The sequence below is a fragment of the Biomphalaria glabrata genome, chromosome 1, assembly GCF_947242115.1.
Source record: "Biomphalaria glabrata chromosome 1, xgBioGlab47.1, whole genome shotgun sequence".
NCBI lineage: Eukaryota > Metazoa > Mollusca > Gastropoda > Planorbidae > Biomphalaria > Biomphalaria glabrata.
In genome coordinates, this window is record NC_074711.1 from 86,100,020 (window position 1) to 86,172,108 (window position 72,089).

A 72,089-nucleotide genomic window follows, 5' to 3' on the forward strand; every position below is an offset into this window, starting at 1 on the left:
ACAAAAAAAAAAATTAACCTGAAACTATTTTATTAGAAACCCGTGTATCTGGTACTTAATTGATTACTTCTAACTAGCCTTGCCACACAGACTCATTTTCTGGTCTCTTTTTGGTAAATATTCCTAGCAATCATCCAATCTCTAGGTGTAGTTTAACAATGGAACAGACACAAAATAGAGCAGTGAGATTCATAACAAACGAATATTCACATTTGACTAGAGTAACACCTTTAGTAAAATCACTAAATTTAGAAAGCCTTCAGGACAGAAGGCTCAAAAGTAAAGTAGCAATCATACATAAAACACTGAACCATAATCTTCAAATACAAAAACAAAATTTAATAAAATACTCTGAAAGACACAAAGATAAAGGCACATTCCTCGTCCCATATACTAGGACAAATTTGTACAAATACTCCTTCTTCCCTAGTGCTATTAGAGCATGGAATGGGTTGCCTGAGCTAGCCAGGAAAACCAGTGACTTGGCAGAATTTAAGTCATTGGTTAATATGCATGACTAAATGCATGACGCGTAGGACGTAATCATCTTCTTTTTTGAAGTAACGTCTGTATTATATAAGATAAGATAAGATAATGGCGGCTCAAACCAAGAATGCCGCCATATTTGTTTCATAATGCTTTTTATTTTGTTAAAAACATTTTTTAGCTTATGATTATGTTGGACAAAAAAGTAAATTTATGTTTACTTTTACTGGTAGGTTCTACATTCAAAGTATCAGTTCATAAATTTATGTTACCTTTACTGGTAGGTTCTACATTTAGAGTCTAAGTTCATACATTTATTTTACACTTACTGGTAGATCCTACATTCAGAGTCTAAGTTCATAAATTTATGTCAACCTTTACTGGTAGGTTCTACATTCAGAGTCTAAGTTCATAAATTTATGTTCAGCTCTACTGGTAGATCCTACATTCAGAGTCTAAGTTCATAAATTTATGTTAACCTTTACTGGTAGGTTCTACATTCAGAGTCTAAGTTCATAAATTTATGTTACCTTTACTGATTGGTTCTACATTCAGAGTCTAAGTTCATAAATTTATGTTACCTTTACTGGTAGATCCTACATTCAGAGTCTCATTTCATAAACGTGCAAATGTTAAAGGTCATTGTACCAATCCATCAGAGAAAAAGGGAGGGCCCTAACTTAGGTAAAGATACATTTTTCACCTTTTTTTTTGGGGGGTGGGGGGGGGGGGCTGGGATTGTCTACACTTTGTGCCGACATTTTTGGGCGGGCCGGATAGAACCACGTCGGGGGCCGTATTTTGTAAATCGCTGGTTTACAACATTAATGTAGTGTGTTGTTGCCAGAGTATAGTTTGTCAGTCCGTGAGACATTTAAGACTAATGGAGCCTTATATCAGGTTTCTCTGACTCGCAGACAGTATTGTACTTGCGTATTGTTATTTCACGGAGGTAGTCCAGAAAAGAAAACGTTTCAACTCCTTGAGGTGCCAAATCTGGACAGTGACAGCTGAGATGGTGACGCCACGCCGTGGTGAGAACCTGAAGAAGTCCACTGGAGGACAGAGGGTCGAAGCTTTAAGTAGGCCTCTAGAACTGTCAGGCTTCTCATGCCAAGAGGGTTAAAGGTCGCGATAAAAGTACTCAGTACTAGCGTAGAAGAAGATGTTATAAGGTTTAGTGCTGGGGCACTAGTCAACGTAGGTGTCATTGTTTTGAGGTTATCTACTCGAGTCAGTCACTTCAACTATTTTGAATACAATCCCATCTAGACGATTTTATTTGTGCACACATTTTGGGTGTTTTTTTTTTTAATATTGTTACGAATCTCCCTATCCAGGCTCGCTGCAAATGGCACCATACACCACCAACTTAAAGAACTTGACAACTCAGGGCTCCAAAGTAACGTAATACTTTAATAGTTGAATAAATAACAGCCAATACTGTACAATTGGCAACACGTACACTGTACAAATATCTCTCCGATAACACCGTTCCGCCGTATCAACTCTTGCACTGGCCTCTCCGTCTCGTTCCGGGCTTTCACTGGGTTCAACAGTTCAGGACTGACTTCACACACTAGGCTCGTTGTGTCGGACTCGATCACAGACCAAGATCAAGACGCCGTTCGTCTCAACTGTACTTGATAGTACTCCGCACTGAACCGTTGTAATGCTCCGTACAGAACCACACCGTTGAACTGTGCTGTAGTCGACCGTGTTCTGAACTCCTGTCGTGAACCCGCTTTCTGAACCTTGCTGTATTGAGCCCCTTTTCTCGATCGTCTTGACTGCGATACCTCCGCTCTTATATAGGGTCCCTACTGGCTTTCTCGAACCGGACAGAACGCCCCTCGACGTTTCTAGGTGGTCAGATGACTATAACTCTCGTGACGCTCCTGAGCTCTGTTCACGTCGGCGATCCTTCCCGAACTGACCTGTTGACCCTCGACTCGGACGATCGTTGTAACTCGTCACGGTTGACCGCTCGTCTAGCGCTGGCGTGGGGCGATTTGCGTTGGCTGACTACACACACACACCCCTACCCCCATCTGTGCCACCACCAGGTTTATAACAATATTATACCAGGTTTATAACAATATTATACCTTTCTTTCTCTGTCTCTCTTTCTCTGTCTCTCTTTCTCTGTCTCTCTTTCTCTGTCTCTTTCTCTGTCTCGTTCTCTCTTTCTATGTCTCTTTCTCTCTTTCTCGGTCTCTCTTTCTCTGTCTCTTTCTCTGTCTCGTTCTCTCTTTCTATGTCTCTTTCTCTCTTTCTCGGTCTCTCTTTCTCGGTTTTAAAGTTTTAAAAAATGTACGATAGGTTTTAGGAACAAGAATGCTTAGTATTTTGTAATGAAAAGAGAAAAATCATAGCCAGATGTTAAGTAAGAAAGAAACTTTCCCTAAGAAAATATAATGTGCACTTACTTCCATTTATCAATGTTAAATTTAATTTAAACCCAGTATTATAAACCTATGGACCTCATTCACCAATAGTAAATAAACACATTTAGCCACGTCATAATATTGATAAAACATTCACGTGACAGCCTTTATGGATTACATAATTTGTATAGAAGATATATAGAATCACGTGGCTAAATGTTGCTTGTTTAACGATTGGTGAATGAGGTCCACTGTCGTATCTATCCATGGTAAGAAGAAACTAAATAGACATGTTTCCATTTAATTAATGCTTTATTATATTTGTACTATTTTTAGATGTTACGAAACTATGATCTGTATAGGCCTATAGTGTGGCGACTAAAATAGTTCAACTGACAATGATAATGTAATAACCATGGAACACACGAAGAATTTTAGGACAAGGGAAATCACTCTGAGGGCGGTTTTTACTACTCAGCCTAGAACTCAAATTTGGAGTTACGTCCCATTTTAAATCTTGTGAACGAAGGTCAGAGGCGTGTCTCTTCTCCGGCAGTAGTAGGTGTACGGCGGTGGGTACTTGATCAACCCAAATTGGTTCGGAGCCAGAGTAGGCACAAAAGGAGGTCGCTGGTGTTCGGGGAACTTTTCTTTCTTCTTCTTGTCGGGCCAGTAGTCTCGACTGACCTCGCAGTCACCCATTGGGTCCAGCGTCGCTGCCAGAGTATTTTCGGGTGTAGCTCCTTTACACAGGGGCCAACAAAGTTCTGTAAAATTAATCATTAATATTTATTAATTATTAATATTGTTGTAAAAGAGAATATTCTTTTTTTTTTATCTGGGTCATTAGTGTCTTTAGATCCGTCCGTCTGTCAGGTCTAGTTCTTAAAAAGTAAAACGCTCTTGATAGTTGCAAAAGTCAATGTTTTGGGATGCAAAAATTAAGTTTGAAAAGTAAATATGCACATTGTTCTCCACAGATGCGAGCCATTTTTAAAACAAGTTTTAAAGCCTACTTTTAAAGCCAAACTTTCCATAAACAAAATTCACAAATTTTATCGATATAATATTTTCTATTTAGTCTTTAGAAACAACACTTTTGTATGGTCCAAAATAAATTTATTACAGATAAATGGTAAATTTGCACTTGTAGTTTCAATAGGTTTCTTTGGTTTACAATGGGATTACCTTTACCAATCCCTTAGTCTGTTGGACCGTTGGGGCACTGCGCAAGATTTGTCGACCGTCTTTCTCCATTCCTGTCTGTCTTTTGCTTTAGTTACAACCTCTTTCAATAGCAGGCCCGTCCATACTTTTATGTTGTTTTCCCATCGTTTTCTCTGTCTGCCGCTTCTTCTTTTTTTTCCTGGTATTGTTACCTAAAGGAAGGTCTTTGCGAGCCCCGAAGACCTTGTAATATGGCCATAGATTTTTAGCTTCCGTTTTTTTTTTTTTTATGATAGTTAGCTGGTCATCAAGGGGACCAATATCTGCAGTAACACTTGTCTCCAATCTCTTGGTTTGGGATGCGGTCTTTAAAAGGGTTTAATTTTTTTTTTTTTTTTTGGAACAAGATTTAATTGGCAGTGCGTGATGACCCGCACGTACTCTTGCTTTGCGGAAGTATGACTGAGCTGGGACCTATCACGAGTCTGTGTATATAATACAAACTGTCCTTATTCTGTTGATAATTTATAATTTATACCAGTGATGCCCAACCTTATTTGGTCTGCGGGCCATTTTAATTCTTGGCATTCGTGTCGCGGGCCATATCACCAAAAAGAAAAAAAAAATACAATAAGCTATTTTTATTAGTTTTATTTGTGGACCTACTTACATAAATTCACGTGATGCATGGAGTTTATCCAAAACCATCTTCTGAATATCTGTCTGCATAGATGAAACACCAAGTCGGAGCACTGAATCTAGATGTTCATCCGTAAGTCGATTACGTAACATGGATTTCGCATATTTCATCACTGAAAAAGTTTATTCACACAAATAAGTGCTTGAAAAACTTGTGATCACCTTTGTAAGTCAATCAGTTCCAGTTGCAGATCTGTCGAAGCACTTGACACATCGGCAGCAAATGGATTTTGAAAAAGACGGATTTCATTTTTTAAATTATGAAAATCCACAAATCTTTCACTGAAATTATCCAAGAGCCTCAGAAGTTGGATACTTTTTTTCTTTATTTAGCTGCTCATCATTTTGTAGAGTGGTTCAGGTTGGAAGTGTTGAATGAAGAGTTGCAATTTTGTTTGGAAAGCGCTTATGTCTGCATACACATGCGAAATCAATTTGTCTTTCCCTTGTAGTTTGGTGTTGAGTTCATTTAGATGTGATGTGATGTCGTATAAAATAGCCAAATCCCACAACCATGAGGGGGGTAGTTCAGTTGTGGCACTTGTTTTGATTTTTCCATCATAAATACTTCAATTTTGTGTCTCAAATAAAAAAACAACGTATTAATACCTTTCCTCGGCTTAACCAGCCCCGCACTTCACTGTGAAATAGAAAGTCTTCATATTTCTCTCAGAAAATCTTTGATAGTTCTGTGAGTCAACGCTTGTGATTTGATGGAATGTACAGTACTGAACACAATCAGCATCACATGGTCTAGATTCAAAACCTTTCCTCAGAGATTTTGTTGGTGAATGATGCAGTGAAGACGCAGGGGTTCAGTTCCTTTTGACTCAACAACTTTTTTAAATAACTCTTGCTGTCAGTCCGCTGTGACATCCAACCATATTTCTAGCGCCATCAGTAGTCACTCCAACTAATTTATTCCAAAGAAGAGCAAGGTCCTCTATGATGGTTGACACTTCTTTGAACAGGTCTCCAGTTGTAGTCCCATGCATGCTCCTCATAGCTGCTAACTCCTCTGTTATATCAAAATTTTTGTTTGTACCGCGAATAAATACCAAGAGTTGAGAAGTATCAGTTATGTCAGTGGACTCATCAGCAGCAATAGAAAACATTTCGAATTCTGCTGCTCTGTCTTTTAATGTGAATGGAAATTGTGTAGTGTCATGCGAGAAAAGCTGACAGCTTCTAATGCATTCTTCTTTTCAGGACACATTTCTTCCATTACTGCTAGCAAGCACTTTTTTTTACACATTCGCCATTGGATAAAGGCTTCATTGCTCTATTTAGGATGTGAGCTGTAGCTGGCCCTTATCGCCGACTCATTTTCTTGTCTCTTTTTGTTAAATATTCTCGTCAATTCCACGATCTCTATTCGTAACTTGGCAATCTTGTCTTCATGGCTCAAATCAAGAATGTCACCATTTGTGTTTATGTATTTGGTTTCATAATGCCTTTTAATGTTATGTTCTTTAAAAACAGCCACACTTTCTTTACAAATGAAAAATGTTGGCTTATTATCGAATTCCGCAAAAAAGTAAAGATCTGTTCACTTTTTAAAAAGTTTCTACATGCAGAATCCACTTTTCGTTTCTTAGGTTTTCCCATTTTATTAAATCACAAACGTTAAACACTACGGTACCAATCGCTTTGATATCAAAAGAACACGACCCAAAACGAGGCATCAATGATGCTCTGTGTTGTACACACAAGGTGTCAAGGACACGGCTAGCTCAAGATAGTAGCGGAATTTTTCAAGATTTTAAAAATAGCTGTCAAGTTTTATCGCCAGTGACAAAAAACAACACTTGTGTTCTTACAATAAAAAAAATATTGAATATGAATATTAGAATACCAAACATAAAGATGGAATTCACCAAAAAAAGAGTGAGAATTCTAACTTAAAGAAAATATCAAATTTAACTTTCTCATTTTTACATTTTTTAAATCATTTTGTTCCAATTTTTTGGCGGGCCGGATTGAAGCACGTCGCGGGCCGGATCTGGCCCTCGGGCCGTAGTTTGGGCATCGCTGATTTATACCATCTGGTGCTGATTTATTTACAAAATCTATTATACAATCTTCTTTTTATAATCATCAAACTATGGACCGAAAATATGTTTTTAAAATGATAGTTAAAGGAATAAAATAGGGAAAGAGATTTAGCAGTCACACTAAAATAAGTTAGTAGGATTTATCTTCTAAGGAAAATTAATTACGTCCTACGAGTATCCAAACTAAAATTAGAGCCCTAGATTCTGCTAGGTCATTCCTTATGTAGCTTATAACTCTAAAATCACCCAAAACCTTTAAGATAGGAAAATTAAAATGTGTTCCTATTTTTAGCTCACTTAATTTTACATAGGAACTCAATAATTTTAGAAGAAAACAACAGATGCTGTACGATTGAAGAGTCTCGCCATGAATACATTGGCTTAAGGAAGTGTGTAAGACCATGTAGTCTGTATGAAAGGTTGCATTTCATTCACAAGATAATCTGGAAAGGTTGATTTTTTATGCTCTCGAACCTACAACACTTGAGTCCACATCACCAAAATCTACCTTCATATAGAAAAGGTAGGCAACTCATTATAAATTTTACACTGAAATAAATCACCGGTAATCCCCCTTTGACCAAAGTACATCTTAATTGATTTCCTTTTATTTTGTTAATTATTTTCCATTGTTTTAGCTCTATTTTTTTTTTTCAAAAATACTTTAAAATTATCTGTTCTTGATTTTTAAATTTCTTCATTTCACAGACATGTACACAATCCTAAAAGCATTAACACACAAAGCAAGGGTCGTCCAAAGAGAAATCGGAGGGCAACTTCAAAGATATTCACTTTATGATCTGATACCAAAGTCAAGGGCCATAAGAAATGAGAGCGAGAAAGATGAGAAAGAAAAATGTTGCATAATGTTAAGAGGAAGATTGTGCTAAAGTTGAACAAAAAATCAATGACACTATTATGGAAGATCATTGTTACCAACTAAATTATACAAATTACTTTGTACTACTAGCGGCAGAGCTAATAAAATTAAGCGCGGAAACACGAAGGCTGTCAAGGATAATAGATTAAAAAATTACACAAATAAAGCTATGTACCTAGCGGAAAGCAGTTCATCTCTCAGACCTTGCTATCTATAGGGTAGATTATGTAACAGTTACATGTTTCTGTTGCTTACGGTTGACGAGGGTGTTATGTGACCAGCACAACAAGCAACCGCCTTTACTTTTTTTTTACCTATTAATATCATGTATCAATTAAAGCTGGGTGGACTCCTCAGAGGCGCCCTAAATATAGCGAAATTAAAACTCACAGTCTTCACCAGGATTCGAACCCGGGACCACCGATTCGGAAGCCAAGTGCTTATACCTAGGTCATCTCTACTTCCGTAGTCTGTACACCGCATACACAAGAAAACATCAGACTGATTCGTCTGAATACATACACTCCACTAGACGTGTTAGGCTATAGTCATTCTTAGCAGAAATTTTTTTTATTTTATGTGATATTAGAGGTACTCCACTTTAAATATAGGTCATGTTCTTAATAGTGAAAGAGAATACCGATAATGTAGAAAAAAATTGTAAATAGGTATTCGCTTGTGTCGTAATAAAAAGATATACTGGTCATGGTTTTAAACATTTTAATAGGAGAAATTTACAAGGTATACAACTCTGCATGCTATTGAAAAGAAAACTTATCTTGAGTTATTTCCCTTTGACTATAAAATTATTTAATTATTTTTTAAAAAAAGAAATGGTTTGTTAAACTTACGGTCACGTCGAAGCGGAAGTCGTTTTCTCGGCAGTGGGACGGGGGCGGGTTGTCTGGGTTTCAAAACGACCCCTTCGGGCGAGCAGCCCCACCAATCAAACATGTCTCCAGAGTGTGGGGGCCAAATGACATTACGGTGCGTGAACACCCCTTGCCCGTTGCTTGTCATGTCTGAAGATTCCTGATGTCTACTTGCTACCAGTGGGCCTAAGATACAAATCATTCTCAAGTTATATATAGTCAGAAAATGTTTTTTAAAAAATGTTAAAATATCTGCTTGGGAGGACTGGCTATGTGGGCATAGGGTAAATGCCCAAATGGGCCGGCAACCAAATGGACTGGTGGAAGGCGTCGAAAGAGTGGCTTGGAATTAAAGTATGACCCGGTAATACAGGAAAAGATTTTTAATTATGTTCTTTTACGACATAGAACGTTACGACTTGCCGTCTCTTACCATTTATAAAAGATCTTTTACAGACTTTACGGTGTAATGTTAACACAAATTACCGTACAAATTTAATCGCTTTTGGTCATATAATGTATTTGTGGTCATCTTTAATCCTTTAACCAGAACATCTTTTTTCTTTCTCTCTCTCTTAGTCTGTTAATTAGAGCTTCAAATTCTGTTAGGTCATTCTTTATATAAATTTTCATGCAAGACCGTCGACCGTCTTTCTCCATTCCTCTCTGTCTTTTACCTTAGATGGAACCTCTTTCGATGGCAGGCCCGTCCATTCTTTTATGATGTCTTCCCATCGTTTTCTCTGACTGCCTCTTCTTTTTCCTGGTACTTTTCCTTGAAGAAAGGTCTTAGCGAGCCCCGAAGACATTGTAATACGCCATATATTTTTAGTTTGCGTTTTTTTTTATGATAGTTAGCAGGAAATCGTTGGGTCCAATCGCAGTAGTAACCCTCTAATCTCTTGGATTGTGATGCGGTCTTTAGAATCTACTGAGAGATTCAATAACAACATGCGACCTCTTATTTAGTATTGCCTTGGTACAGTTTGGGTGAATAGCCAAAGAACATAGATGGCTGCTAAGTTTAAGGCCGGCCCTGCTAGCCTTTCATGTGTCAATGCAGTCATGCATGTTAGTCATTTTAAGTGTTACTTGAGGTGAACTTCATTTGGTAACAAGACTGGAAGGATTGGTCCTCTTGCAGAGCCTTGGCGAGAAACTCTGCTGTTCGGCATGGTGCCTCACAGCTCCCATACAGGTCAAGGGACTCTGCAGACACATTCTCCAGCAGCTTTCGGAGATGTGGACACTTTTGCTCGATGTGCACCACTGTTTCCACAGACTCTCCACAGTGTCGGCATCAAAATTTGGCCGAAACCGGGCAAAATTTGCTCCAATGGGGCGGTGCCCCGTTCTACACTGTTACGGCCTTTTCAGCCTCCACCATGGATCACTCCGGTCCGGGGATATGCTGCCAGACTCCTGTTAAGTGTTACAGAAGATGGCGGCGGAATGGAAAAGTGTAAGTGGGTTTGTGACATAGAGAGAGAGAAAGACAGACAGACAGAGACAGTGACTGATATGCGGTTGCTTAAGAGAATAGGTAATAAGATATTCTTTATGACTGTAATAAAAACGACAAAATACAGGTCTAGAAGGTATAGCTTATTAATTAATATATTTATAAGATCCACAAAAATATACTTCATACCAGTACTTTAAGATGTTATTCCTACTAATTCGCCATTTATTTTAAAGTTTAAAACCATTTCGTTCAGATTCAGTAAAATAGCGCGCAAACGACTCGGCTTGAGATTAATAATTGGCTTTAAATAGAAGAGAGTGTGCATCAATATTTTTTTGTATTTGACTATACAGTATAAGTTCTGTTGCCTTGGGATAAGGATACTGTCGTGCTAATCTATTTATTACATCTGACATTGTCTGAGCCTGTGGAAACCTACATGTGTGTGTGTGTGTGTGTGTGTCATATGAATCTCCCTCACGAAGCACAGAAAGAAAAATCTGTCCAATCTTTAAGTCCAATCTTTAAGTCCAATTTATAAGTCCAATCTTTAAGTCAATCTTTAAGTCCAATCTTTAAGTCCAATCTTTAAGTCCAATCTTTAAGTCCAATAGATCTTATCTTAAAGATAACAGACGTTATTTCAAAAGAGAAGATAATTACATCCTAGACGTGTCTCTGTGTCAATCTAGACATGCATGATTACCAATCACTTAAATTATGCCTAGTCATTGGTTTTCCTGACTGACTTAGGCAATCGATTCCATTATCTAATGGAAGCTATCAGTTCTTCATGTCAATCCGAAATTGGTAAGTTGATTCAATTTTAAAAATTATTTTTAAAACGTTTGTAGCATTATTCTGGCCGAATTGATTTGAAATCAGCTGTAATAATATACTTATTAAACGTGGGAACTCCAACAATTGACTATAATAAAAAAACAATCAAATAAATTTTATCAATAAAATATTTTATTTCCTTCAAATGTGAGACTGAAGTTAAAAAAAAAAAAAAAAAAAAATCCAAAAAGAGTTAACATCTAAATAAAAAAAATAACATGAATGCTGGAAATTTTAAATAACTAATTGTTGTCATTACAAAAGTCTATAAGGTTTATTGTGTTATTCATATACATACACGTTATGTATTACTGTAGTATGACGCAGTGTAACACTTGGACTCTTAGGAAAGTACAAATATTGGTGTATCTTTGTTTGTTTTTGGTCAAGCATACAAGAGCAATAATTAAAATACCCCGCATTTCAAATTTTTTAATAAGGAAATCAATAATGGGTCAAATATTTTTTTCTTCTTTTTTTTTTCTTTGTTTTAAAATTCAAATTTAATTACATTTTTCTCTTTGTTTCTAAATCTAAAATCACCGAGAGTGGTCGTTCTTTAACACATTCTAAGTTGAGAAACATTAGATCTATAGGAAGGTAATTAAAAGTTCAAAGATGACCACTGTTGCGTGATAATAATCATGTCCAGAATCAAAGTCCCTAGTCGACGCATTCCTTAAAAGGTCGTCTTGATGGTCACCTTCTGTGGGTCAGCTGTCCTGGTGTTGAACAGGGTTTCCTTGCAGTAGTTGGTGTAGGGTGGTGGGTGTCCAGCCACACCCCATTTATTGGGCATTTTTGCCGGACACCATGGTGGACGTTTATGGGAGCGTCTCGGGGATTTCTTCCCGCCGTTGGTAAGTCCGTTCAAGTTGTTGTCTCCAAGGTCAGTTGTGTCCAGCATTGGCGTCAACTCTGGCCCTTGACATAATGGCCAGTACAGCCCTGTGGTAAAAGAAAGATGCAGGTGAATGTAAAATCTAAAAATAAAATAAAATAAAAACCAACAAACAGCGATCTTATCTTATCTTATCTAATACAGACGTTACTTCTAAAAAGAAGATGATTACGTCCTACTCGTCATGCTAGTCATGCGTGTTAACCAATGACTTAATTTCTGTCAAGTCATTGGTTTTCCTGGCTAGCTCAGGCAACCCATTCCTGCTCTAATAGCACTAGTGAAGAAGGAGTATTTGTACAAATTTGTCCTAGCATATGGAGCGAGGAATGTGCCTTTATCTTTGACTTGCAAGAACTAACTTCCTTATGACTGATTGCAAGCCTGGAGAAGAAAAGACGAGGGTTCAGTATAAGGCTATCGACTCCATCTTATAAAACTTCTATTGCTACAGAAATGGCAAACATCGAACAAAGAGATAATTCAACTTGCACCGATTGTGGTCACTTTCCGATGAAGGAGACCAATAGGCCTGAATACTGACTGGCGACGTCGCAACCTGTGGGCAGTTTAGACCAATAGCTCGTTGCCAAGTCACAGGTTGTGACGTTGGACCTGTGATTTGGCAACGAGCTTTTGGTCTTAACTGCTCACAGGCCTTGTATAACGATTGGACTCGGTTGGACCAACTTTGACACAACGTCCATCGCCTGATTCATAGTAAACCTAAATCCGTAGGCACTAGCTGGGGAGAGGGTGTGGAAGTCGCCTTTGACCGATCTCTGTTGGGAGAGTGTGAAGAAACAAGTCCTTTTAAGAATAAACTGTATTTTATTATGAAGCATTCAAACATAACATATTTACAAGGCTAGCATTATCTACAGATCCACTAGATGACTTCCTTCTGCATATTTGCAACACACTCGTCGCTTCCCGCAAGTCCCCTAACTCTCCGATACCCAACACTTGACCGTGTGTCACGGTTGACCACACATAGTAACCGTGTCACAACAGAGAGCTTACCGCCCGGTACGTGACGTTTTGGCGCCGCCGTTTTGGCGCCGCCGTTTTGGCCCCGCCGTTTTGGCGACGGGACGTTTTGGCGCCAGCCGTTTTGGCGACGGGACGTTTTGGCGCGAGATATCATTTGACGATAATTTAATAAGCACGTAGCTTTTATAACAATGTTTATTTCACTCTACCATAATATTGTATGTATAGTATGAATTCTAACACCGTTCAGTGAATTGTTGTTGTTTTTTTAATTATAAAGGTTTTGCTTATTTCATGAATATAGGCCTATAATAAGTCAGATTCCTGAATGGTAATGACAGGCTAATCGCACTGGATGACATTTTTGGATTTCTTTCCAAAAGATTTTTTTTTATTTGACATTAGTGTAATATACGAACTAGCTAAGTGTCACACTTTAATATAACAAAAACCATGTTAACATCTAAAGCTCTATTAGGCTGAATTCTGAATGACGACAATAACTCCACACATAGTAAAGATCAAGACACGGAATGTGGTCAGTACAAACTCTAACGTGGAAAGATATATTTTGAGAAATTGGGTAGGGGTGATTTGGGTGACACATCTCGCATTGACGCAGGTTAGTTAAACAAATGAAGACAAGACCAGCACCGAGCACTGGTCGTTGGCGTCATGCGTCTGGCGATCATCTCCTTGGGAATGGTCATTACATGTGACACCTATCCCGCCCCCTCTCTTTTAATCACATTTCACTCCTTGTATATACTCTTTCCTCCACCCCTCCCCTCTCTCACGCGATTTTTGTTTTTAATTTTAAAATAATTTCTGAAAAAACGTTTTTGAAAATAAAAGTGTGCCTCTTAATAAACACACATACACAAGCCAAAATGTTTATTAAAGAAAATGATGTGAAAAACAAACACACATTTACGTTTAGTACGTGAAAAATATGTCTTAACACAAATACTCATGCAAAATATAGATACGAATAATTCTTTTAAAAGAAATAATACAATAAACGTACATAATGTATTTCGCGCCAAAACGTCCCGTCCCCAAAACGTCTCGCGCCAAAACGACCTTCGCGCCAAAACGGCGGGGCCAAAACGGCGTCTCCAAAACGGCGGCGCCAAAACGTCCTGCTTCGCTTACCGCCATATGCGCCGAACGTCGCGGGAGGACTAAAGTCGAAGTAGGTCAGTACTACATGAACTAAACCCTATTTAGAGTGCAAAACCAATTTTTCATAGATTTAACAGTTTTAGCGGAAAGAAAACAACCCTAACTGGCACATGGAATGTAACGACCCTGCACCAATGCTGAAAACTGGCCAACTTTTGATGCGGAGGCCGATACGAAGAAAACGCAAACTTTGATGTCCTCGGATTACTTGGCGTCGCACCTTCATGGAGGTCCTCAAGAGAAGTAAACACCAGCTTGTAGAGACTAGAAAAATAGTTAGTGACTAATTTCTATGGAACAGTTCACCGCCCCATGTGCCGTAGGCGCAGGAGGATCTAAGTCTGAGTAAGAAGTTGATCATAACAGGTACATGATAAAATGAACGCATCGAAGTAGGAGACAGCATTTTATCCTTCTAAGTGGCAGAATCACGTTTTGATCTAGTTCTTGTAACATTGTTATCAGCTACATTGAATTGGGACTCTTAGTGGAAGATTTACAAAGCTAAATAGTAAAATAGAAAGAAAAATAGAAAGAAAGACAGGGTGTAGTCCAGCTTACTTCTTGTTGCTTCGTCCATCTCTTGACCACTGGCCGCACACTTACATTCGGTTCCACAACATGCGGACTGGCAGCACAATGTCACTGGCCCACAGGCCCTGGCTTCAGCGCTGGACTCTCTGTACAGGTGGGCGTGTTCAAAGGACGCCGGGAAGGGAGAAGGCGGTCTCCCCACCCATCCCTCTACATTACATCTCCACCAGTCGAAGTCTTGTCCCAGGTGGTAGCAGGCTACTTTCTGACCAGAGGTCATCTTGACCGAAAAAAAGCTGAAATGTAACAATCAAATAAAAAAACCGAGATCAGATCAAAGATCATTACATTTTTCTCTTAGATCATGTCACCTTTGTTTTTAAAGGTAGCACTATAATCATAACAAGATACTGCCTGCTGCTCCGAAGATTAAGGGCTAGTGTAGCACGAAGCGTTTCTCGTGATGATGCAGACCTAGATCTCTGGATCTACATGTTTGTCATAATCTGTGCTGACGAAACCCACTGAAACGTATTCATACAAATTTAATCGACGCATCGCTACAACAAGACTATATATAGTCTATGACTAAAACCAACACAATTCAATCAAAGTTGCGCCTCTTCCGGTTGCACCATTTAGTCACAGTGTCTGGACAAAGGGAAAAAAAGTAGCAGCAGTCTCAATTCAAGGTCGAGGTAAACATTATTTTGAAATCTTTAACAGATGTCTAGAAATAGTCTTATACACAGGTCTAGATCTAGCCTTTGACAAACTTCTTAGCTTAGCCTTTTTTAAGTCGTCAAGGTCTTCTATAAATGTCTAGAAGTATATATAGTCATATCTAGGTGTCTAGAGCTAGATCTATCTTCTTTTCTAGATCTTTTATATATGTATTAGATCTATGTATGATGTAGCATAGACATAATAAGAAGCCTTATTTTTGAGTCATAAGAGCAAGATTAATAAATTAGTATGCAGTACTTAACGTAAGATAGTAGACCCAGCTGTGACCTATATATTTTGTTACCTACACGCCATTGTCTGCCGTGGGAGGGAGACATTTTAAGCAGTCTTCGCCCGTTCTTTTCTTTTGTTCAGAAATGTGTGACTAGCGACCTTTGAACTTCTTAAAATAGAATTTCTAGTTCTCGAGCTATTTTTGTTTTTTCGGAATCCATTTGGATCTGATGTGTTGTTTATGCAAAGGCAAGATGACGCCTGAGCTGGGCTTTAAAAGCTTATGCAGAGGAGGCACCTCTTTTACAGCGCCCTCCTCTCCAAATAAAAGATCGCCTTTACCTATTATTTTTTTTTAGTTTAAAGATCTACATCGTCTATTCATTTTGGTTTCTTATAGTTCTAATGTTTTTTGTTTGGTGTAATGCACAAATTGAAAGACAAATTTCCATTCGTACAAAAAGATTATTATTATTATTTTAATAAATATTTTAATAATAATGGTTAGAAAGATGTGCTTAACAAATCATCCAGAAATATTATGATATCGATTTATTAAACTATTTAAATTATTTACATTGAAAAATAAGACAAATTAAGCAATACATATCTTTATACTACATAGTTTCTTGGATTGTATCTTAAAAGAAATGTTTAACTTGTAACTCGAAAAATGAAAGTTATTGAAATGATAGACAATAAATATATATGAGGTATAAATGTGATATATATATTTCCTCCCTCATCGGCAGAGAACAGTGTTTCCCAAGCTTTTTCCTTAATGGAGCACTTCGCATATTTACTTTCTACTTTACTTTCTATTTTACTGTTTTAACATGTGAATTTTCCACTAAGAGTCCCTATTCAATGTAGCTCAGTGATGCCCAACCTAATTCGACCTGCGGGCCATTATAATTTCTGACACTCGTGTCGCGGGCCACATGACCGAAAAGGTACCAACAAAAAAAAAATGAAATAAAATTTACCTGAATATGCAGTTCGCAAATGGGTTTGCGTAGTCGTGTGAAACACTGCACTCATCCTTATTCATCGGAATCGAAAATATTGCCATTATCATTGTTATTATCTAATGGCAGTATTAGGTACAATACAATTATAAAGAATAGCCTTGGGACTTTAGATATATTCTTCTTTTGTGTCATATAGCGTTCGGTCGGCCCTGGTACCAAGATGGCGTTCCACCAAGAGTGGGCGTGGTACAACCTGTACTTCCCCAACCCTGACGGCGCCCTGTGTCGACAACACATGACTGAGCAGGAGTGGCAGCGGATGACCAGGTGGAGGGACTTTGACTGGTTCAACCAGGGCGGCCAGGAGTCCAACAAGATACTGACCTACACGCAACAAAAGGCGACGCCGACGCGAAACTCAGACGGCAAGCTGCAGCCTCACCTCGTAAGTAAAAGAATTAACTATCTGCTTAATGACCTATTAGCAAACTGGAGGAAATGGCACACTAGTTCGCATTCACCAGTCATATTTTTTTTTTACTTTGCGGGACAATGGTTGATCATTTCAACATTTATCTTATCTTATAATTTACAAACGTTCTTTCAAAAGAGAAGATAATTTCATTATTAGCGTATCCAAGTGTCATCTAGTCATGTGTATGTTAATTAAACTCTGCGGCGCAGAGTCGTTGGATTTCCAGGAAGATTCAAACAGCCTGTCCTATGCTCTAATTGTACCCTAGGGTGTTAAAATCCCTTGCAGTGCAGACCCTGAAAAGTGTATTTGTATTCACTGAATATCCCGTAGCAATGCTTCATATTTTACCTTTCCGAGGTGATGATGTCATTGCTAATTTGTTTAAGTTGAGATTAATTTCAAATCAATAAAAATGTTACTAAAAATCCCTTAATCATAAGATTGCATTTCAGTAAATTGCAACCCCTACTGCTAACACGTTTAAGTTTTTAAGTTCCCCCTTTTCAGACCTTGCCATCTATTGGGCAGATTGTGTTAAAGGGAAACTCCGATGGTTTGACAATTTTTGATATAATATGTGTTTTGATTTACAGATAATGAATATATTATTCTTTTTTTAAAAATTTGCAATAATAACTTAGTAACTGATGTTTTTCTGTCATTTTTTCTGCGCATCCAAAACGATCAGATTTTTACCGGGTTTCTATGTGACGTCACACGAACCTACTAATTTAATCTATTGACTTATTGTATAACGGGAGACCATACAGCAAAGTTTACATTCTCGAAAAAAAAAAATATCTTCGTCTATGCAGTTAGATCTACATCTTGTAAACAAAGAAAAAAAAATGAGTGTTGAAAGTAAATTTACATGCTTGACTAACCACGGCAGTGTGTATTTTCTCGCTTGACCACTCAACACACACAAACACTATCGCTTGGTTGTCTTGTCATGACCGACTACACGTAGTCTCGACTAGCCTGTTTCTTTGGCCAACGTTAACGAACAGGGTGTCATGTGGCCGGCACAACGACCAACCGCCTTTACTTTGACCCAACTTGTGTTAAGTACCCATTAAAGCTGGGTGGACTCAGAGGCGCGATCCCGAAATTCAAAATCCTACTCTTCACCGAGATTCGGACCCAGGATCCCAGGTTCGGAAGCCAAGCGCCTAACCACTCAGCCACAGCGCTAACACGTTTAACAGAAATGAGATTAGCAAATGGTAGATCTATTAGGAAACTAAAATATCCTTTTGTGTCAACAAACCTTCCTGAGTGTCCTCCTTGTATCCGTAAAACTGATCTCAGAACGTAATATTGTCTCCTTTCATTACCTTAAGTTAGGACATAAACAATCGTATATTTATAGGCAAGTGTTGACCTCAGAGAAATGTGTTAAAAGTCGTAAGAATCGAGCTCTCCAACACGCGAAAACAAAAATAAGGTTAGTTTACCTGACAGCTCGTTGCTTTAAATTCCCGATTACATTACCTCCCTTTCAGAAATACTTTCTCTGTGTCAATAGCGATCGATTCGTGGTTAGCGAACAACGGGGCGAAATAGGAATATTTTTACCTGGAGATCAATAGTTTATGATACATTGAAAACTTGAAGAGGCGTCAGATGGAAGTGGGTGGTACATGAAATGAGATAGTGATTTTAAAACTACCTACAGCAGAAAGAAAAAATGTAAATACTTTAGTCTGTCTTACTGTCAACCACTTTGTCGGTGTCTTAGGAAACCAGTTTAACTGTCCAAAGTAACAGTCCACGGTAAACCCCTTAAACTGTCCACAGTAAACCACTTGAACTGTCCACTTTAACTGTCCACAGAAAACCACTTTAACTGTCCACAGTAAACCACTTTAATTGCCACATTGTAAACTTAATTGTGTGTCTCAAACTCACAGTAAACTGATTTGCGTAACAATAAATAAAGTAGTTGGTGGCTGACTGGTAAAGCACTTGGCTTCCAAACCAAGAGGCCCTGGGTTCGAATCCTAACGAAGCCTGTGATTTTTTTTTATTTCGGAATCTTTAGGGCGCATCTGAGTCCGCACAGCTCAAACGGATATCTGACGTAATTTAGGGAAAAGTAAAAGTGGTAGGTCGTTGTGCTGGCCACATGACACCCTCGTTAACCATGGGTCACAGAAACAGATGACCTTTACATCATCTGTCCTATAGATCGTAATGTCTGAGAGGGGAGCTTTATTTCGCTTGAAACTTTAACTCTTTCTCTCCTAACTGACGATACCAGCGTTGATTCCACCAGAATGTGGTAAATAATTACGGAGAGAAAGAGTTAAACCAATGCGCTTGCTTCACAGTAAACACTTTTTCGTTCTTTAAGCTTTCTCGTCGGTACAACATTCCCTCACCCTGCTCGTCTCACCTATGTCCAATACTCAATCACAGTTTAGTGTTTACTGATAAGATGTTTCGCCTTTGATCTGTATTCATGATAGTTTGAAATGTTATATGCGATAGTCTATTTTTAGGCAGTGTGGCTCTGTTCAATAGCAAAGAAATCAATGAAATAGTCGAAGTATATCAATCGATTTTTTATCTATCTGACCCCAAAAAATGCAAGTATTACTAGGACACAGTGAAACTTGGAAGTCCACATTGAATCGAAGATTTCAGAACTATAAATCTTTGATTCTACAGTGTTAAGAAGAGATGTGTGGCCTCGTGCTATGGTAGAGTGTGGTCTCGTCTTATGATAGTGTGTGGTCTTGTGCTATGGTGGGATGTGGTCTCCTCCTATGGTAGTGTGTTGTCTTGTGCTATGGTAAAGTGTGGTCTTGTCCTATGATAATGTGTGGTCTTGTGCTATGGTAGAGTGTGGTCTCGTCTTATGAGTGTGGTCAGAGCAATGCCAATGCTAAACACGCAAACAACAAACTATACATGTTTTGTATTGCAATAAAGCTTATTTGTTTTTAAGCTCTACCATTAACGAGGGTGTCGGATGTAGCCAGCGTAACTGCCTCACTGTCCTCCACTAATGTCAAGCACTCTTTAGATTTGGATGAACTCAGGGGCGTCCCAAATAGCCCGATCTTCCAAATCCCAGCTTTCGACGGAATTTGAACCCGATACCCCTCTGTTAGGGACTTAGGAAGCCAAGCGATATAATTTAATATTCTATAATAACTATTTATTATACTACTTGTATACACAAAATATACCGAGATATTTATAAAATACGAGCCGACCCGAGGCTTTGTGTTTTCTGAGCCTCGCTCCCTGTCACCTCGAAAGTTACGGGGGGTAACTCTAGTCCGCCTTGCAGAAATAAAAGAGTTATCTTTCCATGACTTTTTCATCATGGTGTCCCGCATGGTTGGGCCACGAAGAGAATTATTTATATAGATTATAATACCATAACATTTGTTATACCTGATCATAAGATAAGATGTCTGTTATCCTAAACACTAATATACTTTTGATAACATTATACCATAACTTGCAATTCGAATATACCTTGGGAGGTATAAAAGACAACTATACCATGCTACTTATGCTTATACACCACGGTGGTTGTGGTGCCAATATACTTATTTAAAACGTATCTAACTTAACAAAAAGAAATAGCCAATGATTTTAATGATTTAATTCTTTCTCGCCGTAAGTATTCTCCCATGTTTTGACGGAATTCTTCATGTTACTTATTAGGCCTACTATTTCACTACCCCTGTTATGATTGGGCTTCAATAACTTTTTGGTTTGTTCTCACAAAATGTTTTATCTGGTATAGAATTAAAGGGAACTGCATGATCTTTTTATAGAATACAAATTAAAGATTATAAAATTAAACATTGATTTAATTTAATGAGGTCAAATCAACGATGGTATCGTCAATTAGGAGAGAAAGAGTTAAAAATGAAATCGTATGCCTTGGCCTTGTTCGAGAGTGTCTAATTAAAAGTTAGTATTTAAAAAAAAAACACAGTTAAGAAAACCTAAGTTTCACTAAAAAAAATCTAGCCGCTAAGAACATGAACTGACAATAGATAACACTCAAATACAGCAAAGTGTTTATAGATACGTTACAGTGTAAGTCTACTATGGAGTGTCCAGATTTTTACATTGAACAATACAAGAATTTGATTTGGTTTGTTTTTCAATTTCTCTGTCTATACTATATATACATGTTTTGATGAAAAGTTTGTACTTTTAAAAAATTGTTAAACTTACCTGTAGATAGATACGAGGCAGTACGGGAGATATATGGAGAGATAGGTCGAAGTAGTTTTATAGTCTGTGACTGTGGTATCGAATCACCTGACACTGTGTGTTGGGTAGAGAGTGAGGGTGTGTTTAAATGTTGCTGGTTACACTTTCTTAGCCAACTGATCCAGGGGGATTAGTTTTAAGGCTATGATTGGGGAAAGGGGGGGGGTGTAGGATCGAATAGAAGTTGGCCTAAGTGAAATAACTGGCACCCTTTCCCCGTGGCGCTTTGAAGGAGATCCTATAAAATTTAGTTCCATGGTTCCCAATCGAGACTGGGATTTAAAATTTAAAGATTTCGGAATGTCGCTGTTATATTTATGTGTAGATTTATGTGTAGATTCATTACATATTGTTGTAACCCTATTCGCGACGCAATAGGGTTAACTGTGTGTGATCAGCTGGCATATGTGACACAGGCCAGTAATACAGTTTAGCGTGCTATATCGAAGGCATTGGACAGTACTGGCATGTGAATAGGACCCGAGTTAGGGTCATCTGGTCATAGCCCTGCGTGGACGAGAGACACAGTTCAAGACAGGACAGCGAGTAGACCGGGACTGTTAGTCTGCCATGAAGTCGGTCCTGGTGGAGTCCTGAAGTGAATGTACGATTCCAGGAAGAGATAGAGACAGTAGAGTTTATTAGTTTAGTACGGTGATGTACAGTACAGCATTTTTGGTGTTGATGTATTTCCAATTGTGTCCTATTGGCTGTTTTAATTGACCATTATTAAAGCACCAGATTATTTGGAGCTCTTGTTGTCAAGTTCTTGATGTGTTAGATGTGCTGTGTTGTGTTTAGCAGTGCTTACAGAAGGCCTGATTAGGAGAGATCTTAACGAGCGGTAAAGCGCTTGGTTTCTGAACCGGAGGTCCCGGGTTCGAATCCAGATGAAGACTGGGATTTTAATATCGGGATTTTTGGGGTGCCTCTAAGTCCAACCAGCTCTAATGGGTACCTGACATTAGTTGGGGAAAAGTAAAGGCGGCTGGTCGTTGTGCTGGCAACATGACACCCTCGTTAACCGTGGGTTAATGTTGATGAAATGGAGTTGTATTCGGAACCTCTGTGTTTGTCAGTTATTCTCCCTTCACAGTATTGAGTTCTTCCAGTAGTCTGATGCAATAACTTACTGGTGCCACAAACTTCAGAGACATGCAAAAACTTAATCGGATAGTGACGGTCTACTTAAGGGCAATAAAAATGTTAATTTGTAAAATAGTCAATACGTGGTTATTGTTCCTTCTTTAAATCCCTTTTTTATATAAACACGAAAATTAAGTTTTCTTTTTCCATATAGGACAGACCATATATAAGATTACAGGCACAATCTTAAATTGTGTATAATTATTACTTGATAGGTTATTAAAATAAATAGAGTTCTTGAACATTAATAGTAACTTGTTTTTTTTTTCATTCCAGCTTCCACCAGCTGGCGTCATCTCCAGCACACACGCACGTAGACATCCGGGCTTTTACATGGAGATGTACCATCGCCTGCTTCACGAACGGGAGTACTTAGTCCGGCAAGGACGTCTGCCACACGACCTTCCTTGTCCATCCTTTCACAATCCGTGCATCTGCAACCATCATGGAATGATGCCCAGTGGTCAGCAGTAGACTACTGAAGATAACCCGAGGTCAATGTTAGCCGTCTGCTACTTCAAACTATAACCCTAGTTCAATATCAACATCTTGATTGAATGCTAATAAAATTTGTATCATAGGCTGTATTTAAAATTGTACGTGTTTCTTCTTGTGTGTACCGTTGTTTTCATTGCTCTAAATTGCCAACATTCTTTGTTTAGATTATGATACATCTTGCTTGAATCAGCTAATCATGTTTCTTTCTGTCTTTTTGGAGATTTTTAGGATTCAATTACTATGTCCAACTAATTTTTTTTTAAAAGCAATTAATTTTTTAAATATCTTGACGCATGGCAGTTGAGGACGCGGTGGTTGAGTGCTTAAGCGCTTTGCTTCCGAACATGGCGTCCTGGGTTCGAATCTCGATGAAGACAGGGAGATTGAATTTCAGGACAATACAACTCTAATTGTACCTTGCCTTAGCTGGGGAAAGTAAAGGCGGTAGAGTCGTTGTGCTTGCCACGTGATAACCTTCTCGTTAACCGTTTGCCAAAGAAAAATAACCAACAGATCACAAGGTCTGAAAGAGGAACTTTACTTTACTTATGGCAGTTAATCCTCGAATGAAGTTTTAAGTCCAACAACTCGGATACCTACTCCATTTGATTCTTTTTCTTTTCAATGGAATACTTTTAAAAAATTGATTCTGCAGAGCTACAGAAATGCACAAATATGATCCTAGACCTTTTTAAAGACATGACTTATCTACACTTCCTTCCATTTGTACACTTAATACACCAAAAAGGTAGCTTTTTAATAATTTCCCCCCCCCCCCCCCCATGTTTGAAAATATTTGATACAATTTTTTTAGTTGCTACTTCCAAACAAAAATGTATTATCCTTCATGTATCCAGGTTTTAGCCGAGTCATTCTAAAGTCATTCATGGCAACTCGACACTCAAACTCAACTAAGTCAATGGTCATTCTGGCTGATTCAGGCAACCCATTTTATGCTCTAAACATATTGTGGGAGAAAGCTTACGTGCATGATTTTGTCCTAGCTTATGAAGCAAGAAATGTGCCTTTATTCCGTAATTGTTTTTGTAAACACACTCAGAGATACAACATCCCTCAGCTAAGATTATTCTCCATGGCACTGCTGAGAAATCTCACATTAAAGATCGTCATAATAAAAACTTGTTTAACATTGTAAAGGCTTCTGGTGTAGACTTTTAATGCTCTACTAAATAATGTCTTCATTGCGCTACAGTCTAGATCTCATGTACGAACAAAAAAAGAAAAGATTCTGTCATGAAAATGAGAAACTAGTCTAAAGAAATATAAATGCGGTTTGAGTGCTGAGACAAGTCCCAAAAAAGTCCGTGGAATCCTAGACCGCGCCTCCGGTGGTGGAGACTTCTCAGGGCTGAGCAAGTAATTATTGCACAGTGCATGATGGACCACTGTCCCGTTGCCTCAAATTTCTCACGTCTCAAGCCAAACTTTGACTCACGGTGCCCATACTGCAAGGAGGAAGAGGGGACTGTGTCTCATATTATTTTGGACTGCCCAAGTCCTGCTGACCTCCATCTCGACAGGTTTGGCAAACCACTAATTCTCGACCTGTATTGTGACGTAAATCCACTACGTATTACAGCAAGGTTTCTGTCCAGGACTTTTGCACGATAGGATTTGAACCTCTCAAGCCCTCACTCGGAGTTTGATGACGATGGTGGTGATTGTCTCACTTGTCTCCATCCATTGTTGGCCCTGGAGCGATACATTTCCTACACGCGAGATACTGGTTGCATCCAGTGGCGTAGCAAGGGACATGTGGGCCCGGGTTCAAGAATATCTCGGTGGGCCCCCCTTCCCACAATACGACAAATTGAGTGTGTGACAAAAAATTGAGTAATCTGACTCTATTGGTACATTGATCAAAAGAGATTCCAATGCCAGTGGGAGGATCGTACCTTTTTTTTTTTTTGTAAGTAATAATGTCATTAGGTTTGATTTCGTTATGACTCTCTACAAGTTATAAAAGTCAATGTTTGTACAACAGAATCAAACCTTTTTTTATGACATCGGTTTTAACAAAAGTACAATTTTATTTTTACTTTGATATCATCCCAAGTGCTCATGTGGCCCCAACTGGTCATTAGTTCAAGCGCAATGAACCCCTTCGCGACATGGTTGTTAGGCCACAAGCTGTGGGCCCCAAATGGTCGTGGACCCGGGTTCATTGAACACCTTCGCGCCATGGATGCTACGCCACTGGCTGCATCACTGAGAGCGAACAACTCATGATTTTAAAGCTAAGCACTTGAGAGATAAATATAAAACCTACAGACAGTTGCTATTAGTGTCTAGGATTGTCTTGAAGCGTCATTTACAACCTATTCACCAGTCTAAAAACAACGAGACGATCTTATCTTATCTTTTAATATATAATACAGACGTTACTTCAAAAAAGAAGAGGATTACGTCCTACGCGTCATGCATCTAGTCATGCATGTTAACCAATGACTTAGCATCTGCCAAGTTACTGGTTTACCTGGCTGGCTCAGTCAACCCATTCTATGCTCTAATAGCACTAAAGAAGAATGAGTATTTGTACTGATTTGTCTAGCATATGGAATGTGAATTGTATCTTTATCTTTGTATCTTTCTGCGTATTTTTAGTATGATTTGTTTTTTGAATTTCAAGATTATGGTTCAGTGTTTTACGTATAATTGCTATTTTACTTTTAAGTCTCCTATTTTGAAGTGATTTTAACTAATCTAACATGGTATCCAGGATTGACGAGACCTAGGGGCGAACTGGGTATATGGGCATTCGAGGCAAATGTCCGGTGTAGCTGACGTCTGGCTTACTTTGAACGCCGGTGTCAAGCTTTCGTCTAACCTTTTATAAAAGATCTTTACAGACTTATTATTACTTATAAAAGGCAGACATTGACCAGCATCTTTAAATTATTTTATTTCTTACTACATATATCAATTGTGTGTTGTTTTCCCTCTTGTTACTTATTCTCTTGGGAGAGAGAGTGGCTGACTGAAGACTAATTGACGAATGCCAACATTCTTCTTCTTCTTCTTCTTCTTCTTCTTAAACTGTCAGGTAGAGTTGAGCCTTCGGCTCTTGGAACTCTAGGCCAGCAAAAGTGAACAAGAGCTGTCTCTCACCGGCCTGAATGAGAACAGCGTACACTGTTTTATCTGGCGGGTGGGTCAGACTCGCGGCAAGAGGCCGCGTATAGATCTACTAAGATCCCCGCCATTTTTCTTGTCTATACCAGGCTAACCGTGTTGGACACGCCATTTATTATGTAACGACCCCTTTGAGGAACAGCGCCTGGATTGTGACAAGGTTGTGGGAGCTTTTTTTTTTTTTACAACTCCGGGCAATGCAATGAGGATGCTCTCGCATCCCCTTAGGCACCCCCACGGGAGTCTTGTTTTGCTACCCTTTAGCCTAATCGTTTCCTCTTACGATCGTTTCCACCCGGGCGCCACTATGAGGCAGGGTAGCATGCCCGGGATGCCAACATAACAGATCTAATATTAATCAAGCCGCGGATTAAAACCAAGACAAAAAAAAAAAAAAACAACACAAGGTAAAAAAAAAAGTGTTTCAAATAATGTCTTTAAAGTGGCAGACATATCGACCAGCAAGCACTCAAACAAACACAGTTTGTTCACACATATACCCCAGTGGTTCCCAAACTTTTTTCCTTAACGGAACACTTTCTTCATTCTGAGTATTTAACGGAACACCTTGCTTATTTTTTTTTAGAGAGATTTATTCACGTGGTGGGTTGTAAGTTAATTATTCCAGTAGTTCGTGGAACACCTAGTTAGGCCTTACAGAACACCAGGGTTCCTCGAAAAACAGTTTGGGAAACACTGATATATACCCCCCCCCCCGACATTCATCCGTACACACTTCACATCTACACACATTTCACCTAGTCAAACCATACACACTCACACATCTTATAAAGCCATATAACACACCACATACAGACGTAACATTAATATAAACACACACACACACACTACGACGACTACGCCTAGAAAACAATTATACGTTTATTGACCAATGAGAATCACTTTTATTTTGATGTCTGGTTTCACAATTTTGATTTTGGAAAGTGCAGGTCCACTGACGATGTTTAAAGATTCTGATTTGTGGCCCACTGGGCGTACGGAGGTTTCCAAGGTGCCGTGGTCTTGCCTGTACAGGACCTCCAGTCCGGGAAGTAGTCGACATCCTGTGCGAACGGCTCTTTCTTGACGGACGACGGCGATCGTGAGTAGCACATGAGTGGCAGACGACACAGATACTCCCGTGTGGTGATCAAACCAACGCCTTCGGACAGACCTGGAAAGATGGTACTCAGTTAATTTACAGTTTATTAACATGCTACAGAAAAAAAAAGTAAGGCTTGGGCTTGGGCTTGGGCTTGGGCTTGGGCTCGGGCTCGGGCTTGGGCTTGGGCTTGGGCTCGGGCTTGGGCTCGGGCTCGGGCTTGGGGCTTGGGCTTGGGCTTGGGCTTGGGCTTGGCCACCTATCAAGGGAACACGAATTCAAAACCCGAGTTGTTTGCTGTGCGCCTAAAGGCAGCACGGAGAACCTTCTTCCCAGACACCCCTCTCCTCCACTGGTCCACTTTTTCTTATATCAAACAAAATTATTTAACTAATTAGTTGGTTAATTTTTTTTTTTTTTATTGATTGGTGTTTTGTTAAGGACATTGAATAGTTTGTGCAAAGTTTCAACTTAATTTGAGAGTGGGAGAAATAACGAGTAGAACATGTCTACAAGACAGACAGACAGACAGACAGACTGAAGGAGTTTGTTAAATATGTGAACTGACTTAAATCGATCAAGACTACATTAATACTTAAGGCTTGTCTTCGAGTCCGAAGATAAACGAAACGAGGAATGCAGTATTTCCCGTGGATACGCAGCCCCAGCTGTGACCTACATATTTTGCCATATCCAGGGCAAGCATGACAATTGTCCGCCGGTCCCCGATATAGAATAGAGAATGAGTGATTGTCAAGGCAGTTAAGTTCAAAGTTCAGTCCTATTAGTTAAATGAGGCTACTTCCGTAATTGTAGGTCCTGCACAGACACCCAGTGAGCCACAATGCATTGTCTACTATTCCAATTTTAAGGATGAGTGACGATTTTTTATATCAACGAAAACTCAGTTGACCTATATATTTTGCCACACCTTATGCAGACAAAGCTGTTTTCTGACAGTCATGGGTTCCTAGGCCGATATGCAGCCGATATGCATCCACTGATTCAGATGTGTTTATATGTGTTATTATATGTGTTACTAATCTTTGTAGTCAGGGGCGTACCCGATCAAGCGGCACGGCGTCTTGATTAGAATAACTACATGCTTTTTTTTTCCTGCGATAATGTCAAAAAGTTCTCGACAGGATCGAACGTCGAATAGAACTACATCGTAAAATGACAGGAAATAGCGAGGAATGACAGAGTCGAAAGCTCAGGTGCGACAGACTATTAGAAAAGTTAGGTGAATGTGCACCTAAGCTTCTACACCCCCTGCCTTTCTACCAACTCAATATTTTTATCCCCTTTAAATAGGATCTCTCCGTAATAAAAACCCTAACCTTATCAGCTACGCCCCTGTATTGTTATTACCTGGGTGCGTAAAACGTGTCGTTGAGAAGGTGGGGTGTTCCTGGTGCAGCTCCCTCATCTTGCCCCAGTCGTACCAGTTGAGCCCATGGTGGCCGTAGCTGTCGTTGGGGCCAACTTCATGCACCGTCCAGTCAAAACACAGTGGGTCTCGGCGTGGTCGGTAGGGCCTAAACAAGAGGGGATGAGAAAAATAGATTTCTACACACCGAAATGTCATAAAAACTTAGCGCTCTACTTTAGCGGGTAGCACCTGACCAAGTGAAATGTTGAGCTAGAGGCATCTCCAGACAGAGGTTTCAGGAAATGAGTTTTGAATCTATCGCGCACCCATGCCAGGTTCTATGAAACAATTAAGGTGAATATCATGTACTCAAAAAGTAGGGGGGGGGGTAGGCATGTTCTTAGAGGTAGCCACAATCTAACAGACCATGTTCCAAGAGGTAGCCACAGTCTTAGGACACCATGTTTCTTGAGGTAGCCACAGTCTAAGGATGTCATGTTTCTGGAGGTAGCCACAGCCTAAGGATACCATGTTTCTCGAGGTAGCCACAGTCTAAGGAAGCCATGTTTCTCGATGTAGCCACAGTCTAAGGACGTAATGTTTCTTGAGGTAGCCGCAGTCTAAGGACGTCATGTTTCTCGAGGTAGCCACAGTCTAAGGACGCCAAGTTTCTTGAGGTAATCACAGTCTAAGGAAGCCATGTTTCTCGATGTAGCCACAGCCTAAGGACGTCATGTTTCTCGAGGTAGCCACAGTTTAAGGATGCCAAGTTTTTCGAAGTAGTCACAGTCTAAGGACGCCATGTTTCTCGAGGTAGCAACAGTCTAAGGACCAAAGAGTGAGCAGATATAAGGAACTGTAAAATGATCTCCATCAGCCTTGAGACCAGAACCCTTTACAGAACACCAAACGATGTACCTTCCTTAACTAAAAGACAATTACAGCAAAACCAGATAATCGGAACACCGCTTAATCTCACCAGCCTCTTATTTGGAACGAATCTTAAAGAACTGAAACATTATTGTAACAGGGAAAATGTTCTTCTAATCGTACCAGTCGGTTATAAGGACTAACATGATCTTGTCCAGAAGTGGTCCGATTAAACGGACTATATAATAAAGAAAGAATGCTGGTCTTACTTTTTCGGTGGATCATTGCATGGTACAGCTGGGATACAGTAGTTACACGGGGGTCGGACACATCTCATCGGGCGCCTCAAAATTCGTGTCTCCACGGTGCCCGGCATGTTGCAGCAATACTCTTGACCAGCCATGGGAGGGCAGCCGCAGTTGATGTCCATCCGGTTCATTGGAGGCGGAGCGCGGATCGGGACGCGAGTCATGTCCGCAGGAACGCATGCCTGTTCCGGGTGACAGTTCTCTATCGCCCTACGACACTTGTCCTCCAAGAAAATCTGACACCGCGGGTCGTGTTCTGACATTGTGCGTGTTATACAGCGGTAGGTGTGGCTGTTACAACTACTGATCAATGCTGTTTGGAAAACATATTATGTATGTATATATTAGTGAACATAAAACCTAATCGTTCATGTTAATTAAGAGACTTTATCTTCACTAAAAGTTATTTGCCTCTCAGACTGACTCTGGCAACGCTTCCTTATTCAAATGGATAGAAATGGTTTCGTTAATTTGCATTTAGAAAGTTTCTGGTAAAAAAATAGTACTACTACTACTTATAATAATAATAGTAAACTAAAAAAGTAAACTTTCCCTTTCAGACCATGGTCTATAGGGCAGATGATGTTAAAGTCATCTGTTTTTTTTGGCCAACGGTTAACGAGCAGGGTGTCATGTGGCCAGCAAAACGACCAACCGCTTTTATTTTCCCCAACTAAAGTCAGGTACCCATTAGAGTTGGTTGGACTCATTTCAAAGTAAAGTCTCCCCTTTTAAACCTTGCAATCTATGGGTCTCAGGGGCGAGATTCGAACCAAAGGCCCCAGGTTCTGAAGCCAAGCGCTTAATCACTCAGCCACTGCGTCCCCATTAATAAAGATAGGCCCTCATGATTTATTTTTAGCTTGCATGCAATAAAATATCTTTAGTAGCATTTTTAATCTGTCAAAGAACGGGTTTCTGCTAGTTGGCCTCATAATACTAGTTTAATAGTATAAAACACTTGTACATCTTGATCTATGTTAGATCTAGATTTTAGACTACTCTATATTCATAATATTACAAAAGAGCAAATAATAAACAGATTAAACATTAACAAAAATATCTAGCTCTATCTATCAGGACTCAACTGTGTAAATTTGATAAATTTGGTTAATATCATTTTATTTTACTTTCTTCCTGAAAGATTAATACATAGATCGACAATGTCTAAAATGATGATTTTATGAATGAAAAAAATAAAAAAGAGTTTATATTTTTAGATTAATCTTTCAAAGTATTACAGTCTGTAACAGTCATGTTATTGTGCGTAATGGTGCAAAAGTTACCGAGAGATGCGCTTGCTTTGTAGATGGATTATCTAACTGTAGGCTTATCTATCTTATCTATTCTTTTCTTATCTTATCTTATAAATTGTAGACATTCAAACAGAAGATAATTAAGAACTACGCGTATCCATGCGTTCATCTAGCCGTGCATGTGATTAAAGATTTAATGATTGTGGCTTTATCATTTTGCTTGGCCACCCATGTCCCGCATCTTTCTTGGGAATCCTAGAACCTACATCTTGCGCCCAAAACCCTCATCTTGCTTGGGTACCCCAGGTCTCGCATTTCAGGACCCGCATCTTACTTGGGCACTTAAGGACCTGCACCTTGCTAGGGCCGGCCCTAGACTACAAAGAGTCAGCTTTGACGTACGTATTTTGCGACATTAATTGCGACCTTTTTATTCTGTCACATCAGTTGCAGACAATGCTGATAACTTCCGAGGAACGTAAAGTTCTCTTTTTGACGACAGCGACTTGAATACGTTGTCGTTGCAGCGGAACTTGGTGTAGATGCCCTCTTGCAGACGCCGCCTATTAGTATTCAGCATTACAGCAAAAGCCCTGGACAGATACCCTGCTGTTTTGCGAAGGGGAAACGTATCCCATATGGGGGACGAACTTATGCCAAATCCAGTCTTTTTTTGGTGAGCTAAAAGGCGGCCGACGTGACAGGGGGTGCCCCACGGAAGCGCTTTAAAGACCACTTAGCTGACATAGAAGAGAGCACCTTGTTGCATGCGGCCTCAGAACGAGACAGCTGGATGTCACTCACAAAGGCCGCGGGATACATTTGAGACCAAAAGAAAATCCGCTGCTAGGACAGACGAAGACAGCGAAAAGAAAATCTAATCGACCACCGTCGGACAATGGTTATGCTTGCCCTGGATGTGACAAAATATGTAGGTCACAGCTGGGGCTGCTTAGCCACGGGAAATCTTATCTTATCTTATATAATTCAGACGGTACTTCAAAAAAAAAAAAAAGAAGATGATTACGTCCTACGCATCATGCATCCAGTCATGCATATTAACCATGACTTAAGTTCTGCCAAGTCACTGGTTTTCCTGCCTGATTCAGGCAACCCATACTGCATTACCCATTAATCTTCGGACTCGAAGACAAGTTCCAGTTGCGACCTGCATATTTTGCAACATCTAACGCAGGCATAACCATTGTTCGCCCTCGATTTAGATTAACAAAAAACAAGCAAAGGAAACAAAAAAATTGGTGTACAGAAAATTCCAGACGAAACTGTTATAAACCTTAATGCACTGAACAAAACGTCTAGCTATTGGAGCGCACTCTGCTGACGTCAGCATAGTTACCATCGTCATAGCCATCAGACACCTTGATACAAGGTAGGTTATGTTTTGGCATCTCTCTACAACTTTATCATCGATATATCTTTTCAAAAAGCTTTACTTGAACTAGGCCATAGATCTAGATTAAGATCTATAATCTAAATCAACACTTACATTTCAATTGGCTTCTAGATCTAGGCCTATATCTAGATAGATCCTTTGTTTTAATTATTATTAATACGATCCTAAACAGTTAATCTAGATCTAGATCTAGATCTAGTCCCCATCTAGAGTCTAGAGTATCAGTCTGCGTATAGACTAGTCTCTAGTCTAGTAATTTAGGCTAAATCTAGATAAATTCTAGTTCAATATTTTCTAGATCTAATTAATAAATGTAATCTAATTTCTAAACCAAGGCCAAGGTAGATTACTGCTGTTGGAATTTTAGTAGTGGAAGTCGCAGCAAAAAAGAAAAACAATGTAGTCTATAAATAGTATAAATCTATTCTAGATCTAAATCCTAATCTAGATGTAGATCGACGTGCTTAAATTTAAAACTAGATCTAGATTCAAATAATTAGATCTAGTTTATAGCACAATGACATTAGCCCATACTTCTTAATACTAGAGTAGAACTAGAGTCTTGAGTCTTTACCATAGAATATTTTTACCTAAACAAGTCTCAGACTAAGCCTAAGCCTACTATCCCAGATCTGTCTCGGGCAGTCTAGGCTACGTCTAGATCCATCTAGAATAATCTAGCTCTAGAAGTATAAGTCTACTAAGTCTTGACTCAAGACTCTTGAGTATAGATAGTTTCCTATTTTTGTTTTAAATACACTAATGGAAGTAGTTTAGAACTTATAAACTAAGTCTTATCACTTCATCATGAGTAGGCAAGTGCTATAGTTAAAGGTTAGTTTACGGTTAGAAAAGCGCTACTACTTGAAGTTTTCCCCGAGTGCCATCAGAGAAAAGAATAGGTCGCCTGACTGAGCCAGGAAAACCGAGTATAAGTCACTGATTAACAGACATACATGACTAGATTGACACAAGAAATAAGTAGGACGTATTTATCTTCTTTTTTTTTTAAATTGAAGTAAACTGTAATGTCTATAATCTTTAATATAAAACACGGGAAGTCAAACCCATTCCATGCTCTAAAAGGGAATAAGAAGAAAGCGCTTGGGCGAATTGGTCCTAACATATGAAATAAGAAATGGGCCTCTTTGTGTCAAAATATTGATTTTATTATAACGCTGTTGTTGTTGTTGTTTTTTTGTTTTGTTTTTGTACTTGCAGACCTAGATCTAGATATAATAAATCTTTTTTTTTTTAAAAACAAAAAAACGTCAAGATCTATAATGTAGATCTATAAGATTGCCATTGACTCACGCAGTTATCGTCACTTTTATTCCATAATCTTCAAATACAAAGACAAAATTTAATAAAATATTCAGAAAGACACAAAGATAAAGGCACATTCCTCGTCCCATATGCTAGGACAAATTTGTACAAATACACCTTCTTCCCTAGTGCTATTAGAGCATGGAATGGGTTGTCTGAGCTAGCCAGGAAAACCAGTGACTTGGCAGAATTTAGGTCCTTGGTTTTAATATGCATGACTAAAAGTCTGACGCGTAGGACGTAGTCATCTTCTTTTTTGAAGTAACGTTTGTACCATATAAGACAAGATAAGATGTTTTTTCTTTTTTTCCTGTTTTTATTTTAGATCTAGATCTAATTAAAGAGTAATTAACTTTTAGTGTGCAATCATAGTACCAAGGGTTTATTATTTTTTTATTGCTATACTGTATAGACAAAAGTCAGCATCTACAATCTTATTAAAAGGGAATTTGTAATGTATTCTCCCACAGCTGACGTCGAAGTGTGAGGAATTCATTCATCTTATTAAAGGTAGATCGAGATCTATATTAACTTTACCATTAGATTCATTCACTCAGGTGTTCAACTAAAGATCTAGATCTGTATCGATATTAGTTTATTCAGTTGTAAATTTTAATAGTTAATTTAGATCTGAAAAGTATACGCCAAAAAGTCGCCATATCCACAGCTTCGTTTGAGCCAGTAACTGGATTCTTCAAATATTTTTTAGTTAACTCAATGTACATCCAGGTTTAGCTCTTAGGAGCTGACAACTAGAGATATGGGAGCTAAAATTATACCCAAGATTGCGTTTTAAAGCTTTGTAAGACGGCATCATCTCTAGATTGTACCTAATTTAACTGTTTTTGTTAATCAGTTGCACCTACTCTAAATAGTTCTTTTGAGGAGGCTCAGCGGTAAAGCGTTTGCCTTCCGATCATAGGTCCCGGGTTCGAAACCTATGAATACTGGGATTTTTTAATTCGGGAAGTTTGGGTCGTTGTGCTGGCCAGATGACACCCTCGTTAACCGTAGGCCACATAAACAGATTGCTTGCATCTTTTGGCGAAAATCTCAAGGTTTGAAAGGGAAACTTTAATTTTTTTAAACACGACCTGGGTAACAATGTCCAGTACTTAATAATTTTTTTTGTGTTTTTTAGAAGCGTACACCTTTACCTGCCTTTTTTTTTTCGGACCATCATGGACACATGATATATGAGCATTTCTCTTGTCTTTAGTCAGGCTGATTCTCTTCCATTGACATGCCAGTTAACCATTAGATGATTAGAGCAACTTTATTGCTTACTTAGATCAAATCAATAAAACGTCACAACGTGTAATGTTCCCTGGTAGATTTAGATCTAGAATTCTAATTGCTGCCAATGTTAACTGAATTTTAATTATAATTATTACGTTTCAGTGTATATAGTTGAAGGCAATTCTTTTCAGAAGTACAAAAAGGATTATTCAGATTACTTGCCCAAGGTTTTCATTATATTTTTTTTAAAGCTCCAATTCCAGTGATTAAGAAATAAGAAAAAATGCTGAAATGCATCTTTGCTTTGGACTTCAATTGAGGAGGCCCTAGAGTTTATTTATTTACATTTCGTTGTTGATGAGCAGTTCGCTTTGTCATACAAGTTGATTGTGGAAAGAATTGGTCAGTCTCATTAACCATCAACTATCCTCTACTGATACATCATGTATCCATGCTGATTTGTTAAGTATCTCCACTGATAACACATGATTTATCCCCAGATATTGCTACGAGAGCGCCATTACACCAGTGAGCAAGAGATCAAGTCTTGTTAGCATGAGAGCTCTGGGCTGGACTGTATTCCTGTGTTTCAGTAAGTCTTTTGTCTAATCAACTTAATCTGCAGTCTGATTGTATAATCAACTTATTAATTTGCCGTCTGATAGAATAGTCAACTTATTTATCTGTGGTCTGATTGTATAGTCCACTGATTTATCTGCGGTCTGAATGTATAGTCAACATAAGTTATTAATCTGTAGTCTTATTCTATAGTCCACTTACTAGTCTGCGTCTGATTGTATACTAGACTTATTTATCTTCTGCGTCTGATTGTATACTAGACTTATTTATCTTCTGCGGTCTGATTGTATATAATCAACTTATTTTCTGCTGACAGATTCTATAGTCAACTTTTTTATCTGTGTTCTGATAGTATAGTCAACTTATTTATCGGTGGTCGGATAGTGTAGTCAACTTATTTATTTGTGGACTGATAGTATAGTCATTTTATTGATCTGAGGTCTGATAGTAGGCCTATAGTCTGATTGTATAATAGGCTTATTTATATGTGGTCTGATAGTAAAGTGAACTTATTCATCTGCGGTCTTGTTTGCGTTCATAGACCTTTAGGTGCAGGCTTCAAGGCAACTCACCAATATATTGGCATCAATAATACGCAGTAAAGTTTGAAAGCAAGACACTAACTTTGTGTCCTAAGTTGTTATTTGCTATTCCCTTGATACGTTGGGTACATATGAAGCCTTTATTGACGATCGTCAACTTATAACATTGATCTATTGGCAGGCAACTTAACCGTTGTTGGCGTATTATATTTTAACTTATAGAAACTTAAAATAACTTGAATAACTTCTTTTGGTGAAATTAACCAAATGTAACTTTTATTACAATATAAACAAATTCAACTTGAGATAAAATGAAATCAATGTAATAATATAAAATGGTATTCTAAACAAAATATACAACTCACTACAATAACAAATACTTTGTGTCAGAAATACTTAGAGTCTCACGTTCTGGAGTCGTCTGTCATAAGAACGCTGACTACAGTGTCACCAATCTTGAATCATTCACAACAAATTGCTAACATCTTCCCACCGTCACCATAGAAACACAGACAAACACACACTAACACACACACATACACACATACACACACACACACACACTCCATAACACCGATCAAATGTTAAGTATTTTTCTTTTTTCGTAGGGAACTTAGCAGATTTGTTATAAGATGTCTATCAAGGTGTTAGTCCTTAACAGTGTATTTGGTATTTTAGGCTAAACGTGGACATTTCCCACATAGGTCCGTACATAGCGCTGTACTCTGGGTATACATAGCGCTGTACTCTGGGTATACATAGCGCTGTACTCTGGGTATACACAGCGCTGTACTCTGGGTATACATATCGCTGTACTCTGGGTATAAACAGCGCTGTACTCTGGGTATAAACAGCGCTGTACTCTGTATATACACAGCGCTGTACTCTGGGTATACACAGCGCTGTACTCTGGGTATACACAACGTTGTACTCTGGGTATACATAGCGCTGTACTCTGGCTGTACTTTAGGTATACACAGTGCTGTACTCTGGGTATACATAGCGCTGTACTCTGGGTATACACAGAGCTGTACTCTGGATATACATAGCGCTGTACTCTGGCTGTACTTTGGGTACACACAGTACTGTACTCTGGGTATACATAGCGCTGTACTCTGGGTATACACAACGCTGTACTCTGGGTATACATAGCGCTGTACTCTGGGTATACATAGCGCTGTACTCTGGGTAAACACAGTGCTGTACTCTGAGTATACAGTGCCGCTCTCTGGGTATACACAGCGCTGTACTCTGGGTATACATAGCGCTGTACTCTGACTATACACAGCGCTGTACTCTGGCTGTACTCTGGGTATTATTTTAGAATTGTATTAAAATATTAATACATGATGACGGAGACGTACAATTAATATTGGGTCATTAACTTGGCTCCAGTTACCATAGACCTACCAATGAAAATGAAATAAAGTAATCGACGACTAGTTTTTTTAAATATTGCCCCTAAATTAAAAATACTTTTATCAGTCCGTGTGTCAGCTCTTCTTATGTAATCTATTTCCAGGCCTCCTGCTGGCTGTGGTCACGTGTCAGGATGACGAGGAAGACGACGCAGATGAAGTCGCGGAATCCAATGACGCCGCCGTTGAGCCACAAAGAGAAGCGCGAGCTGTAGGCAACTCCAAGTCATTCAGGAGTAAAAATCGCCAACGAGGCGGCAAGAAGAAGAGCGGGAAGACCGGCAGACGTAAAACTGGCGGGGGCGGACGAGGCGGCGGACGTCGTGGTTAGGAATTATCACGGTTATGTCCCTTATCACTGAATATTTATCTCCACTATCCTATTGTTGTTATTTATGAACCAATGCTAAACATTGTTTCAATGCTCACGTTATGGTTTAGAAACTAATGATTTTATTCATCGACGCTTTTGAAAGAAGCAAATGTAAAATATAGTTCTTTTTTTTAAAGTATGATAAGGCTCTGTTCCTGGTCCTGAAATGTAACAAGCTGTGAATGTTTGGTCTTATCATAATGTTTAATATAGTAAGAGCATACCTTTGACTCTTAACAGTATCAAGTGCTGCCTTTTCCCATTGTTTGAATGTTGGCAGTGCCAGGGCCGCTGCCCATTTATGTAGCACTTGTAATTCTTGAAGGAAAATTAAATTTGCTTGATTAAAAAAAAAAGTTTCGCCTTTGTTATGTTACTATGACTGTCCATAGTTACTTATGTTAGTAATCTAGTAATAGTGGATTTATTGATAAGGATCAAAGTATGCACTACCTTGAATACGATATACATATTGAACTAGTGATTGTAAACATTAAATAAAGCACTGAGACTTTGTAATTTTTAAAAGGGACTAAAGCACAATAGAATACAAATGCAATGAACATGACACAATACATTGTCAAATATGTTAACGTGCAAAAGCTATCAAATGTTGAATAAAATTTAATCATAAGTAAAATATAATAACATTGTTGGGCTAGTAAATGTGAGAAATATGCACAAAAAATACTAAATCAAGTTAAGGCATTTATAAAACAGGTTAGATTTTTTTATAAAGCATCAACAGTTGAATAATCTCGGCTCTAGAGAATGTTTCCTAAAGCTCAGATTTATTTGTAATTAATATTTACCACACATTAAAATACAGTACCCCCTTTTTTTTGTTTTTACAAAGCTTGTACCAACTCGTTCTGTCTGGAAAATATTTTGAATTTTATTTCTCCCACACATTCTCGGATCAAGTTGAAACTTTTCACAATTATTTATTTTATTGTACCTAACAAAGCATAAATCAATTAAATAAAATTAACCAATTAATAATCGGTAATTATTTTCTATGATATCGAAACCACCGAACTCGGCTCTGAGGAGCTCTCTTCTTCCGCTCCATGTTTCCTGACACATCAGTTTACAGTCACATCTGTTAACACTGTCACATCTGTTAACACTGTCACATCTGTTAACACTGTCACATCTGTTAACACTGTCACATCTGTTAACACTGTCACATCTGTTAACACTGTCACATCTGTTAACACTGTCACATCTGTTAACACTGACACATCAGTTTACACTGTCACATCTGTTAACACTGACACATCAGTTTACACAGTCACATCTGTTAACACTGACACATCAGTTTACACAGTCACATCTGTTAACACTGACATGTTTACCTTGATGTGCTTGCACGGCCCAGGTTGCACACGCTATCCTTCTGATTGAACATGATCATTTAAAAAAAAAAAAAGGAAATGTTCGTTTTGTTTATTCCCCGATCCTCCCTCATCAGTAACTATAAAGATCATTGATCTGTGGCATTTCACTTCTCAGGAGGTGACCAGTTCCCTTAGCAACTTCCTGTGTGACTAAAGAGGCCAATCCTTGATACACAGCTGCGGTCATAGGTCATCAGTAATCACCAGGCGCCGTTGCATTTTCACCTTCTTTCTATTACTGTTGTGTATGGCATCTGCAATCCGAGACCCTTCCTTTATGCTCTCTCTCCATGTGGATCTATCCAGTGCCACTTTTTCCAAACTGTCTATTTTGAAGAACTTCATGTTCTTCTTCTTCTAGCCAGCTATATTGCTGCTGAGCTGTGAGCTCTTTTGCAGACTGTGCCAAGGAAAAATTGCCAAGACCGAAAACTTCCTTTAAATGCGAGGATTATATATTTAAAAAAAAACCCGAGGAAACACCCAGCCAAGGAATTTTACGAAGAGCTTCATGTCACTGGTAGGTCATTGTAATCACGTTCACCTTCTACATCTACCTGATCTTCGCTTGGGCGTGGTGGATGAGTGGGACAGCACTTGTTTTTCTAATCGAATCTCGTTGAAGACATGTACGCTCCATTCTTAAGCACTGGTCAACACGACTTTATACTTGGTAAGTACTAAAAGACTGCTTCTGAAGTAAATCAAATTTTTGAACCCAGTGGAGGTAGAAATCTGAAAGAATGTTTAGACTTAAAATAGCACTGGTCTATCTGAGTGGTGTAGGCCTGATGAAATGTTTTAAATAAACTCCAAAAGTTTACTGCAAGACGAGCCTAGATGACCTTTACGATATGAAGGTCACGTCTGGTGACAGCCAGTTTTCAGCGCGTGGAAGGATGAAATAACCTGGGTCAGATAAAAAGGAAGAAATGAGGAGACTCACTAGCAGGCAGCACTAGCGCATAACAATAACAACATGGCGGACTGTTAAATTCACCACAGAAACTACTTAGGAAGTCCTGTTACATTAGGACAAATAAAAGCTGAGAGTAGTGGACAGATACTTGACATTATCTACCCACTCTTCCAAACATGACATTTTTAAGTCCTGGAGCCCTAATCGTGTAAAATGTTTGTAAAAAGTTTGTAAAATGTTTTACATATTTCGGATGTTTCTTCAGAGTTCAACATAATTTACTTCCTAGTCCAGACCTCCCGTAGGACGACGGGAGATGGAAGAGGACAGGGTTTGAACCCGGGATCATCGATAAATTCGAACGACATTCCATCCTAAATCTTATACTGAAGGAGGATCTTTATTACCGTATAGTAAAAAATTAAATCTGGGGCACATATCAAATGGTCAACAAGCTGTACAATTAAGAAGTTTTTAAAAGTACCTATTGATGGTATTAACTTTGACCTTTTTTTACGGCGTAACAGCGGTGTCCTCCGTAAGCCCTATGAAGATCAACCCAGGCGCCATTTTGCCGTCACTGTCATAGAGAAAAGTAGCTGGCAGCAGATTGACTCTGGAAGTAACAGTTGGAGAACTCTCACAAAGGCTGCGAGACACACATTTGAGACCCAAAGAGAAGTCCTAGCTGAAGACAGTTGCAGGAGACGAAAAAGAAAACTCAGACCCTCAGCGGACAACGACTTTGACTGCATCAGTTGTGGGAAAATATACAGGTCGCAACTGGGTTTGAAATGTCATGTAAAACACTGCACTTATCCTTAATCTTCGGAGTCGAAGACATTGCCATTATTATTAGTATGTTAATATTTGTCTGCAGTCAATGCCTTTGCTGGCATGGACATGGACACCAAATGCAACAGAATCAACATCCACAAGATGTACAGAAGGATGATCTGAAGGGCAGGAGAGCTGAAGTGGGAAAGGAGGCTCATTGTGACGGACACCAACTATGACAGGCCCCAAGGCCGGACTTAGCTAATTTGATGCCCTAATGGGGTGGCCCCAAATTAAAATGTGAAAAGCAAAAACAAGACAAGGAAATGCGCAATGAATGTATATTTAAGTCAACATATAAGCTACATTCAAATAGCGCTGATAGCACAAATGTACTTCAAGATACACCAGACTAGAAAATAGCGTTTCGACATTTCACCAAAAAAAGGAAGAAACAAATGGTCTTCTAACATGTGTAGTCTAACAAATAGATCTAAACATTTGTGTATCAACCTTGGATCACAGTAGAGACTAGTAGACATAGAGTTCTGCTATGTTCGAGATTTCATCCATGTATTGCAATTTTTTTCTTCGACCTGTGCATGGCCCCCACTACTAGAAGGCCCTAGGCGGCTGCCTAGTTTGCTGTGTCTAAGGCCGGCCCTGCAGACCCACATGGAGGGCGAGCATACATGAGTGGTCCTGGATTGCAGGTAGTGACCGCACCAGAAGTAGGGGAAAAACTGAAAACGCTGCAGAGTCAAGTGATAAGTGATAACATCTGAAACCGTGGATGTGTAGTGCCTTGGCATGGCCTCTTTAGGCACAACGTTACAAAGGTAAAAAAATAATGTATCCTGGCGTAAAATACCATCAAATACAAATATCAACAACAATCCTGGATTGACCTATAGATATAAAGCTATTGCTTAGGGGCTCTCTAAAATGGTTCCAAAGAAATTTTCAATCATTTTGAGAAAGAGAAAAAAGTAACATTGACGTATGTTGATAACGTGGGGGCCAAATCAGTGGCGTCAATAGGCAGGTGCGGAGAGTGCGGGCCTCAACTGGTGACACCAACCCTAGTGACGCCACTGGGCCCACAGATCTCTAAAAAGCTTAGAGCTCTAACAAGTCTAAATCCGGCCCTGATTATCAATGAAGTGGCTGATACTTTGGTAAAAACAGACCTGGTCAGCTGCATGCTGATGTCCAGGAATGCAAAATCCAAGCCCTCATGTCCGCGGAGGACAGAAGTCGTCCTCACCGGCCAAGATGGAAGACTAGCTTAGTGGTTTTAGCAAGAAAGAAACAGTCAACTATCACGTAAAATTAACTCGATGACAACCAAAAAAAAAAAAACATACTTCAGACTTTTTAGACTTTGTGTGTTTGTGTTTGTGTTTGTGTATGCTTGAACATTTCGAAAAGTGTCAACCACATGACAAATAAAGTTCTAGAAACGTCACGCCTCCAAAAGATTCCAGACCAGCGAATGTCATCCAGTTCAGAATATCTTCCGTACCCTCTAGGGCAGCGGTTCTCAACCTTTTATGCTAGGCGACCCCTTTTCACAATCCCCCACTCTTCGGCGACCCCCCTCCCCCCCCCCCCGATACACAGGTACAGCACTAGAAGAGTAGACAATAACAATCCATAGTTTCGATGGTCTTAGACGACACCTGGCAAATCGTCAATCGACCCCCCAAGGGGGTCGCGATCCACAGGTTGAGAACCCCTGCTCTAGGGTCACGTACACTTGACTAATAAACACCGACATCTTGTTAGTCCATTAAATGAGGTCAAGCTTTGATTGCTACTTTCACAACTATTTGTATTTTATTCTCGCTATGTTTTTTGTTTTTACGCCCAAGGGATTTGTGAAAATAGCTGACCGTTAAGATAGCATACAGTACGTACTGACAGTGGCCAGTGAAGAGTTGCTGACTACGTTGTTGGTAAACGCTTGAAATGTAGATGTATATTTTACAAAATATGTCGACACTTCCAGACAAACACATTTTTGACCAGTCTTTCTTCGTTGCGATTTCATTTTAGTAAAATGCCTAGTGCATTAGTATGGGGGACTAACGTATGCTAAAAGCAGTCTTTTTTTGGTGAGCTAAAAGGTGGTGCGACGTAGCAGAGGCGCCCCACGGAAACGCTTTAAAGACCAGCTTAGGTGCCAACTTAACTTAGCTGACATAGAAGAGAGCACCTGGTTTTGCATGCGGCCTCAGAACGAGACAGCTGGATGTAACTCCCAAAGGCCGCGGGACACACATTTGAGACAAGAAAAAAATCCGCTGCCGAGGAAGAACGCAGACATCGAAAGCAAAATCTTAATCGACCACCGGCGGACAATGGTTTTGCTTGCCCTGGATGTTGCAAATTATTAGGTCACAGCTGGGGTTGCGTATCCACTAGAAATATTGCATTTCTCATTAATCTTCGGACTTGAAGACAAGCCTTATTATTAGTTTAACAGTAGTAAAAATACCAAGAAAACAGTTCTGAGAATTCTAAAAGAAAAGTGCTAAGAATACCAAGACAAAGGGGCTAAAAAAGAGAAAAGTGCTAAGAATACCAAGACAAAAGGGCTAAAAAAGAGAAAAGTGCTAAGAATACCAAGACAAAAGAGCTAAAAAAGAGAAAAGTGCTAAGAATACCAAGACAAAAGGGCTAAAAAAGAGAAAAGTGCTAAGAATACCAAGACAAAAGGGCTAAAAAAGAGAAAAGTGCTAAGAATACCAAGACAAAAGGGCTAAAAAAGAGAAAAGTGCTAAGAATACCAAGAGAGTGTTAAGAATACCAAAAGATTGTTAAGAATACCAAGTGCAAAATGCTTTAAAAAAAGAAGAAAATCACAACAAATTTCCATAAGGATCAATAAAGAAGTCTTAGTCTTTAGTAATTGTTCTGAATACTAAGAGAAAGTCCTAAAAAAAAAAAAAAAAGAATAGAGCTAAGAATGCTGTAATAACTTAAGGGAGGCAACTCAACGAGGCAACGATGTTTATATACACGGAGACACATAGGACATCTGCCTTGAGCACAGCATCTTCAGCTCGGCTCTAGACTTGGGAGGACATCGATGTTGACATCCTTCTCAGTCTAGTCTATCACAGTGCGCACCTTCTAGCTTAGATTGCGGTGCGCATGACAGAGTTATAAGTATACCGAGAGAGAAGTGCTAATTACACGGAATATTGTGCTGACATGAAAAAAAAAATATGCAACATTTTGTGGTTTTATTGAAATATGTTTAAAAAAATAAATAAAACTTAAAGAATGTGCATTATTACTCTTTGCAGCAGGCCAAGCAGATGTCGCCTTAAGTCGTGTCCAATCTCTCACTCACTCCCTCTGTCAATCTCTCTCTTTTACTTTTTTAAAATCTTTCTCACTGTCCTACTCTTTTTCTCTCTCATTCTCCCCTTCCTTTTTAGGTGTTCTCACACTTTCTTTCACTCTTTTTCATCCTCTCTCTCTTTCTTTCTTCTTTTTAATCTCAAACTTTCTCCCTCACTTAATTTCTCTCTCTCTCTCTCTCTCTCTCTCTCTCTCTCTCTTTCTCTTTCTTGCTTAGATTCGTAATACTCAATCCACAAAAGCAGATGACAATTTCTTTTTCAAAGAGTAAAAAGCTGCCCATGTCTACATTGAAATTTCTATGAGTTTGTATGCCATATCATCTTTGCTGGATTTTTCCGGAACAAGGTCAAGAATTAATACTTAAATACTCTTAAAAGAATGTTTCTATCGTTAATACTATCTTATCTTATATAATACAGACGTTACTTCTGGGAAGAGGTGGCACTGGACAGATCCACATGGAGAGAGAGAGTATAAAGGAAGGAACACGGATTGCAGATGTCATACATAACAGAAGCAGAAAGAAGGGTGAAAATGCAACGGCACCTGGTGATTACATATGCCCAACCTGTGACCGCAGCTGTGTATCAAGAATTGGCCTCTTTAGTCACACAAGAAGTTGCAAAGGGAAAAGATCATCTCTCGAGACGTAAAATGCCACAGAGTACTTCAAAACAGAAGATGATTACGTCCTACGCTTCATGCATTCAGTCATGCATATTAATCAATTACTTAAATTCTGCCAAGTCAGTACTACCCCAGGAGTTCAGAGAGTTCAATCAATAAAAATCACCCTCTTCTAAAACAATGACCACAAATCTGCCAGATTTTATTCCTAAAAATTTTAATTTTAAAATGCATAAAACAATTCACAGTATCTACATATTTTTGCTTCAGATAAAAAGAAGAAAAAAGAATATTTATGGCAAAAGTTTATAATATGTGTCTACGTGTTAAAGAATGTTTATTTTGAGTTTATACCTAGAAGAGATATCATTTTAATCTTTTATATTAATGTGAACAACTTATATAGACCACATATGCTGGATAGCTGGCTTACATCACGCGACATTTGGAGTATACTTTTGTATATCGCGTGCAATCCTTGTTTTATTTCTGTAATTAATGTTTTATTTCTGTAATTTATATTTTGATTTCTAAATTTATGTCTTCTTATTAAATTTATGTTTTTCTAGCGCCGAATATTTAGTGGAAACCTCTCGAAAACTGCACCGCTTAAATTAAATGCCTTTAAACTGTTCGCCCCTGCTAGTTTAGAGATAGAAGCTTCCATGAATAGTAGGCCCCCTACTCCAGAAAAAAAAAAAGAGTATTTTATTTTATCTGTAAACATTTAAACCCCGAACGCAGAAATGGCTGCAACTTCCTGTGAGTTTTTTTTTTTTTTTTTAAACTTGTCGTCTGCTGCCGTTGAAAAGTAGTGAGCTCCCCTTGCGCCAAAGCTATAAAAAGCAGATATTTTTTTATCTTCAGGGTAAGAGAGCGATGAGCGAGTCCAGCGGTAGGGGAGATAACCAAGAGACGAATTCAAGTTTTGAAGATAACGTCTTGGGTGCAGTATCTGAATTTAACGACTGTGGCTCCCTCGAACAGGGATGATTTTAATTAGCCTACTACAAGATTTAACAATGAAAATATTTTGTTTCCTTTGTTGGGGAGAGAACAAATGATATAATGTAAAAGATTTGGGGATAATCGGGGATACCTCTGTGGCTAACGACATTTGAGATATAGGGCAACTAATTAACTAAGATTGTAGATGGTTGCGTAAAGAGCATTCTGTCACAGCTTCCAAAATGAAATAAAAAACTATGGTCTTGTAGTACCGAATTTCATCTTGATTGTCCCGCGTTCCAACCCTGACCGCTGCCATCCCTCGCCATCCTGCGGGAGGTTTGGGCTAGGATGTAATTATCTTCAATTCTAAAGGAAAATACGAAACATCCAAAATATGTTAGATGATACAAGGTCTTCGGGGCTGGCAAAGACCTTCCTACGGGGAACAGTACCAGGAAAAACAAGAAGAGGCAGACAAAGAAAGCGATGGGAGGAAAACATAAAAGAATGGACGGGTCTGCCACTGAAAGAGGTTCTAACTAAGGCAAACGACGGAGAGGAATGGAGAAAGACGGTCGACAAATCCTGCATGGTGCCCCCAGCGGTCCAACAGACTTAGGGATAGGTAAAGATGATAGCAAAAAGAGTTTATCATTGTTGCAATGATTGATCTTCCAATTTTCACAAGACAGAGACGAGAAAAGACACACGAGACTTCACGAGACTTCACGAGACGTCCTGTTTCTTGGTGACTTATGACATGAAAACGACGCGAACTTTTCAGATTGTGTTATTTTCGCTTTGAATGATGACGCAAAAATTACAGAAACACATTCCCGCCTTTTTTTTAAAAAAAGGATCAGCAGACTAGCAGGAACAGTAAATCTTGGAAAGATGTTTTATGTGACAATCTCCAATATCTCAACGTCTGCTGCATCATCCACTATCTTCACTTGATTTGAACATGCAGAAATTTAGCAGTGGTTCTGGGAAGTACAATTTAAAAAAAAAAAGTAAAGTTCCCCCTTACAGACCTAGCTGTCTGTAGTGTAACTGAGCGTGTCAGAAGGTCATGCCCAGTGTGTGTGTTGCATGTCCAGTGTGTGTGTGTGTGTGTGTATAGTACTGCATCAGTGTTATGCGAGACGTGCTGGCTTCATTCACTGTTAACTGTAGTCTAATTTTGTCCAATAAAGCCATTTTATTGGGTATACTAGTATTTGTTGTTACATTATACTGTCTATAGGGCAGATGCTGTAAAGATTATCAGTTTCTATGGCCCACGGTTAAAGAGGGTGTCATGTAGCCAGCACAACGAACAGCCACCTTTACTTTTCCCGACTGTCAGGTACCCATTAGAGCTAGGTGGATACAGAGGCGCGCGAAGATCCCGAGTAAAAATACATGTCTTCACCAGGATTCGAACCCGGGACCGCCGGCTCTGAAGCCAAGCGTTTTACTGCTCAGCCACAGCGGGTTTGGCAAGTAAGAAAAAAAAATTGATATGTATTTTTAATTGACGTATCCCGAAATGTTCGAATTTGTTATGTACTGAGTGTGAGTTGCATTATTTGAAACAGTTTTCACATGATATAACAGAAGAACAAGCGAGATGTAAACATGGCAACGATGAAAAAAATGGCATTCTAAAAATATAAACATTTGTCTGTAAATAACTTAATGATATTGGAGTATCGTTGTTTTGTTATGGTGCTAAAATTAACAAAAGTTGGTGAAGGTGGGTATTGCGAGATGGGTCAGGATGGGGTGGGGTCCAGTGAACGTTGACCTCTGGTTGGCAAGTGCATGCTGGATAAAACTAGCGAGCAAACGATTCTTTTAATAGGAATCTAGACGATCTATTGTGGGGAGGAAGAGGAAACTGTGCCTCATATTCTGTTTGACTGCCCCAGACTTGCTGATCTCCGTCTCGACAGGTCTGGGAAACAAAAAATTCTCGACCTGTAAGGCGACATTTATGCACTACGCAAGACAGCAGGGTTTCTGTCCAGAGCTTTTGCAAGAGAGGATTTGAGCCTCTCCAGCCCTCACTCAAATGGAGTTTGATGATGATAGTGATTATGATGATTGGTTCGTTCGCATTCTATATATGTAATAAGTATGGTTTTTTTTTTAATGATTATATTTTAATTAACGTTTTATGATTAATTGTTCAAAGTCATTGCGTCTGCTAACACTTGTGCTCTCCCTTGCCTTACATTGATAAAAAAAAACTATTAATTTTTCTTTTTACCAAAGTCAAATTAACTCACTCCGTCTGTCTGTCCGGGTTGAATCTTTTGACACGTTATTTCTACCACTTCCAGAGAGAGAATAGTCCTTAATGGACTGGAGGCACGACATGGCCTAAATTGTGCCGATGTGCCTAAAATCAAAATCAAATCAATCAATCTACCACTTCCCGTTTTCGAATCAAGTTGAAACTTTGCACATAATGCATGAATGAAATTTAAAAAAAAATATCTATTTATCAATCAATTAGTCGTAATTAATAAATGTGGTTTTACATAGAAAATGTACTAAGCTAAGTGGAGATAAGCCGTGTGTAGAGAATTAGGTCGATCGTTTTAAATTTTAAACTAAATATAGACTAAAAAAACTATTTTTGAATAGATCATGAGTGGCTCAGTTGCAAGCAGGTCAGCCTTCCAACTTGGATGCTCGAGCTCGAAGCAGGCTTGAGCAACATTTCTTTTTAATTGCTTTTGAAAAGGCAGCACGGAAACCTTCTTCCAGATTCACAATCATTTCCATTGTCCTGTTCAACTATGCAAAAGGCTGAGGATATCACGGACACTCAAAATCGAAACTAGACTCGGCTAGAAGTAGGCCTCCTATAGAGAAGTTAGAATGGGGGGGGGGAGAATACCTAGAGCCGCCTCCACATTTCTGACCATCTGGACGCTTCAAGTGTTTCCTCAATTCCCTTCATGTATTGGAAGCCTAAGACTGTTCTAGAGTCTGGTCACTCGTGTGAGCTGTGCAATTGTAAAAATGTCATTAGCCACCCCCCTCCCCAGAGGTAATTCAAGTTGAATTAGCCAGCTCTCTGTCTCGTCGGCTTGGCGGGGGCGCGGTGGCTGAGTGGTTAAGCGCTTGGCTTCCGAACTTGGGGTCCTAGGTTCCAATCTCGGTGAAGACTGGGATTTTAAATTTCGGGATTCTTAGGGCGCCCTTGAGTGTGTCCAATTTTATTGGGTACCTGTGTTTAGATTGTTAAAGTAAAGGATGTTGGTCGTTGTGCTGGCCACATGACACCCTGCTATTTAACCAAAGAAATGGATGACCTTAAGATCATCTGCCCCATAGATCGCAGGATCTGAATGGGGACGCTTTTATATGGCTTGGTCAACAAAGGAGTAAGTAATGTTTTTAAATGCTTTGAAAGACTGATGTTGAAACTCTTTTTAAAAAAATACAAATACATAAAACATTATTAATAATAATAATTTCATGTATGTATCGCCTTTAACAAACATAATGCAAGGTCAAGGAGGTTGTGGTTGAGCATGTAGCTGTCTATCAGTGTTGTTGTTGCTCCTGTTATTTCTCTAATTGTTTGTTACTATCGATTTTCTTGTTTCAGTTTTAATCATTGCTGTTAGTTTTTTTTTTGGGTCGTAGTTGACGTTGACGCTGTTGTTAGTGTTGCCGATGTCGTTGTTGTATTTGCCGCAACAGCTGCCTTTGTATCGTTGCGCCTTTTGTTATGGTCGTCCATCGTAGTTGCTGAGATTATTGATGACGGTTAAATTTAGATTGAATGAAAAATAACTTCAAGATTTTAATGGAATTTTAGGATCTTATCGCTGTACGTGGGCACGGTGGCTGAGAGTTAAGCGCTTGGCTTCGAACCTGAAGTCCGGTTCGAATCTCGGTGAAGACTGGAATCTTGAATTTCGAGATTTTTAGGTCAACCCTGAGTCCACCCATCTCTAGTGGATAACCTGCCTTTAGTTAGGGAAAGAAAAGACGTTGGTCGTTGTGCTGGCCACATGACACCCTGCGCGTTAACTGTTGTCCATAGAAACAGATGACCTTAACACCATCATCGCAAGGTCTGAAACTTTACCATCTTTCTACAGATCAGATTTATGGACTACTAAGTAGTTCTTATCACGTTTGCTGTTCTGGTTAACTAAGGCTACGACTATCTGTCTGGACTATATCTTCTTGGAGAGTTACCATGTGAAATGTTTGAGAAATGAAAAGAAAACATACCAAACGCGTGAAACGAAAACAGGAAATAGTAATAGCTCAAATGTTTTGATTACTACGCGTAAACAAATAGTGCGGACATTTCTACATTCACAAGTGCTGATAAGGCAATGTCCCTACGTCGTTGAGGAAATAAAATGAAAATGAGCTTAAATTTTACACAAAAATATACAAAATTAAATTCTTCTTAAAAATTCTTCTTAAGATATAAGTCAATTTCATTAACACTTAGGCTGTTTTATTGTTTTGTATTGTTTTTTTTTTTAATATTTTTTTTTTATTTAGTAAAAAAAAAAAAAGAGTGTCACAGTAGATAATTGTTTGATGACTACTATCAAGTGGCATATTTCAGAAAATTTGGAATTCAAAGTTTGAAAACGCAACAAAAAAAAAAAAAGCTTTACCAAAGAAAAGGTTACAGAGGCGGCCATGGGCCATCTGCTTGGTAAAGCAAATAATAAAGTAGGTTACAATTTTCATCATGAATCTCAGAAGCTATGAAGTAGAACCTATTAACAATCCAAATCCTCCATTCCCCCCTTACGAAATAGTCTTGTTGCCAACTGTGAGTGTATTGTTTGGTCAGAGAACTCTGTTGTTGGTATTATTATATTATACTACTCAAGGTATTCAATAAACTGTCCTGGAGGTGTTTTTTTTTTAGTCTAGCAGATGCGATTAAATAATTATCTATTTAATGGTTGGGTAGATAATCAGTCATTGATAACGTCTTTACCTTTGACAGAATTCCTTCCCTTTGCTTAAGTGTCTGAGGTACCCTATAGGACTGTTTGTCTTTGGATTATAAAACACATCTGCAATAAATAACGGCATTGATTTTGTTGAAAATCTAAGGCAGGCAGAACATACACATAACAGCCTTCAACGTTCCAGGAGTCTTGTTCCTAATTCTATCCCAGCAAGCCTGAATGAGGACCAATGACAGCGTTCCCTGCTTCACTCCAGGTCCCTACTACGGTCTTCGGGGAGCACAAGGGACGGCTCCTTGGTTCCCAGCAATGCCAACTTCCAGTCTCTTGATGCTGATGTAAACAATGTTCTCTCTTTTATCCAAGCGTCTTCCTGTCCATGTCCAATGGTGCGCTAGTACGCAACACAAGCGCTAGTGAATTTCGGGGTTACAAAATATTGTGTTACAAACAAGAATAAGCGTAGGCTTTTCGGTAAAGTATTGATAACTTCTGAGAAATAGAAAAGCTGTATACATAAGGTAATAAAAGTTTCATAAATTTATTTTTTGTTTTAACAAAAGGATGCATATTTTATTAGTAAGCGTACAAATTAAATAGTTACATTTTAAAATACAATAATTGCAAACATGGCAATGCAAATAGTTACATTAAGGTTGTCATAATATTTTAACGTTTCAAATTGCTTTGTATATGGCGTTATTTTTTTCCAATAGTAATATAATAAATATTTTTTTAATTTAAGGTACTTAAAATACATGTAGTGCGAATGTCAACGATTGGTAATTAAATAGAAACAATCAAAATGTGAAAGTGGGAACTTAAATGATATTAAACATAAATGCTTTTTAATATGCATTTTGTTTTAGCGAATTTTACACTTTTAGCATTAAAAGAAATATCTTATCTTATCTTATATAATACAGACGTTACTTCAAAAAAGAAGATGACTACGTCCTACACGTCATGCATTTAGTCATGCATATTAACCAATGACTTAAATTCTGCCAAGTCACTGGTTTTCCTGGCTAGCTCAGGCAACTCATTCCATGCTCTAATAGCACTAGGGAAGACGGAGCATTTGTAGAACATTTTTGCAAGCATATGGAACGAGGAATGTGCCTTTATCTTTGTGTCTTTGAGAGTGCATGCTGCTTTCCTTATTGGAATAAAGGCGGATGCCTATAACAAGGGAGAGAGTGGTACATATTCTTGGTAATAGCATGGATGAATATAAAATATCATCCTTGTTATCTGGTGATGGCTATGGCAAAGCTTACATGTATTTTAAGGAGTGGGTGTGACAAGGTGAGACGTTTCCTTCTAAAATTATGACAAGTTCAGCACTAACATTTCATTCAAGATGGCCGCTATAGTCATTTGCTCCGCTCCCTCCCCCTCCCCCCCCCCCAAAAATGTTTATTTTTAATTACACACACAAAAAAAAAGTTTTTCATCGGCTTGGCCTGTTAGAGTTCAAAGTTCAAGCATGTGGTGGCTGAATGCTAAAACGCATGGCTTCCGAATCGGGGGGGGGGGGGTCGGGGGGGGGGGTAGGGGAGAAGATTGAGCTTGATTTGAGGACGTCCATGCACATAACATACAAGCTATACCTTAGGGCCCTCCCCCCCCCCCCCCCAAGAAATATTTAGGACTGACATATAATAGTGGGATGTGTGACTGAGAAGCTACAAGTGCTTGGCTACAGCTTGACTACCTAACTGGGGGGGCTTGGGTTTGGATCCCGACTAGATTAGAGTTGTGTTTGCTGACTGCGGAGCACGGAGACCTATATTCATTCATGAAAAAAAGTTCACGCATGCGCAGCACAGAATGAACTCTATAAAAGCCAATTTTTAACTCTAGATTAGTGTAGATTTAGATCTATGTCTACCTCAAGATCTACTTTATACTTTATACTTTATTTTAATCAACTTCTCCCAGATACCCCCCCCCCTCTTTTACTGGTCCACTTAAGAAAGATGTTGGACCATTCATACTGTATGCATGAAACATGCGCTAGATAAAAGCATTTGAATAAAATACTGCTCCTACTACTACCAATAATATATGGACTTCATAAATGTCCCATATCTGAAATAATAAATCTGGCACTGGTTGAAGTAAAGGTCTTTGTGATGGTCATATGACAGCCGTAGATAAAAATGAGCTGTATACATCATCTGCCGGACAGATTCTGACCCATGGATCTCAAGGCCTGTAAGGGAACCAACTGACATGGTGTTATGGAGTGTGTGTGTGTGTGTGTTTGTGTGTGTGTTTCCATGGTGACGGTGGTAAGTGGTTAGCGATTGGTTGTGAATGATGCAGTAGTCTTAGATAGGAGAGACACGCCAGAACGCCAGACTGAATGGACGTATTATTGTAAGTCTCTATACACTAATGCTCCGTGCTGAGATCAATCCCTTATAGCACGGTCCAGGTATCTGGCAGTGTTCAGTAGGGTTTGCCTGTCTCTGTACAGGGCAAGACCCCCGCATGCACCAGTTCCATCTGTCTCTGTACAGGGCAAGACCCCCGCATGCACCAGTTCCATCTGTATCTAGACTAGTCGCATCTACGTAAACGCTTTTGGTCATCCTGCAGGGGTTGAGGGTCTGTTCTACTGTCTCGTCCTCCATGTGACAGTGTCGACATCTGGGATCGTTGTTCTCTTGGATTCTAGCGAAGTAGGCCCCGATGTGGAAACTTTCTAAAAATTGCTTGATATTTTCTCTCTAGCTGCCACCATTCTTCCTTCCTGTTTGGGCGTTTGAGAACTTTCCAGACTTCCCGCCTCATGCTACAATGGTCCCAGTTATCGTACCACTTGAACTTGATCCATTCACAAATCCTCGCTTTTGCACTTTCGTATGTTTGCGTCGCTTCTGGTGGATCTAAAAGCTTCGCAAAACTGTCGGCCATCTCGTTTCATATGATGCCACAGTGCGTTGTGAGATTTTGTTCAGAATACCATTTTATATTATTATTAAAGTCTTCTACCTTGATTTCATAGTATCTCAAGTTGAATTTGTTTATATTTTAATAAAAGTTCTAATTAGTTAGTTATTCAAGTTATTTCAAATTTTATAAGTAAAGATTTACTACGCCTACAACGTTGAGTTATCTACCATCATTGAAGTGCTAGAAGTCAACAACCGCCCACAACAAGTAGTGACTAATAGTACACTTTTAGAGCGCTTGGTATTCTACTTGACTGATTCTGATCACAATATGCAAGCACATCAACAAGATACACAGAACGCACCATTTCTATTAAATCTACCTACGGCTCTACTCCACTGACTCTCAATTTAATCCACAGTCATCGGATAGCCGGTTAGTTAGCCAATTGATACAGTGGATGAAATAGTATCCAGTATAAATGCGACATTAATCCACCGTGCGTGCCTTCAATGCTCAAATGTATTTCTCCTAAAACTAAAAACTTATGAATTTTCCGCTTCGTAAAGATCTTCTCATACGAAGTGTTTAAAGGGTGACAAAGAGCGATAACCCGACAAAATATTCCTGACCAGATAGTTATTCATATCCGGAGTGGTGTCCCCTGACGCGTCAAACTAACTCTGACATACAAGACCTCGGTCTCCCTCAGTGGCAAAATGTCGGCATCGTGCGAACGTCAAGTCAAGATTTTAATACATGGATAATCTCCAGGCTCATTCCTGGCTAAACCCACAGACTCCGGGCGACACTGGTTTGGTAGATCCTCTTTTATGTAGCTGGAGCGCGTGACTTTCATATTTAATTTTTTTTTTGTCGCCAGGACTAAGGAGGTGGAGGGTGGAGGAATGATGCAGGAAAAGTAAGAGTTAATTATTAACACTAATAATTCAGTAAAGTTTGGGGGTGCGCCAGGCCCGTGGCGCTTACAGTAATGGAGGGTTAAACAAAAAAAAAAAAGGTATGTCTTGTTAGTGGATGCGCTGAATTGTGGGACGAATATTTATTACGTTCGTTAGCAGACGTGACGTTGACAAACACGACTTTTTAAGCAGACGAGATTTAAGCAGACGTGGCGTGGCTTTATTAGACAACAGAACCACTTACAGCAAAATTATAGAATGCAACAATTGTTTTTTTTATTAACTCTTTCTCTCCTAACTGACGATACCAACGTTGATTCAATCACAACGTGTTAAATAATAACGGAGAGAAAGAGTTAATTTTATTTCTGTATTTATTTTGCAATAAGCCCTTTTAGTTGATAACTTTGATATGAGAATAGGTGAAAGAAGGGAGGGGTGGGTAAAAAGCAAAGAGCGCTAGAGATACGAATAGCAGAATCAGTGGCCAGTACTGACCAGGTGATCAGCGAAGAGCTGTTGAACAGCGCTTTACGTTGCTTAAAGGTTTGAATCCCATTTTTTTTTCCCTCTTTGGTTACTCTTGAACAGCGGCGTAGCTAGGGTGGGGGGAGGAGGGGGGGGAGGATTTCAAAATCCCCCCCCGGGCCCCCACTTGAAGTGTTTTTTTACAGTAAATATTAAGTATTACGCAAAATACCAGGGGATCCCAAAGAGGTCAAGCCCCCCGTGCCCCCAAATGATGGAAAATTCTTAGTTACGCCTCTGCTCTTGAACTGACCCTACAAATCGCTCAATATGAAAAGATTTTACAGACACATCCATAGTTACATTTCGACGCTGCATCGATTATATTGGACTCTAATTTCTCAATTTCAGCTACATAGCCACGTGACCTGTTGTTAACCCTGTTGTGAAATGAACCTTTTTTGTGTGACTTTTATCCATCCCAGTGGCGCTACAGCCCATGGAGGGCTCTGGCCTCCTTTAGAACATCCTTACATTCGGGACATCAATAAAGAAATCATGAAACTTGGATGTTAATCGTGATGTAGGGGACGCGATGGCTGAGTGGTTTAGCGCTCGGCTTCTGAACCTGAGGTCCTGGGTTCGGTGAAGGCTAGGATTTTGAATTTCGCGATTTTTAGGGCGTCCCTGAGTCCACCCAACTCTAATGGGGAAAGTAAAAACTTTACTTTTTTTACTTCGTGTTGTAGATTCAACTCACATGCTTCGAAGTGGGCTAATTTCTGTTTGTTGAACGCTACAAAAACTCATTTGTTCCTTACACTCTGAGACTGTTGTCATCGCTTTTTGTTGACTCGGCACGTGATTAAGGTCAAATTGTCTGTCTGCTATGTCTCAATGTTGTTGTTTTTCTTCCTTTTTCTTTCTGGAAAGTTCTTGTTTTTAATTAAAAGAAAAAAAAAGCCTATGTAATCAAATCGCATCTTAAGTTAGCATTAATAAGTTAATCTTTTGGTAACTCTTTGTTTAAGTCTTAGTCTTATTGTCAGCTTCCATTTTTATATTTGTAGACTTTTGCTTTTGCATAAAATGGATAATGGATCTATTTAATAAATATAAAGCGGTGCTTTTTTTTTTGGTGTCGGGACGCACCGGAACGGCGTACTGGCCCCTTTTTCAATGTGGGGAAAAAATATTACTTTTCATGTATTTAAACGTTTCTTATTAATTTATTAGTAATCAAAACTGAGTACCGGTATTTATTCTTATTTTTTTTACAAAGGAGCACTGACTATAATAATATGCACACTTTCAACATTTATCTTTAATGGTGCCCTATATATATATATTATTTTAGTAGGTGACATGGGAGGCGACATTTCTCAGCAGTATCTATAAATATCTCTTTAGCCCCTGGTCTAGACGTAGTTCACATCATTTCTTTCATTCACTTACTGGTTGCGCTTGTTGGCTGAAATTGTTTTCAATGGCCCTAATGATGCTGTAACTTCTTGCGAGGCCCAACTGGCCCGCTTGTGAGATGTTATCGGGTTGCCCATGGGGCATCTTAGGGCAAGTAAGAGGATTTCATGCTGTTTCATTGCGAGATGGGCAGCTGGACAAAAAAACAAGAAGAGTTGAGGATTTCCCCAGAATGATGTACGCTCGTGATGACCAATATGTGACCTACTCCAGGCCATAGAAAGACGCGTGAATTTAAACGTATTTCTCAACAATAAGTCAGAAATAAAAAGAAAAAAACGCGGAGAGAAACGGGGGGGGGGGGAAATCTGAGCCCTCAGAGTCACGTGACTCGATTGAGCGTCACATGTTTGTTTCTCTGAAGTACGAGTTCTTTTTTTTTTATGTCAGTTGTATTTTGTAGTCTTAAATGTTGTATAAGCCTATCTTATCTTATAAAATAAAATAAAATAATTACTTTCTACGTGTATCCAATGCTAATCTAGTCGTGCATGTGAATAAGAAGCTTAAACTCTAGGAACTCATTGTTTTTCTTGTCTGATTCAAGCAACGCTGTCCATTCTTGTTGTTTTAGGTTGAGACTATAAGCAATGCTGATTGGAGCTTCTTAAAAAAATTAAAAAAAAACAAAAACATATTTGATGGTCAGTGGCGTAGCAAGGCACTCGTGAGCCCGGGTTCAACAATATGTTGGTGGACCCTCTCCCCCCCCCCCTTCCCCAATAAGACGATTTAGTGTGTAGCGAATAAATCGAGTGGTCTGTATGTTTACCAAAAAAAGAAGACATTCAAATGCAGGTAGCTTTAATCGGCTCATGTGGGCCCCGATTGGCCACGAGCCCAAACTCAATGAAATCCACACCTGCCATGGCTGGTACTTCACAAGCTTTAGGCCGCCAATAGTCGTAGGCCAGGGTTCATTGAATCCCCTCGCAACATGGATGCTACACCACTGTTGATGGTATATTATTTTTAGTGTTATAGTAATGGTTATTGTTAGAAGGTGTTATAATCAAACATGACTTAATTCAGAGCACTGTTAAAAAAAAACATCACAATTGATAAAATTTTATACTATTATTTTATTAAATTTGACCCAAGAATGATCTGATCATAATTTCTTATTAGTTTTTAGAGACTTCAAAGTTCCACTTCGACGTAATTTCGTCAAATTCATTGTGCAAGAATGATGAAAGACTTAAATTTCCCCTGATTTTGTGATTGGTAGCAGTTTGATCGATTGATTTAGTTAGTACATTTATAGTTACATGAGCTGTATAACAAAACATTTTCATTCTTATGTCACAATGTAAGGTCTAACTTCTAGTAAGCGTCACTAAGACACCAAGACACTACGGCACTAAGACACCAAGACACTACGGCACTAAGACACCAAGACACTACGGCACTAAGACACCAAGACACTACGGCACTAAGACGCCAAGAAACTACGGCACTAAGACACCAAGACACTAAGGCACTAAGACACCAAGACACTAAGGCACTAAGACACCAAGGCACTAAGACACCAAGACACTACGGCACTAAGACACCAAGACACTACGGCACTAAGACACCAAGACACTACGGCACTAAGACACCAAGACACTACGGCACTAAGACACCAAGACACTACGGCACTAAGACACTAAGACACCAAGACACTACGGCACTAAGACACCAAGACACTACGGCACTAAGACACCAAGGCACTAAGACACCAAGACACTACGGCACTAAGACACCAAGACACTACGGCACTAAGACACTACGGCACTATGACACCAAGACACTACGTCACTCAGACACCAAGACACCAAGACACTAAGACAGAAGTGTCCAACTCTTGCTCTTCGGAAGATCTCTCACTGTGTGCTTCTATACAATCATTGATAAAAAAACAAACAACTCTCGCCACCCAGAATCAAAACGGGTCCACTTGACTAGTATATAAATAGTCGACTGGCATTCGTTGAAACGGTAAACAAATTAGGGATAAGAGATGATAATGAAATGTATAACAAAACCTTCTTGTCAGTATCAAGTTATCAAACATTGAAGGCCTGCAAGAACTAATGTCTCAGATTTTGAACAACTCGACGACTTGATACAGACGCAACAGATAAGCGTAAGCATCTATTTGCATCACACGTTGCCATGGAAACGAGGCGGTACGCCCACGCCTTCAGATACCACAAGTGTGCAATCGTAATGATTTGTCTGCGCAGGACGCCGCCGCTTTTTTTTTTTTGTTGTTGTGTTTTCTTCGGCTGGGGATCTCGTCCAAAACATAAATGAAGTCGGTAGCAACGAATAGTAAGCAGCTTCAGCAGCAAACTTACCGTGACGGCGAGTCAGGGCAAGACCAATCGTTGTAGCAGAAGGCCCGAACACTGGCCTGCGACGTCGATGCCTTTGGGCAGTGGAGACCAATAGTTAGTTGCCACGTCATGCAGACCTGTGATGTAAAGGTCATCTGTTTCTGTAGCCCATGGTTAACGAGGGTGTCATGTGGCCAGACCAAACGCCTTAACTTTCCCCAACTAATGCCCATAAGAGCTGGGTGGACTCAGGCGCCCGAATATCCCGAAGTCTTCACCAGGATTCGAACTCGGGACCTCGGCAAGTGCTTTACCGCTCAGCCACCGCGCCTCCAATGTATGTGTTAACAATGAAATAATGTGTTGAGTACTTCAGTGGCGTAGCTAAGGTTGGTGATGTGGGGATACAAATGTGAAGATCCACCAAATTAGTATCCGAAATGTGTTTTTACATTAAATATTACACCATTATTTCATGCCATGATGCCGAATGTCAAAATGCAGGGGCCCCTAAATAAGTCCTGTCCCATTGGGGCCACAAATCCCTAGCTACGCCACTGGAGTACATTTCGGTATTTTCAGACGTTAAAACCGATGACCAATTAACAAAGTCTTCCGGGGAATCTAGTTTCGATGCCAAAATTACAGAAAGCCTTTTTATATGAATGATCGTGGGTGACATCGGGCTTTTGTTATAATGTTATATGTAGGAATTATCAGGATGCCTCCTTTTACGTTCATGCGTCTCTCTTAAATGAGAAAATAGCTCTCGATGGAGAAGACACAAATAATACGTTTAATATATATATAATATATCCTATGGCAGACTGTCTACAAATGTCTGGAACAGACGTGGTATCACCACAAACACCAAGCTAGGGGTCTACAGAGCCGTCATCCTCCCTACATTGCTCTATGCCTCAGAAACATGGACAGTGTACAGTAAACATGCAAAGAGACTAAACCGCTTCCACATGACATGTCTGAGAAAAATACTAAATGTCAAATGGCAAGACAAAATACCAGATACAGAAGTCCTTCGAAGAGCGTGTCTGCAAAGTATCCACACAATCCTGATGCAGTCCCAGCTGCGATGGGCAGGTCACGTCTACAGAATGGAAGACCACCGCATCCCAAAACGACTCTTGTATGGCCAACTAAGCGAAGGAAAGCGCTCGCAAGGTGGTCAAAGAAAGCGCTTCAGGGACACCTTCAAAGCTTCTCTGAAGGCGTTCAGCATAGACCCAGCCACCTGGGAGACAGAGGCACACGACAGAGCATCATGGCGTCACGCTGTGAAAACTGGCGCACAGGTTGCTGAGGAAAAAAGAACAACGCAGGCAGAAGAAAAACGCCAGAAAAGAAAAGCAAGACAAACGACACTAGCTCCAGCTGGAATAACCTGCCCAGTGTGCAGCCGAACATTCCGGGCTCACATAGGTCTCACCAGCCACATGAGGAGGCATAAAACCCCAGTGCAAAGCCCTCAGCCCCCTGGATGACAAAGTGGTCATCATCGAACCACGATGGACGAACTATAATATATATATATATATATATATAATTATATATATATATATATAACAACACATAGAAAATATGATACACAATCCGAGAATTATCAGTAATTATCCTTTATAGAAATACTTGACAATGGTACTAACACATTGACTGGTACACATCTCATAACTTTCTTAAGTGACTACATCCAATGAATGCTCCTTACTGACTTCTCTTATTCACTTCTCTTACTCACTTCTCTTATTGAATTCTCTTACTCACTTCTCTTAATGACTTCTCTTACTCACTTCTCTTACTGACTGCTATCAACTAACTGAATAACTCCCGGTTAAAAGTGTTCAGCTTCCTGAACATAATTTATTAACTACACAAATAATATCAAAATAGGGAATCTACTATATGGCACCAACTGTGAGGTGGTGACGGTTCAATTCTTCATATCATAAATACATTAAACCCAAACAAACGCACTGGTAGGTCTGAATGACGATTGGCCTTGATTAGTCACACACTACTAACGCATAATGTAACCTAATTTCAATAATACATACACGAAAGTAAACTTAACATGAAGCTTGGAACTTATTGGCTGACTCCTCCTATTTTTTTCCCCGTTATAGGTCCTATGTAGCCTCTCTAAAATTGGCTTCTTCTACAGACAAGAAAGAACTTGAATCTTATTAGAAATATCTGCTTATTTTAAACTAGTTTTGGCTATTTTTAGTACTGTTGAAAATTTACTGTTGTTTCTCGAAATTTAAACATAATGATTACTGTTTATACAATTAAACAACATTGGCAATTTTATCAGTAAAATGTTGTAAAATGTTTTACATGTTTCGGATGTTCCTTCAGAGTTGAAGATAATTACTTCCTAGTCCAAACCTCCCGCAGGACGACGGGGGATGGGAGCGGGCAGGGTTTGAACCCGGGACCATCGATAAATCTGAACGACAGTCCAGCGTGCAAACCGCACGACCAGGCAGCCATCCAGTACGTGACAAGCAGACTTTAATCTACCTGATTTTGTGGTATTCATCTGGACTGACTGACTAACCAACTGACTGATTGACTGACTAACCAACTGACTGACTGACTAACCAACTGACTGACTAACCAACTGACTGACTTACTGACTCACCGACTGACTGACTGAATGACTAACCAACTGACTGACTGACTTACCAACTGACTGACAGACTCACCAACTGACTGACTGACTCACCAACTGAGTGACTGACTGACTGACCGACTGACCGACTGACTGACTGAATGACTAGTCTAACATAACTTCGTATTTAAAAACTTAAAGTGAATATAAATTGCTAACTCAGAACGAGTTTGGAAAAGTATTTGAAAGAAAAATGATTATACATCAGGGCCAGTTAAAGATTTGTCAGAAAGAGGTGAGTAGCTACGAGCGCTAGATGTATGTTTTCGGAAACTGTTTTGTCACAAACTGACATGTATGTCACATTGTCTGACCGTATATTTTGTCTATGACAGAATCTGCATGTCATTAAATGTATAAAGCTTGACAGAAAAGGAATGATTTTGTCTGCGCAATATGGTCTTAAAACATTTTTTTTTTTTGCTTTTCCCTGTACACTCGTCACTTCCTGTGTAGAGCAGACACGTGACCCCATGTGTGACATGCACTTACATACATAGTTTATAAACATAAATACATAGTACATTGTATTATTGGCCTCCTTCAGTCGTAGAACGACTATGGTTCATCTCAGAGCACACTTCCTCGTGTGGCTGTGGAGCCCTATTTTGGAGAGACACTCCCGTCCACAAATAGCGCAGGTTAAGGTGTCTTTTACATAGTACAAAGGCTCAAATAAATGTAACAGGTGCCTTCCAGAAATATATTACACACAAGAGAAACGTATTGGTATAGTTTATCTTATTTTTAATCTACATGCGTTTTTTGGCGACCTTTTTTTACCAAGCTTTTGTTAATTAGCAAATATATATTAATTTTATTTTATTTTAGAAAAAAATATGATTTTTGAGTTCCTACCAGTCATAGTAAAAGTTGAATAATTCATTTTGATAAAATTTCATTCTCCTGTCGATCTAAAATTTCGCACATAAAATTGTGCTGCGTGACAGAATGTTTTCTTAAAATTTCAGAATGATCACTTCGTTACTGATTGATGTCATTAAAAACTTGCCTAATTAACCACTAAAGCCCAGTGTTCCATCTATGGGACTCTCTGAAACTAACAATTATATTGTATTTTCTTTCTGCTGAGTACAAGTATATAGCCGCCCCCATAGTTTACTATATTATTGAAAGATAAAGTAGTAATGGATTGTTTTTTTATTGCATATTACTTACTTACTTATGTGTCTGACACATTAAATTTTAAAATTAAAAATAGCTTTCTTAGACATAATCTTAGAATCGCTTGTATCGTTCTCGAGATGGCTGCAACGTCCAAAAAGTGAGGACACATTAAAAATGCTAATTTGGATTATTCTTTCTAAAGTATTCTTCACTATCTTGGTGGTGTCGTGTTGTGCAGTGTTTGCTGAGAGTCCAAATGGTTACAGTTTTTACACTATAGTATACGTTCTATATTATAGAGGACCGTTGGAGAGACGTCATTGTATTACCTAACACTCTCGTGAAAAATGTTCTGTTCAATAGACACTCTTTTGTCTTTCTCTCTCTCTCTCTCTGTCTCTGTCTCTCTTTCTTTCTTTCTTTCTTTCTTTCTCTCTCTCTCTCTCTGTCTCCCTGTCTTTCTCTCACACTCTCTCTCTGTCTCCTTGTCTTTCTCTCTCTGTCTTTCTCTCTCAATGTCATTTTCTCTCTAACTCTGTCTGTCTCTGCCTCTGCCTCTCTCTGTCTCTCTCTCTTTTTATGTACAATTAGATGCTGCTCTTCCTTGAAGAAATAGATTAGATTTAAACACCCGCGTTCTTCAGCGTAGTGTGGACTTCAGCAGAACTAGCGAGTGTTGGGTCAGGCCATCAAACTGACCAGTCGTTAACTGGACGATCCTCATTTAGCCGTGGGTACCGGACCAACTGTTTAGATATGCTAGATATGAGAAACAGATTTGCATTACAATTACAACAGTATCGGTGAGTTGTTCAACGATACCAAATGTTGCTAGAACAAGATGCTTCGTATGTAGTTAGAATGGTATCGATTCTACTAAAGATGATATCGCTTGGTGTTAAAAAGATTTTGCACGTTTTATAATGGTATCGCGCGATTTTACGATGGGATCTCGTGTTTTAGAATGGTATCGAATAATGGTCTCTCATTTTCAGTGAAATAATTAGAATTGCTTTGTGTGGACGCTTAGAAAGAAAGGAGAATAATGGTCTGGGATTTAAAAAATTAATATATAATAACGGCTTATGTATTTTTTTTTAAATTATATTAACGCTGTCTGTCTGTCTGTTTTTCTGTTACAAATTTTGAACACGTTATTTCTCCCCCTTCTCATTCTCAGAGCAAGTTGAAACTTTACATAAGAATTTACCATCGAAGACAACACATGAATCAATAAAACAAAAATATCGAAATAGTTAATTAATAGCGCTAATTAATTTTTTTTTTTTTTGGCATATCAAAAAGGGGAAATAATTAATACAGCATAAATGTGAAGTAATTCCCAATATGTATGCTTTGTAGTTTTTTTTTTTGCTTGTTGGTATTGTAAACTTAGTTGGTTTGAAGTTCAATTCTCTGAAGTTTAGAATGTCAAACTATAGTCAGGATTTCAATCAGAGTTTCTATTAATCCAGTCGCAATGCATGAAATTTGTTTTAATGGTACTTCACCCTTTAGTTCTGTAACATAACTCTACAACTGTAAAAAAAAAAAAATATCTTCGTATTAAGGATTTAACCCAATTAATTCCTTATTAAAGTTAACAAGAGTGAGATCAATCACTAAACATATCTTTAAGCTTTGAAGTATTAAAAAAAAACTTATCTATAGACTTATCTATAGGGCCTAAACTTATCTTTAAGTGTATCTGTAACTTTAGCTATACATGTATTCGTAACTCTAACTACATTCTAGTAACATTCCAATTACAATCTAAAATCAATCCAATAATATTTTTAATACCATCTAGCTTTAAAAAAAAAAAATACAAAAATTTGCTGAAATTGGAATTGAACCCATGCTTTTTAACTAATCAGTTTCAAAAGACTCTTCGTTCAGTACATTATCTTAGCTTGCTTTATTATCATATTTTATCTTATGTTTATTTCGAAAGTGGGGGGGGGGGGGGGGCGAGCAGTGTTGCCCTATTCTTTGTTTACTTGATTAAACTTTATAAAAATCAATCTCCGATTAACCCTAACCAAAACCCTAACCATAACCCTAAGCTGCGATAAAATAATAATAAAATCAGACAACTCCCGCTTCACAATTGTTATCTGTTGACCTGGACACGGGTCAGCGGAGACTGGACAGAGTTATCCGTTAAGCGTAAAATGTAAAATCCATCACAACAGATAAAGCTCACAGAAATGTCACATCAAACCAGACGACATTTTTTTGTGTGTGTCTGGTTGACCTTCCACGAGCAAGCTGCTTACAAATATTTTGTCTGTTCCTTCCATTGAAGACTCAGCGTGAAGTGACCCACGGGTCGCCGTTTAAAGTCACCTCACCGGAGGACGAGTCACGGCCCGATGTTAATAATTCGACAAGTATGCTACCCTCATGCAACCTGTGGGGTCTTTGAAAGATGTGATCTGCCTTATCCATTTCGATAACCACCGCCCCCACCCCCTTTCAAGCTCCTACTCTCTAGACCAGTGATGCTCAACCTTATTCGCGCGACGGGCCATTTTAATTTCCGATACGTGTCGCGGGCCATATCAAAAAGATGTTTTAAAAAAAAAAGAAAAATAAATCATTTTGTAACCTTAACTTACATTTATTAATGAAAAGTTTATCTAAAACCAACTTTTAACAGTACGAAGTCGGAGTTTGGTTTAATAATAATAAAAATAGACCATATAATGGTGTGTTCTTTAAAAAGAGACACTTTCTTTATAAAACATGTATGTTGGATTGTTATTGTTACCAAGCCATTTGCCCAAACGGGGAGATAATTTTTTAAAAACTTTTTTTATTTTCTAAATTATATGCCAAAATGTCAGGCCGGGTGAAATGACGTCGCGTGCCGCGGGCGGTATTTTGAACATCGCTGCTCTAGACCAAATCTAAAAACAAATATAACACGTTGTTGTTTTTTTTACTTTAAGAATTTAATTTTCCGACGCAGGTATTTCAGTTTATACACCGTCTATGACACCAATTTTAAATCAACAAAAGATGCTATTATTGTAAAGAAAAAACACATTGGGCGTATGTTGCCGTACTGTAAGATATATGTCATACTTGTAAAACGCTTTAAAGATTTTTTAATGCTAAGAACCATATCAAAAGCTGTGAAAAGAAGGACATACTAATATGTTTACATTGCTTCCTTGTTTGTTGTGAATGTTTTCGTGAGGTGAGAAAGTACTTGTAATGATGCAACGTAATCAAATTATATTTTTCAATGTCTACTTATATCAACAACAACAAAATACCTTTACACACCTGACACATCGTAGGAAAGTGCCCAAGCGTGTACTAGGAAGTCGACTACAATGAATCTTGTTTCCCTTTAAAGTCATGTGTCGACCCTCGTCAGCGCCAGAGAATTTCAAACATGTTTTTGTAATATTTATAACATACACACACAAAAAAAACGAATATGAAAATCTAAGCATAAAGATTAATCTACTCAGGAATTTAACTAAAATTCCAATATTCTCAACCAATGGGGTTGTGTCAACTGAACTCCCAGATACCTCGAGGTCATGTACATTCCTAGATGATTAAGACGGCACTGTTATGATTATGCTCGATTGTTAGAACAGATCTCATTGGACGCTGTAAAATGAAACTGCTCATTGAATCCCGGTCCTGGTAGCGCCAGAAAATGTTAATAATAATATAATATTTTAAAGTATTATTATTATTGGAGGCCCGGTGGCTGAGCAGTAGAGCGCCTGGCTTACGAACCGGGGGTCCCGAATTCGAATCCTGGTGAAGAAAGGAATCCTTAATTTCGTGATACCTGGGCGCCTCTGATTTCACCCAGCTGTAATGGGTGCCCGACATTAGTTGGGGAAAAGCAAAGGCGGTTGGTCGTTGTGCTGGCCACATGACACCCTCATTAACCGCGGGCCACAGAAACAGATGAACTTTACATCATCTGTCTTCTTACATCAAGGTCTGAAAGTCAGCAGGTAGATTATTAATAATTATAAATAATTAACTTTTTTTTTTAAATTAATTGTTAGGCATAGAAACTTCTTATTTGTTTAGAGAATAGAGATGTCATCTCAATATTATTGCAATATCTATATATGTAAACTATGGCAGTGGCCTAGCAAGGGATTTGTGGGCCCGGGGAGGTTCCTCTTTAGGGGCCCCTGCATTTTGACATTCGACATCATGACATGGTATATGGCCTCCTTCAGTAGCGAAGCGATTAAGGATCATCTCATGGAAATGAGATGAATGCCTGGGCATTAGCTGTGTGTGAAGAAACAAGTCCTTTAAGTATAAACTGCCTTTTATTGTGCAGCATTCAAACCTAACATATTTACAAGGCGAACATTATCTACAGATACCCAACTCCACTAGATGATATCCTTCTGCATATTTACAACACACTCGTCACTTTCCGCAAGTCCCCTAACTCTCCGATACCCAACACTTGACCGTGTGTCACGGTTGACCACACATAGTAACCGTGTCACAACACTGTGGTAGGAACGATATCGCCCACGCATCAGTTCCCCTCTCTCCGCTCAATACCGATACAGTTTGTGTCAGGTTCTGCCAGGGTGTCGCCAGGTCCCGATTTTTCCTTAGGGTTGACTCCCGAATCCTTTCCCATTATTGGGTATAGCTGCAAGGCAACAGAGGTTTGAATTTAGTGTTTTCCTTCTCCTAGATGGGTAGCCTGCCATGGCTAACGAGCCCCTCCTGCCCGAAGCTTACTTGGTAAGGCGCCAGTTACTCGCCTTTGCCCCTTCTCCTGTTAGTGAGAACTGAGCCACACGTGAAGGCCAGGGGTTGGACTGGTTGTCAGAGGCTATTTGAGACGCATGCCATTAGGAAGCATTTTATAGGTAGTGGAGTGCTTACATCCATTACCACTTCTGACAATGACAATAGTCGGGAGTGGTAATGGACATGGGATAATTTACTTAATAAATATAGTCTTAAGTTGTTGGCCTCCTTCAATCATAGAACGACTATGGTTCATCTCGAACACTTTCTCATGTGGCTGTGGAGCCCTATTTCGGAGAGGCACTCCCTTCCACAAATATCGCAGGTTAAGGCGGTTTTCGCTTTGGTGGAAGAGGAGCTGGCCATTTTTCGCATGGCACGGTTATAGTCTAATCTGTGGAATACATATAACAGCGTCACTAATTTACATAACAACATGAATAGCAAGATAACATGGCATTGCCTTATAATTGATTAAAAAAAATATTCTGACACTCAGTTGGGGGCCCTCAGCAAGTGTGGGCTCGGGAGGATTTTCTAATTCGGACCCCCCTCACCCCCGTAGCTACGCCACTATGGAGTCCCCCCCGCCCCCATTTTTTTTTTTAGCAAATTAAGAGCTCGTAGCTACTTGAAGAATGTTCGTGTCTAACTGAGTCTTTCTCTGTAATCCTGAGGTTCCATTCTTTCATTTTCTGTCTCAACACATACACTATTGTTCTTTACTGAACTTGACATTCTTATAGTCTAAAGCAAATATGGGTATACTATGACCTAGATCTAAAATGCTTCGACGTTAGCTATCGTGAAACAATCAGCAGTGTCTCCCGTAGTCTACGAACTGACCAATACTGACTGCCCTATCCATTATATGCGGCCTGAGCCTCACCTTCCATAATCTTTTGTGTTTTTTTTTTCCCATCATTCCTTTGACCTCAGTATAATGGAATAAATTACAGTCCTCGTTTCTTCCTCGCACTAACACAAAGCTATTTTTATGTTTTAGATTTCGAGATAGATCAGGCTGTGTCTGTGATTTTCCCTAAGCGGAAAGAATTCATAGACAATTAGCATCTTCAAAATGAACACTAGCTAGTGGTGAACTTTTTATAATTTATAAAGCCGTTGTTTATGTTTTCAGAGCGGACAGAGTCTACATTATGTTTGCTCAAATGGTTTTAAAATACCAATTATTTTAATTATTTTTAATAAACACATACAATAAACAAGATGACAAAGAGAGTTTGTGTTAGCACACAAACTCAAGGTCCACCCATGTAGACAGGTTTCGCAATACCTTCATACATATCAGAAGGTGTGAGCTTTAAACTGCAAATAACATACCTAAATAATGTTCATTTAAAGTATAAATGTCTGCGATCAATCACACCCAATGCACGAGGCCCCGCTTGTCACCTGACTACTATCAGCGTGAACATGATTTTTACAAAGCTTATATTGACTCTGTCTGTCTCTGTGGCCAAAAGTTTGTGCACATTATTTCTCCGACACCAAATCTCGGATCAAGCTGAAATTTTGCACAATTATTTCTTTTACCTGATAAAAGAAGAATCAATTTAAAAAAAAAATATTTGTTAATTCATTATTGGTAATAAATTATTTTTGTTTGGTATCTCAAACAAGAGAAAGAAAATGTACTTGACTGAAATGGTGGCATAAACTGAATTAATCTCCTATATAGGTCGCCGCTTTAAAGTAAGTTCAAAACAGAAGATAGATATCAATACATCTTCTTTTTTTCATAGTCACCTCACTAGCAGGGTGGTTAGTATGTTGGTTTGAGTAGGCATGAGCCATGAGTCCCAATTCAGGTCTCTCCCTTTTAAAAAAAAAAGGGATTATGGTAAAATTCACCCAGATATCCCTTACTTTCCCCCCCACCCCCACCCCCCTCCCATTTACCCAACTTGTTCAGGTAAGTGATAGGATCATAGTGTAATGAAAAAAGCTAAAATCATGAAATAGCGCTAAGCAAAAATTATTTTCCTTAGGTCAAGGGTCTCACGTGCCTTTAGAATGACTCTATTAATATATAAGAAGCAGCGCTGTCCATTATATAAAAACAACAAACAACAACGCCTAGTAATGTGTTTGAGCTACACACATAAACAATGTGTGTTATTAGTTATTGTTAACCAAATAACCAAAGGTGGACAAGCATAATAAGAGTTGCTCCCAGTAAGCTCTGTAAAGATTAAACTCAGGCGCCATTTCATCCTCCCTAACATACAGGAAGGTAGCTGTCAGCAGATGGCTTCTGAACGAGACGGAGAGTTCTCACCAAGACCGCGGGGAACAAATTTGAGACCCAGCGTAAAGTCTATGTAGAGGACAGATACCTAGGACGCTAAGAAAGCTTATATAGACCCCAGCGGTCAATGGCTTTGTCTGCGTGAGAAGTGGAAAAAGAAACATGCAGGTCACAACTGGGTTTGCGTAGCCACGTGAGACACTGCACTTGCTCTCAACCTTCGGAATCAAAGACATTGGAAATTATTACTTAGTCAAAATTGATTTGATAACAACTGTATCTTCACTGTTATTTATGAGATTAGTTGGACCACCACTCGTGCGTTTTGAAAATTGGATTTTTAATAGCATTTCAAGGTTTTGAAGTGGCGCGTTGGCTGAGTGATTAAGCGCTTCCGAAACTTAGGTCCTGGATTCGAATAACGGTGATGACTGTGATTTTCGATTTCCAGATTTTAGGGCGCCCCTGAGTCCACCAAACTCTAATGAGTTGCCTTTGTTGGGGAAAGTAAAGGCAGTTGGCCGTTGTGCTGGCCACATGACATACCCTGCTCCTTAACCGCTGGCCAAAGAAACGGGTGGCCTTAACATCTTCTGCGCTGTAGATCGCAAGGTCTAAAAATGGAACTTTTTGAGTTCTAAACGTAACAGACTAAAAGTGACGGTGCGAGAAAAGAATAACTGCTTTCCCCGCTAAAACCTAATTTTTAATGTATGAAATTAAAGTTGCCACTGTATGAATAATTTTAGCTAAGGTTCAGATAAATGCGACAACCCTACGGTATTTGGTCCATTCAACTACTGTCTATGTGTACGGTAGATATAATGGTTGCCGTATCTGAACCTAATTGATGTTCACCATGGAGTGTCCGTGTCCTGGTATCAAACTGACCCTCTGTGATAAGTTCTAAGACTTCCCAATCGGTGGCTCTGGTTAACACTGATATACCAAATTAAGCACACTTGGAATGTAAAGTGTGAAAACGAGGCCGGAAAATCGGTTAGAGACCACGATGAAGTGGCGGCGTCTTTAAAAAAAATGTCATTTTCGTAAGTAAGAGTTTTAAAACATTACGATCTTTAATTAATGAATATAATAGTATTAAATAGTAAATATATTGCTTATAATTATTATATAAATATCACCGGCTTATAACGAAATGCGGTATTCAATGGAGTGCCTACATTTGAAATGTTTTTATACGTGATTAAAACACTTGAAAGAAATGAAACACGAAATCTACTTTGAGACCCAGAAGACAAGAACAAATGATGACAGGATCGCCTTGGGAACTCAACCTCTGTGTTTCTCAACCTTTAAGTTTCTGACATCCCCCAGTCGAAAAAAGAGAATGTTAGTGCATTGATGTCACAAAGCTCATTTAAATATGTCTGTATGACTGTCAAATTCATGACACAAAATGGAAGAATGTGTCTTATATGAAGTGATGCATCAGAAAGTCAACATTTTGCACCCAACAAATCTAATATATATCTACAACGCATCTACAGTATATCTATAACATAATTGCCTCAGATGTGCAACATATTTACAATACATCTACGACATATAGATCTATGGAAGTGCGGTGGCTGAGCGGTAAGGCGCTTGACTTCTGAAGCGGGGGTCCCAAGTTCGAATCCTGGTGAAGACTGGGACTTCTTATTTCGGGATCTTTGGGCGCCACTGAGTCCACCCAGCTCCAATGGGTACCTGACTTTAGTTGGGGAAAAGTAAAGGCGGTTGGTCGTTGTGTTGGCCACATGACACCTTCGTAGGCCACAGAACCAGATGACCTTTACATCATCTGCCCTATGGACCACAATGTCTGAAAGGGGAACTTTACTTAAATCTATATAAAAAATCTACCACATAACTACAATAGATCTACAGATAATAAATGAACAGGAAATTTCGGTGCCTAATTTTTCTGATAACCAGTTTTCTAGTGGCCTTTTTTCAGACTTGCATTTTCAGACATTTTTCAGATAAGCATAACTTAATAAAATACTGACCGCCAAAACACACAAAAAAAAAACAACAAATCAACAAATTTCTTTTAAAGTGTTAATCTTTCTCTGGTCAAATTTTAACAGCTATATAAGTTGCCACTATAAACCAATCTACTATGAGACTATTTGCAAGCGTAGTTAGCGTCACGTCGTCTGATAAAAGGTCGTGTTGACATTTTCTTCTTGAACGTGAAGTAGAGAACCCATTGAGTTTTGTGGCCTGGAGATTGTGTGTCTAATCGATGACCGCTGCGTTGACCGTGGTCAGTAAGATACTGTTACCTTTTGAAGTTGTCGGGGCAGGGGCAAACAGGGCCGCATCTGGGCTCTCGATAATAATAAAGGTCAAGAAAAAGTATGGCCGTAGTTCAGCGCCCCGTCGGGAAGCATTTGTTTTCTTACCGTTCGTGTATGC

General features: G+C 39.1%; 3 protein-coding genes and 1 long non-coding RNA gene across 7 annotated transcripts; 2 read left to right on the plus strand and 2 right to left on the minus strand.

The window, feature by feature from the left end:
- Positions 1–3,166: 3,166 nt before the first annotated feature.
- LOC106054316 (uncharacterized) lies at positions 3,167–21,237 on the minus strand. Of its 4 annotated transcripts, XR_008776242.1 has the most exons (6): positions 18,330–18,344; positions 18,143–18,209; positions 14,491–14,759; positions 10,197–11,798; positions 8,525–8,731; positions 3,167–3,640 (listed from the first exon to the last, which is right to left on the minus strand). XR_008776242.1 is itself a non-coding variant. In XM_056018309.1 (5 exons), exons 1-3 carry the CDS (start codon positions 16,499–16,501, stop codon positions 11,530–11,532), a joined length of 630 nt encoding a protein of 209 aa, XP_055874284.1. In that variant the 5' UTR covers positions 16,502–16,510; the 3' UTR covers positions 3,167–3,640; positions 8,525–8,731; positions 10,197–11,529. The 4 variants fall into 4 exon arrangements, 1 of the variants encoding a protein (XP_055874284.1); XR_008776240.1 differs by lacking the exons at positions 18,143–18,209; positions 18,330–18,344 and adding an exon at positions 21,079–21,237; XR_008776241.1 differs by having other exon boundaries at positions 18,143–18,371.
- On the plus strand, positions 15,062–22,850 carry LOC106054283 (uncharacterized). The gene is made up of 3 exons (XM_056018311.1): positions 15,062–15,161; positions 16,591–16,839; positions 22,540–22,850. The coding sequence occupies exons 2-3, from the start codon at positions 16,615–16,617 to the stop codon at positions 22,735–22,737; spliced, it is 423 nt and encodes a 140-aa protein (XP_055874286.1). The 5' UTR covers positions 15,062–15,161; positions 16,591–16,614; the 3' UTR covers positions 22,738–22,850.
- Positions 22,851–26,769: 3,919 nt separating this feature from the next.
- LOC106054317 (uncharacterized) lies at positions 26,770–30,808 on the minus strand. The gene is made up of 4 exons (XM_056018308.1): positions 30,655–30,808; positions 29,528–29,879; positions 28,388–28,554; positions 26,770–27,088 (listed from the first exon to the last, which is right to left on the minus strand). Exons 2-4 carry the CDS (start codon positions 29,827–29,829, stop codon positions 26,880–26,882), a joined length of 678 nt encoding a protein of 225 aa, XP_055874283.1. The 5' UTR covers positions 29,830–29,879; positions 30,655–30,808; the 3' UTR covers positions 26,770–26,879.
- Positions 30,809–32,108: 1,300 nt separating this feature from the next.
- LOC106054284 (uncharacterized) lies at positions 32,109–38,069 on the plus strand. The gene is made up of 4 exons (XR_008776243.1): positions 32,109–32,212; positions 34,033–34,072; positions 35,302–35,393; positions 37,445–38,069. It is a non-coding gene; the product is annotated as an uncharacterized LOC106054284 (long non-coding RNA).
- Positions 38,070–72,089: the final 34,020 nt, after the last annotated feature.

Coding starts and splice junctions, on each gene's coding strand:
- LOC106054316 (XM_056018309.1), bottom strand. CDS start 16,501: ATGATAATGGCAATATTTTCGATTCCGATGAATAAGGATGAGTGCAGT. Junction 14,760..16,409: donor TTTGCGAACTGCATATTCAG/GTAAATTTTATT, acceptor GTTACATTTCAG/CTTTTTTTCGGTCAAGATGA. Junction 11,799..14,490: donor GATGGACGAAGCAACAAGAA/GTAAGCTGGACT, acceptor CTTTTACCACAG/GGCTGTACTGGCCATTATGT.
- LOC106054283 (XM_056018311.1), top strand. CDS start 16,615: ATGGCGTTCCACCAAGAGTGGGCGTGGTACAACCTGTACTTCCCCAAC. Junction 16,840..22,539: donor GCAAGCTGCAGCCTCACCTC/GTAAGTAAAAGA, acceptor TTTTCATTCCAG/CTTCCACCAGCTGGCGTCAT.
- LOC106054317 (XM_056018308.1), bottom strand. CDS start 29,829: ATGTCAGAACACGACCCGCGGTGTCAGATTTTCTTGGAGGACAAGTGT. Junction 28,555..29,527: donor TGCAATGATCCACCGAAAAA/GTAAGACCAGCA, acceptor CCTCTTGTTTAG/GCCCTACCGACCACGCCGAG. Junction 27,089..28,387: donor GACACGTTTTACGCACCCAG/GTAATAACAATA, acceptor CCATCTTTCCAG/GTCTGTCCGAAGGCGTTGGT.